The sequence below is a fragment of the Pan paniscus genome, chromosome X (genome assembly GCF_029289425.2).
Source record: "Pan paniscus chromosome X, NHGRI_mPanPan1-v2.0_pri, whole genome shotgun sequence".
Classification (NCBI taxonomy): Eukaryota; Metazoa; Chordata; class Mammalia; order Primates; family Hominidae; genus Pan; species Pan paniscus.
In genome coordinates, this window is record NC_073272.2 from 79976909 (window position 1) to 80048997 (window position 72089).

The following is a 72089-nucleotide window of genomic DNA, read 5'->3' on the forward strand; positions in this document are numbered from 1 at the left end:
TTAAGTCATCTCTCTTTGCTGATGACACGATTTTATATTTAGAAAACCCCATCATCTTTGCCCCAAAATTTCTTGAACTTATAAGCAACTTGAACAAAGTCTCAGGATGCAAAATCAATGTGCAAAAGTCACAAGCATTCCTTTACACCAACAAGAGGCAGACAGCCAAATCATGAATGAACTCCCATTCACAATTGCTACAAAGAGAATAAAATACCTAGGAATACAGCTAACAAGGGATGTGAAGGACTTCTTCTGGGAGAACTGCAAACCACTGCTCAAGGAAATAAGAGAGAAAACAAACAAATGGAAAAACATTCCATGCTCATGGATAGGAAGAATCAATATCATGAAAATGGCCATACTGACCAAAGTAATTTATAGATTCAGTGCTATTCCCATCAAACTACCATTGACATTCTTCACCGAATTAGAACTATTTTAAATTTCATATGGAATCAAAGAATACCTCTTATAGCCAAGACAATCCTAAGCAAAAAGAACAAAGCTGGAGGCATCAGGCTACCTGACTTCAAACTATACTACAGGGCTACAGTAACCAAAACAGCAAGGTACTTTTATCAAACCAGACATATAGACTAATGGAGCAGAGCAGAGACCTCAGGAACAACACCACACATCTACAACCATCTGATCTTTGACAAACCTGACAAAAACAAGCAGTGGGGAAAGATCTCCTATGCAGTAAATGGTGCTGGGAAAACTGGCTAGCAATATGCAGAAAACAGAAACTGGACCCCTTCCTTACACCTTATACAAAAATTAACTCAAGACGGTCTAAAGACTTAAATGTAAAACCCAAAACCCTAAAAACCATAGAAGAAATTTTCTATTTATTTTATTAGGAACATGTTTGTGCATGTATACAGTTATACTAGAATATATCTTCATTTCACTTTCTTTTTTCTTTGTGTGACAAAAGATTTATTCACTTCATATCATCATTTAAATGTAGTTAACTTTATGTAGTAGCATTTGGGTTGGAGATTGGTGCGTTTCCAGTTTTACGAAGGATGGTTGTATTATGTTAGGTGTAATTATGACCTTATTATTGTCTTCATTTGAGGATTATGTGTGTTCTGAGGAGATGTGTATGGGTTCAAGTTGACAAGGGGTGGACTTATGATGGTTAATATTGAGTGTCAACTTGATTAGATTGAAGAATGCAAAGTATTGTTCCTGGGTGTGTCTGTAAGGGTGTTGCCAAAGGAGGTTAACATTTGAGTCAGTGGTGTGGGAAAGGCAGACCCACACTCAATCTGGATGGACACGACCGAATCAGCTGTTAGCACAACCAGAATAAAAGCAGGCAGAAGAACATGAAAAGACTAGACTGGCTTAGTCTCCCAGGCTACATCTTTCTCCCATGCTGAATGCTTCCCATCCTCAAACATCAGAGTCCAGCTTTTTCAGCCTTGGGTCTCGAACTAGCTTCCTTGGTTCTCAACTTGTAGATGGCCTCTTGTGGAACCTCACCTTATGATCGTGTGAGTCCATACTCCTTAATAAACTCCCCCTTACATATATCTCTCTATCCTATTAGTTCTGTCCTTCTAGAGAACTGTGACTAATACGAGGAATACAAAGAGGATCAGCGAGTTTGAGAATAGTAAGCAAAAGGTAGAATAGTGCAATATCAGACTGGAGAGTCAGGCCCAAAGCAACTCACTCTATAATCACACTGATATGATCCTCCTCAAAAGTAACTACCATTAGGACTTATTTCACTATAAGTTAAGTTTATCTGTTTCTGAACTTCATAATGATAGAATTATATAATTTGAGCACTTTTGTATCTGGACATTTTTGTGAGATTTTTCACCTACAGCACTAATTTATTTGCTTTATATGAAGATTCTGTAATATATTTATCAATTCTACTGTTTTGGCAATTTGAATTGATTTTAGTTGTGGGCTATTAAAAATAGTGCTCCTACGAATATTCCTGCACATGCTTTTTGGTGCACATATGCATACATTTTTGTTGGTATGTGGCTAGGACTGGAATTGCTAGAAAAGAGAGTTCGCTTATGTCCAGCTTTAGTATTTCCATTCAAATATTTTTTTAAGTCGTTTTACCAATTATATTTCCAGAAGGAGTGTTTGAGATTCCAGGAATTCCACATCCTTGCCAATATTTAGCATCATTTGTCTTTTTTATGTTTTTATTTTAGCCATTCTAGTGGATATGTGGTTTCATTATTTTAATTTACATTTCCCTAACAAGTAATGAAGTGGAGCACTCCATCACATTTGGATACCCTCTTTTGTGCAAAGTCCTTTTTCATGCAAGTCTTTTGCCTATTTGTCTTTAACAGTGACTGGGACCATATGATAGATCAACAGGAGACAGGAGGGTTATTATAGAGTTGGATGTGAAAGTATGTATAACAGAATGTGATGAGGAGGTAATGGATATGATGATGTTTATGAAGGTTTTCATAACTATGATGGCTACAATAATTATTGCTATGGAAATAATGGCTTCGATGACAGAATGATAGAAGAGGTATGAGAGGACATGGCTGTGGCAGAGCTAATGATGCAAGTTCAGGTTTTCATGGTGGTCATTTCTTTTGTATATTAGAGGTTGCCTTTTTATGCAACTGAAAATAACATTGCTAATTTCTTCTCACCACTAAATCCAATATGAATTCATATTGATATTGAAGCTAATGGCAGAGCAACAGAAGTAGATATAGAGTTTACGACATATAAAGATGCAGTAACATCATGCTAATTGAAATAAGCCAATCACAGAAGGACAAATACTGCTTGATTCCACTTACACAAGGTATCTCACCTAGTCAAACATAGAAACACAAAGTAGAATGGTGCTTTCCAGGAGCTAGTGAGAGGGGAAAATGGTGACTTGATGTTCAATAGACATAGAGTTCCAGTTATGAAAGATGAAAAAGTTCTAGAGACAACCTTGTGCTTATAGATAACAACTCTGTACTGTACACTTAAAAATTTGCGAAGAGAGTTGATCTCATAGTGTTTTTTCAATACAATAAAAAGTTAAATTGCCACTGGAAATATTTTTCTATATCAGTGCTCTTTCAACTGTGATCCACAAATTGTGCTAACAATAAACTCTTTGTTATGGAAAAAAAAGGAAAAAAAAAGATGCAGTAGTTGCCGTGTCTAAACATGAAAAAAAAATGCAGCATTGATAAATTAAACTATTTTGAATTCTGCTCTGGAATGAGAGGTTCTGGAATGGGAGGCCACAGCAGAGATGGAATGAATAATCAAAGAGGTTATGGCTCTGTTGTAAAAATGAAAATGGGGAACAGTTACATGGAAAATATGGTGCTGCTGATGGCTTGGGTGTTTATGGCCGTGGTGGTGGAGGCAGTGGAGGTTACTATAGGCAAGGCAGCATGAATGGAGGTAAATGGTGTGGAATGTACTGAAAGCATAACAACCAACATACAAGTCTTGACAACAGCATCTAATCTACTAGACTTTCTTACAGATTTAATTTCTTTTGTATTTTAAGAACTTTATAATGAGCTTGGCGTAGTGGTTCACACCTGTAATCCTAGCTCTTTGGGAGGCTGAGGCCAGTAGATCACTTGAGTTTAAGAGTTTAAAACTGGCCTGGACAACATGGTAAAACCCTGTCTCTACCAAAAATAGGAAAATTAGCCTGGTGTGGTGGCACATGCCTGTACTTCCAGCTCCTCGGGGGGCTGAAGCAGAAGGATAGCTTGAACCCATGAGGCCGAGGTGGCAGTGAGCCAAGATGGCTCCACTGCATTCCAGCCTGGGTGACAAAGTGATACTCTGTCTCAGAAAAAAAAAAAAAAGGACTTTATAATGGCTTAATGACTGAAGGAATGTGCTTTCAAAATATTATTTGGTAAAGCAACGGATTGCAATGGGAAAATCTGTTTTCTGTAGGTTTTATTTGTTGCATACTTTGAATTAAAAATAATTTTCATATTTAAACCACCAATGTTGAAATTTTTATATACTAGTTACTTCTAAAAATGTCTTGCTTTCATAAGATTTGGATTGATGTATTTTACTATTAGTTCTACAAGAAGTAATGTGCTATAATTTCAGAGGATAATGATTCACCTCTGCATAAACTGAAAGTCTTAAGCAGACATCTGGAACTGAGCTTGACAAATTACTAGTGTAACCTTTTTATTTAATTTCTCCTGGAAAACACAGTAAGTATAAAGCTTAAAGATGAAGAGGCTTCAGGAGTATAAATTCAGCTAATTATTTCTATATTAGTTATTCTTTTTCAAAGGTCATTTATCAAGCACAGCTCTGAAATGTTGATAATCTAAGAGGTAACTTAGATACTGAATATTCATAATTGTGTTTACTAGGGATGGGAGTGCTGGAAGTTTGAATTCGAGCCCTATATTTTGGAGTAAAATCCCTTCAGCTGTTGGCCAAAATATGAAAAAATATTTCCAAAAAAGTGATAGTTGTGAGTTATTTCAAGAAGTCTTAGAATAAGGTTAAGATTCTTAGTGACACAAGAATTCAGTATAAGTTCATGGGTATTGACTATGGAGTATAATTCTTACAGATGTCTTTGCAGTTTTCTGCTCAAAAGAACATACAGTTATTAAATAATTAAATAAATAAATGACTTTTTAAAAATGTAAACAAGAAGTTTATGTTATGGTCAATTAAAACAAACCTGCAGGTGGATTTTGCACCTGTTATCTGCTTAGAGTTTTAGTTAAAAATATTATAAGTAGCAAGAAAAATGTGCTTTTTAATTTTAATAACTTTGATCAATATTGATTTTTTCCAAATTGGCTAATGAATCAAAATGAAACTTGTCAATATAAATTCAGTGATTAATCTTCTTACTTGCTTCTGCCAGAAATGTTAATGTGATAAATGTCAATGTGGGAGATAATATAAATCAATCAGTCAATAAATAGATTAATGGGAGGTCTTTATCCTCTGGATACATGTCCTCTGTCCTATATATGTGTGTGTGTGTGTTTATATAAATATATATGGTATATGTATATATGTGTTATATATATAAATATTATACCTTTCACATATGGTATTACTTTTTGTGTCCAGTATGAATTAGGAATTTATCTACATTGTTTTATTATAACTACTCAATAGATCAAACATTACTTATTGAAAAGACCATTATTTCCTCACTATACTTCAGTGTTACTTTTGTCATGAGACAGATAAATATATTTGTGGGTCCATTTCTTAACTTTCTATTTAATTCCATTGATCTATTTGTCTATTAATACACCAATGTCATACCGCTTTAACTATTATGGTGTTAAAACAGATTTTAATATCAGTTAATATAAGCTTTCCAGCATTGTTATTCATCTTCAAGAACACTTTGGCTACTTTCAGACACTGGTATCTCAATACAAATTTAGGAATTTGCTTATCAATTCCCACAAAACACCTACCGAGGTTTTTACAGAAATTTTATTGAATCTCTAAAATAATTTAGTGGTAAAGGATACCTTTCAATATTGAGTCTTCTAATCTATGAGCATGATCTATTCAGTTATTTATTAAGGTCATATTTATTTTTTCTCAATAATACCTGATTGTTTTCACTGTAGAGATCTTACATATTTTTGTTACATTTATTTCTAATTATTTGAAGTTATTAAAGCTATTATAAAATACATATTTTTAAGTTGATTTTTTGTTGGATATGGAAATGCATTGATATTTAATACTGATCTTTTATCAAGAGACATTTCTAAATTTATTTACTAAATCTAATATTATTGTTTGTTTGTAAATACTTTGCATTTTCTACACAACAAGTCAGGCTGTCTACTAATAACAAAAGTTCTATTTCTTTTTTTGTTATCCTTATGCTATAAATTTATATTTCTTGCTTTATTGCACTGACTAAAACTACAAATAAAAAGCTGACTAGAAGTGGTGGTAGCAGACATTCTGTTTCATTCCCAATCACACAAGGGACGCTTTCAATAATTTTCCATTGAGGAAGATGTTTTCCATAGATTTTCTAGATACATACTTTCAATCAGATTAAGAAAGTTCCCTTGTATTTCTAATTTGCTAAGAGTTTAAACCAATTGCTCTTTTCTGCATCTATCAAAATTGCCATATGTGATTTCTCACTTTCTCCTTATTAGCGAAGTGGATTACACTGATTAATTTTAAAATGTTAAACTAGCTTTTCATTTCTATATTAAATCATAATTTATTATACTTTATTATTCTTTTTGTATATCATCAGTGTTAATTTGTTAATGCTCTTTTCAAGATATCTGCATCTATGCTTGGGAAAAATATTGATCTGTAATTTTCCTTTCTGGTGATGTCCCTATACAATTTTAATATTAAACTTCTGCTAGCCTCAAAAAAAGTTGCAATGTGGGTCTTTCTTTTCTATTCCTTGGATGAGTAGGTGGAATATTGAAGTTATTTCTTCCACATATTTGCAAGTGTTCATCAACAAAGCCATATGCCTCAGATTTCCTTTGGGGACATCTTTATAATGGAATAAACTTATTTAACAAAGACAAGCAGCTATTGCTTTGCATAATTCTTATAAGAATGAAATTCATTTTCCACAATTTACTTAAATAGCACACGTCTCCTAAAAACATGGTTTAGATTTCACTTACCATAGAGTATTAACTGAGTAACTGCATAAAGTCCAAATTTTACTGCTATTTTTTCCATCTACAAATAACTACACAAATGGCATGCACAGCATAATAGGTGACCAACCTCATCAATTATTTCAAAGTCCATTGTAGATTGGTCAGAGCAGATGTAATTTGGTTCACACAGAAAAGGCAAAGCAAGTAGCTCTGTTGCTTCCTTATCTGACATGGGTAAATTCATGAGGCATTTTATGAAAACGGATCATTGAAATAGGGAACTGACCAACATAGATGGAAGTTTATTAAATAAATGAAAAGTGATAAAGAATGCTGCAAGTGAAATTGGATGTGATTAAAATATTTGAAAATAGTAACAGTAAAGGAGATGAGGCCTAGGCCTGCATGAAGCCATAGTATGAACCATATCGAAAAAGTTTGATGAAAAAGAAACAGGAGTAATAAGAAGAGAGAAGATTCAAATAAACAAAATAAAAAATAACAAAGGGAATATTACCACTGACCCCACAGAAATACAACCATCAGAGAATATTATAAACACTTCTATGCACATAAACTAGAAAATCTAAAAGAAATTTGATAAATTCCTGGATACACACACCCTCCCAAAATTGATCCAGTAAGAAATTGAATCTCTCAACAGACCAATAATGAGTCTGAAATTGAGGCAGTAATACATAACCTAACAAGCAAAAGATTCCTGGATCAGATGGATTCACAGCTGAATTCTGTCAGAGGTACAAAGAGCTGGTACCACTTCTACTGAAACTTCCAAAAAATTGAAAAACTGGGACACCTTCCTAACTTATTATATGAGGCCAGCATTATCCTCATGCCAAAACCTGCCAGTGATTCAACACAAAAATAAAACTTCAGGTCAATCTCTTTGAAGAATATCGATGAAAAAATTCTCAACAAAATACAGGCAATCCGTATCCAGCATTACATCAAAAAGCTTATCCACCAAGATCAAGTAGGCTTTATCCCTGGGATGTAAAGTGGGTTCAACATATGCAAATCAACAAATGTAATTTATAACATAAACAGAACTAAAAACAAAAACTACATGACTATCTCAATAAGGGCAGCAAAGGCATTCAATAAAATTCAACATCCATTCATGTTAAAAACTCTCAATAAACTACGTACTGAAGGACAATACCTCAAAATAATAAGAGCTATATATGATAAACCCACAGCTAACATCATACTAAATTGGCAAAAGCTGAAATCATTCCCCTAGAAAACTGTCACCAGACAAGTATGCCCTCTCTCGCCACTCCTATTAGTCATAGTATTGGAAGTCCTGGCCAGGGCAATCAGGCAAGAGAAAGAAAAAAGTGCTTTCAAATAGGAAGAGAGGAAGTCAAACTATCCCTGTTTGCAGACAACATGATCCTATATCTATAAAATCCCGTTGTTTTAGCCCAAAATCTTCTTAAGCTGATAAAGAACTTCAGCAATGTTTCAGGATAAAAAATCAATGTGCAAAAATCACGAGCATACCTATACACCAACAACAGTAAAGCAAAGAGCCAAATCACGAACAAACTCTCATTTACAATTGCCACAAAAAGAATAAAATACATAGGAATACAGCTAACTAGGGAGGTGAAAGATCTCTACAAGGAGTACTACAAACCAATGTTCAAAGAAATCCGAGATGACACAAACAAATAAAAAAAATTCCATGCTCATGGATAGAAAGAATAAATATAGTTAAAATGGCCATACTCCTCAAAGCAATTTATAGATTCAATGCTGTTCCTATTAAACAATCATTAAGATTCTTCACAGAACTAGAAAAAAAATTTTAATTTATATGAAACCGGAAAAGAGCCTGAATAGCCAAGAAAATCCTGAGCAAAATGAACAAAGTTGCAGGCATCACATTACCAGACTTCAAATTATACTACAAGGCTACAGTAACCAAAACAGCATGGTACTGGTACAAACACAGGCACCTCAAACAGTGGAACAAAATAGAGAGCCCAGAAATAAGGCCATACATCTATGATCGTCTGATCTTCAACATAGCTGACAAAAACAAGCAATGAGGAAAGGATTCCTTATTTAATAGATGGTCATAGGATAACTGGCTAGTCATATGCAGAAGATTGAGGCTGGACCCCTTCCTTACAACACATAGAAAAATCAACAATTCGAGATGGATTAAAGACTTAAATATAAAACCAAAAACTACAAAATAAAACCCTGGAAAACAACCTAAACAATACCATTCAGGACATAGCACAGGCAAAAGATTTCATAACAAAGATGCCAAAGGCAATTGCATCTAAAGCAAAATTTGACAAATGGGATGTAATTAAAGAGTTACTGCACAGAAAAAAAACTATCAACAGAGTAAACAAGCAACCTACAGAATTGTGAGAAAGTTTTGAAAACTGCACCTCCAACAAAGGTCTAATAACCAACGTCTACAAGGAACTTAAACAAATTTACAAGAAACAAAACAACAACCCCATTAAAAAGTGGACAAAAGACATTAATAGGCACTTTTCAAAATAAGATATACATGTGGCCAACAATCATATGAAGAAAGCTCAACATCACTGACCATTAGAGAAATGCAAATCAAAACCACAATGAGACACCATCTTACACGAGTCAGAATCACTATTATTAAACGTTCAAAAAATAACAGATGATGGCGAGGTTACAAAGAAAAAGGAATGCTGTTGGGGGAAATGCAAATTAATTCAAACATTGTGGAAGACAGTGTAGTGATTCCTCAAAGACCTAAAGACAGAAATACAACTTGACTCAACAATCCCATTGCTGGGTATATACCCAAAGAAATATCTATTATATTTCACTATAAAAATCACTCTATTACAAAGACACATACACATGTATAATTGCAGCACTATTCACAATAATAAAGACATGGAATCGACCTAAATGTCCATCAATTATAGACTGGATAAGGAAAATGTGATGTATATACATCATGGAATACTAGGCAGCTATAAAAAAGAACAACGTCATATCCCTTGTAGGGACATGGATGCAGCTGGAGGCCATTATTCTTAGCTAACTAACTCAGGAACAGAAAACTATATATCAGATGTTCTCACTTATAAGTTGGAGCTAAATGATGAGAATACATGTACACAGAGAGGGGTAAAACAAACAATGGGGCCTATCAGAATGTGGAGGGTGGCAGGAGAGAGAGAATCAGGAGAAATAACTAATGGTACTGGGCTTAATACCTAGGTGATGAAATAATCTGTACAACAAACTCACATGACACAAGTTTACCTATGTAACAAACCTGCGCCGATACTGCTGAACTTAAAAGTTTTTTAAAAAGGACAAAGTTGCATCAACCTTTTTTAGTTTAAATTGAACTAGGAACAGACACCACTTATTGCTAAAATGGAACATTTACTTCCACTTTGGATTAAAAATTATAATAGTAAACAAATCCCAATCAGTTTGTTTACTGTTCAGGCCAAAGCATTGAAGTTGGTTGCCACATTGAAAAAAATGGCATCTACAAGGAGAATGAAGAAACGTTTACTGCCAGTGAAGGCCGATTTCAGCATTTCAGAATTCATCATGAATTGATTAATATTTAACTATCTGGTGAAGCTGCTAGAGCAGATAAGGATGCTGCTGTAAAACCTACACCCAGATTCAGGGATTACTTAATGCAAGTGGCTATGACAAAAATTATGAAGATATTCCAGAGGAAAGATGCCAGAAAAACTTCATATTAACTAAACTTTTGGAGATATTTTATGACACTGAAAGTACAAAATATAAATTGTTGGAAGTTGAGCTCAACTTAGAAAGCAGAATGACAATAAGTAGAGGCGTGGAAAACATATTTACTCTGTATCATGTTACACTGTGAGAAGAAGATAAACACTGTTAAAAACATATTTTTTTAAAAAATAGCAAATAAAAATTTATGTATTTATGATGTGAAAATGATATACATATATTTTGTGAAGTGGCTGACTCAAGCTAATAACGTTTGCAGTACCTCAAAAAATTATCGTGTTTGGGGAGTAAGATAATTTAAAATCTACTGTCTTGGTTGGGTGCAGTGGCTCACACCTGTAATCCCAGCACTTTGGGAGGCCAAGGCGGGCTGATAACCAGAGGTCAGGAGTTCGAGACCAGCCTGACAAACATGGCGAAACTCTGTCTCTACTAAAACTACAAAAATTATCCAGGCGTAGTGGCACATACCTGTAATTGCAGCTACTCGAGAAGCTGAGGTGGGAGAATCTCTTGAAACTGGGAGGCGGAGGTTACAGTGAACCGAGATCTTATCTCTGTTCTCAAAGATAAGTGCAGGAACCACCGCACCCCATCCTGGTTGACAGAGCAAAACCCTGTCTCAAAGAAAATCACAAAAAAACTGTCTTGACAATTTGCAAATATACAATGTGTTGTTACTAACTGTAGTCACAGTGATATACAATAGTTATCTTCAAGGTATTCCTCCTACTCAATTGAAACTTTGTATCCTTTGATCAAATCTCCCCAATCCCCTACCCACTAATCCCTGGTAGCCACCATCCTAATCTCTGTATCTATGAGTTTGACATTTTTAGATTCCAAATATATGTGAGGTCATACAGTTTATGTCTTTCTATAGCTGGCTTATTTCACTTAGCATAATATCTTCAAAGTTCATCTGTGTTGTTCCAAATGACAAGATTTTCTTCTTTTTGAAGGTTAAATAGAATACCATTGAATATATATACAACTTCTTGATCCATTCATCTATTAATGAACACTTAGGTTCATACCATATCATGACTATTTTGAATAATGCTGCAATAAACATGAGAGAGTAGATATATTTTCATCCTTCTAATGTCATTTTCTTTGGACCCAGTGGTGATATTACTGGATAATATAGTAGTTATATTTTTAATTTATTGAGGAACCTCTATACTTTTTTTCTGTATGGCTGTGCTAATTTACACTCCCACAAAGAGTTGAGGTTTTTCTTTTTTCCATGTCCTCTCCAATACTTATTCTTCATACTAGTCACAGCCATCCTAACTGACATGAGGTGATATTTCATTGTGGTTTTAATTTGCATTTCCCCGACAATTAGAGATGGTAAGCATTTTTTCCTACACACTGTTGGCCATTTGTATATCTTATTTTGAGATATGTCTATTCAGGTCCTTTGCTCACTTTTAATCAGGTTGTTTTGTTGCTACTGAGTTGTTTGAGTTCCTTATATATTTTTAAAATTAGCCCATTATCAGATGTATAGTTTCTAAATATGTTCTTTCATTCCATAGGTTATCTTTTCACTCTGTTGACTTTTTTTTTTTGGCTTTATGGAAGATTTTTAGTTTAACACAATCTCATTTGTCAATTTATGCTTTTGTTCCCTGTGCTTTTGGGCTATATTTTAAAAATCTTAAAAATCATTTCCCAGACCAACGTCATGGGATTTGCCTTTATGTTTAGTTTTACAGTTTCAGATCTTACATTTAAGTCTTTATTCCATTTGAAGTTGAATTTTGTATTTGGTGTGAGAGGAGACTCTAATTTTATTCCTCTACATGTAGTTATCCAGCTTTCCAAGCACCATTTTTCAAGAGACTCCCTTTTCCCTACCTGTGTGTTCTTGGCATCTTTTCCAAGAATCAATTGACCTTAAGTATGTGAATTTGTTTCTGGGCCTTGTATTCCATCTACTCTATTGGTGTGTGTGTGTCTGTCTGTCTGTCTGTCTGTCTGTTTTTTGCCAGTTTCATGCTGTTTTGACTACTATAGCTTTGTAGTATATTTTGAAGTCATGTAGTGTGACATCTCTAACTTTACACTTTTTGGTTAATATTGCTTTGGGTATTCACTGTCTTTTGCAGTTCTACATGAATTTTTGGATAGTTTGTTCCATTTCTTTGAAAATTTCCATTGGAATTCTGACAGGAATTGCATTTAATCTTTAAATTTTTGGGGGGTAATATGGACATTTTAACCATATTAATTGTTCTAATTAATGAGCCTAGAATATCTTTTCATTGGCTTGTGTCTTCTTCAACATCTTTCACCAATGTTTTAAAGATTTTCTTAAGGAAATATTTTATTTCTTTGGTTAAAGTTATTCCTGTGCACTTTTTTTGTAGATATTAGAAATGTGATTGTTGCCTAAGGTTCCAGAGATTACCGCAACTCCAGGTTTGAGAGGATACATGAAGACTTTCCTTCTGTGGCCATTCACAAGGACAACCTCACAAGGATACAGCCTGTCTGCCAAACATGGACCTGTCTGAGTCAGTTCTTGTGCACCAGATCCAACAAAAGAAATTCAAGCATGAAGCCAGTGATTGAAGGAAGCTACCCCAAGGCCCAAGAATGAAATAGGTGAGGAGAATATTTCTCTATCTTCCACCAAAGAACACTACTGCCAACTGTACCAAAACACAAAAGAGCCTTATAGCAGAGTAAGAGTCTGTCTGCTGTCTTAAAACTCTTAGATACCAACTACTGGATCACAGCCCAAAATACAACACCAAAATATTTTGCCAGTATACAGGGCCTGTGAAAATTAAGGCAAAAATTCCCTCCAGTATCCCACACCAGCTGACACACATGCACCCAACCACATCACCATGGCTGCTGGTACACATGAGCAAGCACAGATAATGCAACCACCGCCCTAAAGAAGCACTTTGGCTGGTGGTCCCCATTGGAGTTTTGTGGGCAGCTGAATGGACACACCTTGGCCTCTTCTCTGCAGCAGTTTCCTGAAATTGAGGGGCCAGAGAACAAATCCAGGAGCCTGGTATCAGCCCCCCAGAATTAGAGCACACAGCCCAGGACTGACTGAGCTGAACCTTGCTCTCCTGAAATCTTCAAGAATAAAGGCTACTTGACTAAACCCACCATATACCAAAATCAAACCCCCAAGAGCATCAAGGAAGATAAGAGCAAAAAACCACATCCAAAGGACAGCAGCTTCAATGATTAAAGGAACAACAGCCCACACAGATGAGAAAGAACCAGCACAAGAACACATGCAATTCAAAAAGCCACAGTATCTTCTTACATCCAAATGACCACACCTGTTCCTCAACAATAGTTCTTAGCCAGGCTGAAATGAATGAAATAAAAGACATAGAATTCAAAATATGGATAGAAATTAAGATCATCAAGATACAGGAGACAGTCAAAATCCAATCCGAAATAGTTAAGAAATACAATAAAATAATACAAGAGCTAAAATAGAAACTGGCCATTTTAAGAAAGCACCAAACTATCTGATAGAGCTGGAAAATACACTATAAGTATTTGATAACACAATCACAATATTAACAGCAGAACAGACAAAACTGAGGAAAGAATCTGAGAGTAGCTTGAAGACTAGTTTTTTAAATTAACTCAGTAAGATGAGAATAAAGAAACAAGAATGAAAGGAATGAACAAAATATCCATGAAAGATGAGATTATATAAAGAGACCAAATATACAACTCATTGGCAACCCTGAAAGAGAGGGAGAGAAAACAAGCAACTTGGAAAACATATTTTAGGATATTGTCCATGAAAATTTTTCCAAACTCACTAGAGAGGCCGACATTCAAATAACGGAAATGAAGAGAACCCCTGCATAATAGACAAGATGACAATCTCCAAGACACTTAGTCACAAGATTCTTCAAGGATGACATGAAAGTAAAAATATTAAAGGCAGCTAGAGAGAAGAGACAGGTCATCAACAACCGAAACCCCATCAGACTAACAGCAGAACTTTCAGCAGAAACCCTAAGCCAGAAGAGATTGAGGGCCATATTCAGCATTCCTTAAGAAAAGAAACACCAACCAAGAATTTCATATCCAGCCAAATTTAGCATCATAAGTGAAGGAGAAATAAGATTCTTTTTCAGACAAAGAAAAGCTAAGTGAATTTGTTACCACTAGAACTGCCTTACAAGAAGTCTTTAAGGGAGTGCTAAATGTGGAAACGAAAGCCTGTTACCAGCAATCACAACAACACACTTAAGTACATAGCCCACTGATATTATAAAGCAGCTACACAATCAAGTCTGCATAATCACCAGCTAACAACCTGCTTACATGATTAAATCTGACATATATCAATATTAACCTTGAATGTAAATGGGCTAATAGCCCCAATTAAAGGGCACATAGTGGTAAGTTAGATAAAGAAGCAAAACTCAACTGTATGCTGTCTTCAAGTGACCCATCTCACATGTAATGATACCCATAGGCTGAAGGCAAAGGGATCTAGAAAAATCTACCAAGTAAATAGAAAACAAAAACAAACAGGCATTGCTATTCTAATTTCACACACGAAAAAAGGACATTTAAACAACAATTATTTTAAAAAAGGCAAAAAGAAGCATTTCCAAGTGATAAAGGGTTCAATTCATAAAGAAGACCTAACTATCCTGAATATGTATGACCCCAACACAGGAGCAAACAAATTCATAAAGCAAGTTTAATTAGAGACCAATGAAGAGACTTAGATTCCAACAAAATAATAGTGGGATACTTCAACACCTCACAGACACTATGAGACAGATTATAGAGGCAGAAAACTAAAAAAAGATATTGAGGAACTCAACTTGACACTTGACCACATGGACCTTACAAACATCTACGAAACATTCCACCTAAATACAACAACATATACATTCTTGTCATCTGCACATGGCACAAACTCTAAAATTGACTACAGAATTGGCCATAAAGTATTTCTCAGCAAATTAAAAAAAAAAATCTTACCCACCACACTCTTGGAACACAGCAGAATAATATTAAAAGCCAATATTAAGAATATTTCTCAGAACCATACAATTACATGGAAATTAAACAACCTGCCACTGAATGACTTCCGGGAAAACAATAAAATTAAGGCAGAAATTAAGAAATTTTTTGAAACTAATGAGAACAAAGATAAAACATACCAGAATCTCCTGCACACAGCTAAAGCAGTTTAAGTGGAATGTTTATAGTGCTAAACGTTCACATAAAGAAATTAGAAGATTTCAAATTAACAACCTAACATCGCACTTGGAGGAATGAGAAAAACAAGAGCAAACCAACCTGAAACATAGCAGAAGACAAGAAATAATCAAAATCAGAGTTTAACTGAATGAAACTGATACACGAAAAAACATACAAAAGATCAATGAATCTAGGAGTGGTTCTTTGAAAGGACAAATAAGATTAATAGACATCTAGTTAGATTAATAAAGAAAATAAAAGAAAAGAACCAAACAAATGATCAGAAATAACAAAGAAGATATTGCCATTATCCTCACAGAAGTAGAAAAAAACCCTTAGAAACTATTACAATCATCTTTATGTACACAATCTAGAAAACCTAGAAGAAATGGATAAATACCTGAAAACAATTTCCCACGATTGACCCAAAAAGAAATTAAATACCTGAACAGACCAACAAAGAGTCATAAAATTGAATCCATAATAAGAGGCCTACAAAACAGAAAAATCCCTAGACCAGACGGAGTCAGCGAAAAATACTACCAGTCATATAAAGAATAGCTGGTACCATTACTATGGAAACCATTCCAAAAAAAAAAAATTGAGGAAGATGGACTCCTCCCTAACTCATTCTGTGAGGCAAGCATCATTCTGATACTAACCCTGGCAGACATAGAGCAAACAAGAAAATTTCAGGTCAATATCTTTGAAGAAAATAGATGCCAAAATCCTTAACAAAATACTATCAGGCCAAATTCAGCAGCACATCCAAAAGCTAATCCACCATGATCAAGTAGGCCTTATCTCTGTGATGCAAGGTTGGTTGAACATACACATATCAATAAATGTGATTCATTCCATAAACAGAATTAAAATCAAAAGATCACATGATTATCTGAATAGATGCAGGAAAAAAATTTTAATAAAATTCAACATCACTTCATGTTAAAAACCCTCAACAAATGAGGCATTGAAGGAACATTCATCAAAATAATAAGAGCCATTTATGACAAACACATAGCCAGTATTATACAGAAAGGGCCAAAGCTGGAAGCATTCCCCTTCAGAATCAGAACATGACAGAGATGACTACTTTCACCACTCCTAGTCAACAAAATAATGGAAGTTCTAACCAGAGTAATCAGGCAAGAGAAAGAAATAAAAGGCATCCAAATAGTAAAAGAGGAAGTCAAATTATTTCTGTTTGCAGACAATGTGATTTTATGCCAAGCAAATCCCATAGGCTCTGCCCAAAAACGCCTAGATCTGACAAACAACTTCAGCAAATTTCAGGTACAAAATCAATGTACAAAAATCAGTAGCATTTCTATACATCAAAAACATTCAAGCTGAGTGCAAAATCAATAATAAAATTTCATTCACAATAGCCATACAGAAATAAAATACCTAGGAGTACAACTAATGAGGGAGGTGAAAGATCTCTACAATGAAAATTATAAAACACTGATGAAACCAATCAAATATGACACGAACAAATGGGAAAACATTTCATGCTCAAGGATAGAAAGAATCAATGTTCTTACAATGACCATACTGCCCAAAACAATTCACAGATTCAACGCTATTCTCACCAAACTAAAAATGACATTCTTGACAGAATTGAAAAAAAATTAAAAATTCATATGGAACAAAAAAAGAGCCAGAATAGCTAAAGAAATCCTGAGCAAGAAAAACAAAGCTGAAGGCACTGCATTACCTGACTTCAAACTATACCAAAAGGTTATAGCAACCTAAACAACATGACACTTGTACAAAAACAGATATATAGACAAATGAAACATAATAGAAAGCCCAGAAATAAAGCCACACAGCTACAACCATCTGATCTTCAATAAAATCAACAAAAACAATCAATGGGAAAAGGTCGCTCTATTCTATAAATTGTACCAGTATAACTGGCTAGCCATATGCAGAAGATGGTAATTTCAGCCCTTTCTTACATCATCTACAAAAGGTAACTCAAAATTAATTAAATACTTAAATGTAAAACCTAAAACTATAAACACTCCTTCAGAAATTTTAGAAAATACCATTCTGAATGTAGGCTCTGGCAATAATTTCATGATGAAGATGCCAAAAGCAATTGCAACAAAAACAAAACTAAATTAGTGGAACCTAATTAAACTAAAGATCTTCTACCCAGCAAAAGAAACTATCCAAACAGTAAACAGAAAACTCACAAAATGGAAGAAAATATTTGCAAACTATGTATCCAACAAAGGTCTAATATCCAGAATCTATAAGGAACTTAAATTAACAAGCAGAAAACAACTCCATTAAACAGTAGGCAAAAGACACAAACAGTCACTTCTCAAAAGAAGACACACATGTGACAAAGAAGAAACATATGAAAAAAAAATACTCAGCAGTACTAATTGTTAGAGAAATGCACATCAAAACCACAATGAGATACCATCTCACACTAGTAAGAATGGCTATTACTAAAAAGTCAAAGAATCACATGCTGGTAAAGTTGCAGAGAAAAGATAATGCTTATAAACTGCTGTTGGTAATGTAAATTAATTCAGCCACTGTAAAAAGCAGTTTGGCATTTCCTCAAAGAACTTAAAATAGAACTGCCATTCAACCTGTCAATCCCATTATTGGGTACATATCCAAAGGAGTATAAATTGTTCTACCATGAAGACACATGCTTGGGTATGTTGATTGTATCAGTATTCACAATAACAAAGACATAGAATCCACCTAGATGTCCATCAACAGTAGGCTGAATAACAAAAATGTACATGTACACCATGAAATAGTAAGAAGACATTTAAAAAATGAGACCATGTCATGTGGCAATAAGAATTGAGCTGCAGTCCATTACCCTAATTAACAGAAAACCAAGTACTGCACGTCCTCACTTACAACAGGGAGCTAAACATTGAGTGCACATGGACACAAAGAAAACAATAGACACCAAGGCATAATTCAACGTGCAAGGTGGGTGGAGGGTGAGGATCAAAAAACAACCTATTGGGTACTGTGCTTATTACCTATGTGATGAAATAACCTGTACACCTGTACACATGTGTAACCTGTACACATGATTTTCCTATATAATAAGCCTGCACATGTACCCTTGAAACTAATATAAAAGTTTTTTAAAAAGTAATGTTATTTTCTAAATTTCTTTTTTGGATAGTTCATTGCTAGTATATGAAAACACTACTGATTTTTGTATATTGCTTTTTATCCTGCAACATTACTGAATTCATTTATTATTTCTAACCATTTTTTGTGGAATTTGTAGGGTATTTTTAATACATAAAGATCATGTTATCTGCAAACAGAGATGATTTTACGTCTTCCTTATTTAGGTGCAGTTTATGTTTTTTCTTTTATCTCAATGATCTGAATAGAAATCTTAGTACTATGTCAAATAGAAGTGGATACGGTAGGCCTTTATTCTTGCTGGTGATCATAGAGGAAAAGCTTCTAACTTTTAGCAGTTAGTACGATTTTTTGTAGGCTCATGATATATAATCTTTATTGTGTTAAGGTTGGTTCCCTTTATACCTAATTTACTGACTTTTATCAGAAGGACATTGAATTTTGTTACTTTTTTTGCATCTATTGAAATGGTCATATTGTTTTGTCTTTCATTCTTTTAATGTGGTGTATTGCATTTATAGATGTGTGCGAATGTGTGCGTGTGTGTGTGTGTGCGTGTGTGTGTGTGTGTGTGTGTGTGTGTGTGTCTGTTGAACCGTCCTTGCATCCATGGGATAAATCCCATTTGATCATGGTAAATGATCTCTTTCTTTTTTTTTTTTCTTTTTCTTTTTTATTTATTTATTTATTTTTTTTGTGTGACGGAGTCTTGCTCTGTCGCCCAGGCTGGAGTGCAATGGCGCAGTCTCAGCTCACTGCAACCTCTGCCTCCCGGGTTCAAGCGATTCTCCGTCCTCAGCCTCTGGAGTAGCTGGGATTACAGGTGCCCGCCACCATGCCTGGCTAATTTTTGTATTTTTAGCAGAGATGGAGTTCCACCATGTTGGCCAGGCTGGTCTTGAACTGCTGACCTCGTGATCCGCCCGCCTCAGCCTCCCAAAGCGCTGGGCTTACAGGCATGAACCACTGCATTTGGCCAGTAAATGATCTCTTAGAAGTGCTGTTGAATTTGATTTCCTAGCATTTTGTGAAGATTTTGGCATCTATGTTTATAAAAAACATTGGCCTGAAAATTTCTTTTCTTGTAGTCTTCTTGTTCAGATTTGATATCAGAGTAATGCTGGTCTCCTAAAATGAACTTGGAAGTATCTTCTATTTAATTTTTTGAAAGAGTTTGAGAAAAATTGGTATCATTTGGTTTTTAAATGTTTGGCAAAATTCAATAGTAGAGCTATCAAGACCTGAAATACTTGTTATTACCTATTCAATCTTCTTACTCATTATTAGTCTGCTCAGACTTTCTTTTTCTTCATGATTCATTCTTGATAGGTTGTATATGCTTAGGAATTTATCCATTTCTTCTAGGCTACCTAATTTTTTTCATATAATTGTTCATAATCTTCTTTTATGATCCTTTGTATATGTGGTATCAGTTGTAATGATTCCTCTTTCTGTTTTTATTTGACACTTGTTTTTCTTAGACTAGCTACGATTATCTTAATTATATTTTGAAAAAAAACCTCAGTTTTGTTTATTTTTTCTAATGTATTTTAGGGTCTATTTCATTTATTTCTGCTCTGATATTTATTATCTTTTTTCCTTCTACCAACTTTGGGTTTAGTTTGGTCTTCTTTTCCTGGTTTTTTGAAGTATAAAGTTAGGTTGTTTGAGATCTTTCTGCCTTTTTGATGTGGGCGTTTATTGCTGCTTAGAGCTGCTTTTGCTGTATCCCCTAAGATTTTGTATCCTTTGCTTCCATTTTCCTTAGTTAAAAATTTTTTTTGATTTTCCCTTTTAGTTTCTCCTGTTACCGATTAGTTGATCAGGAGTGTGTTATTTAATCTGCATATGTCTGTGAATTTTCCAGTTTGACTTCTGTTATTGACTTATAGTTTCATACCATTGTAGTGGAAAATATATTTGATATAATTCAATCTTATTGAATTTGCTGACTTTTTTTGTGGTCACTCCAGCAGCGACCTGGGTCTTAAGATACTTCTGCTGGTTTTCAGTGGGTCTATATTAATACTGCTTGAGAGTGATAAAAATGCATACTTGAAATTACCTAAATTGTGTAACAAAGCCAAGAAAGAATTATAAAGTGAAAAAGAAATGTCAATTATTTTCTTTAAACTGCAATTTCTACACATTAACAGAATACAGGGAGAAAACAGAAAGATTCCTAAGTTCATGAGATGCAACAGTAAGTCAAAAAATAAAGACTGTACAGGAAAGTATAGTAGCAAAGCACTGTCTCGCTGACTTTAAGCAGTTCCTGAAGAAAACTGTGGCCATTAAAAGATCTTTTTGGAGAACTAGATAATCATTAATAGAAAAGAAAGCATACTCTTTCCTGTGTAATTCCCCAAAGAAAAGTGTGATAGGCTTCACGGCAGGTAAATTTTATTTTAAATACCCTTAAAACTGCAAATTCTACATCTATTTAAAATACATATATATATATATAAAAATTTGGGGGCACTTATTGGAAATGACGTATTTCTTCTGCCTTTGAGCCTCCACTACATTGTGGCTAGGCCCGTGAGGACACACACACAAACCCCTAATTCACAAAATAAAATTTACATGCTTTCTCATGTGGTTCAGAGATGGTTCTGATAGGATAACAGAAGATTTAAAAGTATATTAAAACCAACTGCTTTTGAAACTAAAAATGTTTCCTTGTCCCCTCTGCAGGGTGTGCAATGGGGGTGTGATGCGCTTCTTCAGTGCCCCTGTGCTCAAACCTCTAGAGGGAGCTCGCAGATGGCTAAGTTGTGGAGCTCCGACCACAAGGCAGTGTCTAGGAGTGAATGTGTTACAGTATGCCCTTTCAGTTTAGCCTTCCATAGGTGGCCATTGTGTTAGTCAGCTCAAGTAGACCAACTGCCTTATCGCAAGGACAGACGGCTTTCTGTATCCTGCGGTTTCTTGCCTTGGTGTACTGGAAGAATTGGATCACACGTGGGCTTGGAGAATGAGTGCAAAGTTTTATTGAGAGGAAGTAGCTCTTCAGCAGATCGGGGAGCCAGAAGGGAGATGGAGTGGGAAGGTGGTTTTCCCCTGGAGTTGGGCCACTCAGCGGCTGGGGCTCTCCTCCAACTGTCCTGGCCAAACTCCACACTGTTCCACCTGTTGATGGCCTGCTGGTATGCCGATATCTGTTGGTGAGCTCTTATGCCAGTGCGTTCCTCTCTGCTTGCGTGCCTGCCTGCTAAAGTATTGAGGTTTTTTTAGGCACATGATGGAGGAATGGTGGATCAGGATGGTCTTGGAAAATGCAATATTTGGGCAGGAAAACAGAAATGCCTGTCTTCACCTATGTTCTTGGGCACAAGCATGGGGTTGGAGCCCTAGCCAGGAACCACACCCTTCCCTTCCCTGTATTTCCCTGCCTCACTTCAATATTACTTGCAAAAAAACATTATTAAAAATATGAACCTCAAACTTCCTGAGTAAATTGGGCTTAAAAAGTTATTGAAAGACTAAAACATAAGTGAAAAACTTTCATTTTTGTTGTTTTGCCTTGGTCTTAGATCATCAGCTCATACTCTATATTTTGGGGAAGAGCTTCCTAATGACTTTACAGGGGCTCACTGGTGTGTTAGGAACGAGTTAGAAGAATGCCAGTGTATTATTCTCCTCAATGTTTGAGAAAGCCAAGTGGGGCCTAGGGCTCAACATTGGCCAGCCCTGAGCTTCTGTCTCTGTATAGACAGAGACAGAATAGAGGAGTATTCCAGTACTCCTCTATTGAGGAGTAGGCAAGGAGATCAATTAGATTGCAGTATTGTCCAGTAAGTTATACAAATATTTTCAGTTTTGATGGGTGTCATGTGTGAAAAATATTAGAAAGCACTTTTTAAGAAATGCCTTGTAAAGTGTTTATCAAAATGTACTCTATAGAGTCCCATGACTTGCTCTTTGAGGATGGAGTTCTGTGGCCAAATAATTTTGGACATGATCACCTTTTCTTCCTGTTGAAAATTAATAATGAAAATTAGCATAGTAAAAGTTAAGAAGTCTTACAGTAAGAGAACATGTTTAATTTTACTTAACCCAGTGTTTTCCAAATGCATTGGACCATGGGAAATTTTATTTCTTTCTTTCTCATTTTGTAGTGAAACTAATGTTTTGTAAAGAGATAATAATATTAATACCTACCTCATAGTGTTATTTTAAGAATTAAAATTATGCACAGAGAGATCTTAGCATAGTCTCACATATAGTAAATACACAATATATGTTATCCATTATCCAAATACACAATATATGTTATCCATAGTTGTTATTGTAATCAGCCAAGAGTTACAGCAATCAGTTTCAGTGACTATTGAACAAGACAAATTTGAAATTAAGAGACGTTAACAAAGACATTAAGAGTGGTAATAAAGAGAAGAGATCTAGAAATATTGAGACCAGTGAATCATTGGGATTTGGTAGCAAATTGGTTGTAGAATGTGCAGTGGAAATAATAGATAAGAGTAATCTCAGTTTTTTTTGCTTGAGTGATTAAGCAAATGATGGTGTAATTCCTATGAGAAAAGTAACATGATGTGTCAATTCAGATCCCAAGAAATAAGATTTAGAGAAGGAGTATGAATTATAAGATTTATTTGAGAAAATTCCTGTGAAGGATAGAAGAAAAAGATATGAGGAGTAGGCAAGAAGATCAATTAGATTGCAGTATAGCCTGACACTAATGAAAACAGAAAAAAAGAAGAATTTGATTAAATTTCATCAGACTGCAGTGCATCTTTGAAGAAAGCTTCATCTAAAATAATAAAAAGGGCCAAAATAAACATTGCCTATTAAAAGTGTCCCACTTTAGGCAGAAATTACCCAGATTTAGTATTTCTCCTATGTCCAATCATTGGCCCAGAACAGCCCAGGGAGAGCATGACCTCATTGTAAGTACTGAGATGGAACTAAAAGATGTAGTACTTGAAAACTGCAGGATTTTTTCTTGAAGAAAAATTATGGCTACCACACATAGGGTAGTAGAGAAAATTTGAAGGCAAAGGTGAGAAGTGATATGATGCATTCAGTTTTCACACATCAAAATTAAAGTGTGAGCTGCCTTACAGACAGTAGAATATGCAGGTCTGGCACTGAGGACAAAAATCAAGCCTAGAGATGCAGATTTGAGACTCTTCAGGGAAAAGATGACAGAAAAAGCAATAGGATGGTTAAGATTTCATGAAACAAAAGTGTAGATTTATATGAGATAATGTACTAGCTTTAAAAGTATGTTCAATAATTACTTAATACTAATCCATTTAAGAAGGGAAGGCTAATTTCTGTCCCCTTGAGTGTAGGTAAGACTTAATGAGGTTCTTACTTACTAAGTACTTACTTAAGACTTAATGACTTAATTTTTTATTACTATCAGTATTGAAATAGAATTCACATACCATATAATTTATATTTTTACTGTGTACAATTTAGTGATTTTTGGTATATTCATAAGGCTGTGCAACCATCACCACTATATAATTGAAAATATTTTCATCACCCCAAAAAGGAACACATTCCTTACTAATTATTCCACAAACTTCTTTTGCTCAGCCCCTGATAACTACTAATTTACTGTGTCTCTCCATATTAGGCTACAGTAGACATTTCATTAAATGGCATTATACAATACGTGTGTTTTTGTGTTTGTCTTCTTTCACTTAGCATGTTTCCAAGTTTTGTCCGTGTTGGAGCATGTATTAATACTTTATTCCTTTTTATGGCTGAAAAATATCCCATTGTATGAGTATACACATTTTCTATAGCCAATCATCAGTTAATAAACTTTTAGGATTTTCCCACTGTTTTAATATTATAAATGACATCATTACAAATATTTTTGTGTATAGACATATACTTTTAATTATTTTTCACATATACCTAAGAATTTGATTGATTTGTCATAGGGTAATTTTATGTGTAATTTTTTGAGAAACTTTCAAACTGACTTTCAAAGGAGCTACACAACTTAATTCTGGTAAATGTGTAACAAAAGCTCAGTATAACTCAGCAAACACAGTACAAAGCTGCACAACTCAGAAGTCAAACTGGCCAGCCAGCAATGGTACATTGTTGACTAGCATGCTGAGAGAGCATGCTAGTCAACAAACAGTAGCTCAAAGACTATTGTCAACAACAAGTAGCAGAGACAGTTCATAAACCAAAGGAAGAGGGGTATGATTCTGGTGGACATGACCAGTGCCTGTACATCCTGCTGATAGCAGTAATTTGTTATGGACATATTACAGAAACAGAAGACTACAGTCCCCCACCAAAAATTGATCTTAGCTGTTAATATTGATGATGCCACAAACATACTAATCAGCTAAGAAAAGGCTTACAACACACATATTGAGTTTCTTGGATAGCAGTGCAAACTTTTTAAGTGTGTCCAAAGTCACTTGAGAGAAGACAGAAAGGAAAGTTGTTTGAGAGTTTTTATGGTATTAGAAAGTGAAACTGTGGTGAAGGTTCTCATGTGTGGATAAAGTTTGCATGCTTTCAACTTTATGCCAACACCAAAAAGGGAACAACTAGGCATTCTTATTAGCTTTCCCAGATACAGGGTAGAAAAAGTAGACATGAGGCTGAAAAGCTGTCAGAAGCCAAACATCAAAGTATGATGAGTTTATTACACTCAAATGTGTGTATGGATTGGTTGTGTGGAATTTTAGGATTTTCTATATACAATATAACGTCAAGTGATGTCAGCAAGATGGCAGAACAGGAGGTCTCAGCCCTCATCTACCCACAGAAACAATAATAAAACAAAAATACTTGGGCCAAATTACCTTTCTAAGGCCTCCAGAATCCAAGTAAGAAGTTGCAACACCTCAGATAAGCACAAAATAAAGAAAAACAACTTGGAAACAGGTAATAAGAGCTGTTTACCTTTAACCATGTGAACCTCTCCCAGAAGCTAGCACAGCTCAGTGCCAAGAAACATCCACTAGGCCCATGATTTCTCCCTCAGGGGAAAGACTGACTGAAGCATGCATCTGACATCCTCAGCCATAAAGAGCAATGCTTGAGAGATCTATGTCTGTTGCATCTTCCTCAGAATGCTGAGGCAACCAGCTTAGTTAAAATGCCTGGGAACAGATAAGAACAAAAAAAAAAAGATGGCGGCTCTCAGCAGCCTAAAAAGCTCCGAAGGATTGAAAGTAGGTGCACAATTTTCAAGACTTCACTTTTAGGAGGGTGGGAGAAAAGTGGAGGTTGCTCTCAGTCTCCCAGAGTTGTAGTGCACCACACTAGGAAAAAGAAGCAAGCACCTCTCAGAAGTCTGCAAGGTTCTGTGGGATTGAGAAATAATACACAATCCTAACACTTCTCCTCAGAAAAAAGGGAGAAAAGTAGAACTTGCACCCGGCTTCTGGCATTCCAATGGACTCCTGTAGGGAAAAGTGGTTGGTGGCTATGAGCAACAGGCACTACTCTGCAGGATTAACAGAAGATGCATAATTCTGAGAAACTTCATATCCACAAGGGAGGGAAAGAAATGGATCTTGATCTCAATCTCCCAATACTTCAATGCAATTCCCTAGAGAAAAGGAGTGGGACGCTATCAGGAGCCAGCATGACTCTACAGGATAGAGAGAAGGTGCACAATCCCGAGACCCCACTTAAGGATGAAGGAAGAGATGTATATCTTGCATCCCCCCATGGCATTATAGTGTACTGCCCTGGGGAAAATGAGTGGGTGTGTCTCATCACCTGGCATATCTCAGCAAGATAGAAAGAAGTGAGATAGGAGATAGAAAGAAATTATTTAGGTAGATAGTTAAGTTAAAAGAGTCCCTGGCGGAATTTTTCTTTTAACAAGAAGCAGCTCAGAAATTACTTCCTTTCTAACCACACACTGTTTCAAGAAATCACTTCTCTTCTAACAAAGAGCAGCCTAGAAGATTGGGCTGTGAAATATAGATAAGCAACTCCAGCACAGAGAGTTTCCTGGGTAATCACCAAACTTCATATACATATGATGGGTCCCAGTAAAACCAGTGAGCCTTAATGTGCACATTCCTTTCCCATTTTTTGGGCACACTAAGACAGGAAAGCTGGAAGCTTGCATGGGGGTCAGGGAAGTGCCTGCAGCTGCAAGGAGATACCTGGGACAAGAAACAGAAACTCCCCCTACCCTTTTTTAGCACATGCACAGTGGAAGGCGATAAGCAGCATGGAGTACCCCAAGCTGAGAGCTCACCTGCATGATAAGAGTGGGATTGGGGCTGCCAGAGACTCTGCTCTCTGTATATGGCATGCCTGGTCCTAACCAGTTGTTTACACCCTATGTAGATAAGATATCCCCTCCCCACTAGCTCATGTATAAAAACCCTTACTTTTTACTCCAGCACGGCAACCGGTTCAGGACCCCTCTCTATGACAGAGAGCTGGTTTTTTTTTTTCATTTCACCTATTAAACTTCTGCTCTAACCTCGCCTTTTGTGTGTCCACATCCTTGATTTCCATGGCCAGGAGACAAAGGGCCTCAGGTGATATCCCAGACAATGCAGCTGCTTTAGAAGGCACACAGCACAGAATGCTCTTCTTCAGAAAGAAGAGAGAACTTGAGTTTGCACTTAATTTCACAGCATTTTACTGCACTGTTCTAAATAAATAGGAGCAGAAGATAAATGTCAGCTGACATCGCTCCATAATATTGAGAGAAGGTGCAAAACCCTGAAAGTGTCTGGATGGAGGGAGAGAAGTGGAGTGTGCATCAAATGTCCAAGCCCATAAATGCACCATTCTAGGTAAAAGAGGAAGACAGCTTATCATGGCCAGCACAGCTGTGTGTAATTAGAAGAAGGTTTACAACACTGAAACTTCTCCCCAAGGAGGGAGGGAGAAGAGTAAAAGATACACACACACACACACACACACACACACACACGTTTGAGAGGCTTCCTCAAATGTTTGGACACCAATGTAAAGCTACAGGGAACACAAAGAATTGAGAAAATAAAGCTCAGTGAGCTATAAGAGGGCACAGAAAGACAAATAAAATGAGGGAAATGATACTTGAACAATGAGAATATCAAGAAAAAGACAAACCATACCAAAGAACCAAGCTGAAATTCTAGAGCTCAACAATATAATAACAAAATTTAAACATTAAATAGAAAGCTTCAACAATAGACTTAATCATAAAGAAGAAAGGCTCAGCAAACTCAGACAACTCATTTGAAATTATCCAGTCAGAAAAGCCAAAATAAAAGAGGATGAAAAATAATGAAGAAAACCTATGCAATATGTTGGATACAATCAAGAAAACCATTGTATCCGTAATGGGATTGTCAGAAGAAGAAGATAAAAAGAGACAGAAAGCTTATTTAAAAAAATAATGGTCAAAAATTCCAAAATCTAAAGAAGGAAATTATTCTTTAGATTCATGAGGCCTAAAGACCTCAAATAGAAAGAAGCAAAATAATTCTATAACAAGGCACATTATAATCAAATTGTTGTCAAAAGTCAAAGATAAAAGATTTGGAAGCAGCAAAAAAAAAATGACTGAAGAACAAAGGGCCTCCCCAAAGACTATCAACAGATTTCTCAGCAAAAACCTCACTACCTATAAGGAAGTAGGATGATACATGCCAAAACTTGAAAGAAAAACTTGGCACCTCGAAATACTGTATCTGGCAAAATTGTCCTTTAAAAATGAAGGAAAGATAAAACCTGACACCTAAAAATACCATATCTGGGAAAATTGTGTTTTAAAAATGAAGGAAAGATAAAGACTTTCCCAGACAACAAAAACCTGAGAAAGTTCATAACCATTTCTTAGACCTGCTTTCTAAGAAATGTTAAAGGGAAGTCTTTCAGTTGAAAGAAAAGAAATGCTAAATAACAACATGAAAGCCTGTAAAAGTATAGATCTCCCTGGTAGAGGTAAATTTATAAACATAAGAGAATATTCTAATACTGTAATGATGATGCACAAATCACTTTTAAGTTTAGTATAAAGTTAAAATTCAAAAATATTAGGAATAATTATAACTACAAGAATTGTTGACATATTCACAAAAAAAAGATGCAAATTGTGACAAAAATAACATAAAGTATGGGGAGGAAAAGAAGTAAAAGTGTAAAATTTGTGTAGGAGAGTAAAGTTAATTTGTTAGCAGCTTGAAATACACTATTATAACTATAAGCTGTTTTAAGTAATTCTCATGGTAATTAGAAGAAAATAAGCTACTCAATAGAAAAGAAAATAATCAAAGAGCATCACTACAAAAAAATTAATGACACAAAAAAGACATCAAGAAAAGAAAAAAGAAACAAAAGAACTATAAAACAGGCAAAAAGTAATGAACACAATGGAAATAGGAAGTTTTTCCTATTAGTAATTACTTTAAACATAAATGGATTAAACTTTCTAACCCAAATACATAGAATAGCTAAATGGAAAAATAAAATAAAACCTAATTATATTCTGTCTACAAGAGACTCACTTCACCTTTAAGGACACACATAGATTGAAAATGAAGGTATAGAAAAGACATTCCATATATATGGCAAGCAAAAGAAAGCATATGTGCCTATACTTACATTAGACAAAAATAGACTTTATGTAAAAAACTGTCACAAGAAAAAAACAAGGGCATTATAAAATGATAAAAATATGAATTAGGAAGGCATAAATATATAAGGCACTCAATATCAAAGTACAAAAATACATAAAGCAAATAACAGAAATTAAGGACAAAATAGAGAGCCGTACAATAACAGCAAAATACTTCAATATCCTGCTTTTAATAATGGGTAAATCATCCTGACAGAAAATCAATAAGAAAAGAGTGGACTTGAAAAGCACTGTAGATCCAATGGGCCTATGTATCTACATATAGACAATTCCACCCAAGGGCAACAAAATTCACATTGATCTCAAATACATAGAACATGTTTCCAGGACAGACCACATCTTAGGCCACAAAACAAGTATTTGCGAATTTAAGAATATTTAAATAATACCGAGGTCCTTTCCAAACACAGTGGAAGGAGACCAGAAATCAATAACAGAAGGATAATTGGAAAATGTACAAATATGTAGAAATTAAGCAGCACACATCTAAAAAACACATAGGTCAAAGGAGAAATAAAAATGGAAATCATTAAATATTTTGAGAGGAATAAAAATTAAAACACAAAATGCCAAAAGTTATTAAATGTAGCTAAAACACTACTGAGGGAAGTTTATAGCAATAAAAATCAACATTTTAAAAGAAAAAACATCTCAAGTAAACAACCCGATATTACATATCAATGAACAAAAGGAAGAAAAAACTAAGTCCAAAGTGAGAAGGAATTAATAGTGATTACAGCAGAAATAATATAAAAAGAGAATAGAAATAAGTATAGAATATAGTATTTCAGAGTTAAATAATAAATCTGGTGACCTAACAATAAAAAAAGAAAAAATCAACGAAACCAATAATTATTTTTCCAAAAAAGTAAGCAAAACAGAAAAAGCTTTAGTGACACTGAAAAAAAGAGAAAACCCAAATAAAATCGTAAAGAGCAAACATTACAACCCATATCACAGAAATACAAAAGATTATAAAAGACCACTGTGAATAATTATACATCAACAAATTAGATAACTTAGGAAAAATGGATAAATTTTCAGAAACATATAACTTACTGGATCATGAAGATATTGAAAATCTGAATGGACCAATAATGAGTAAACAGATTGAAACGGTAATCAAAAACCTCACAGTAAAGGAAAGCCCAGGATGAATTGTCTTCACTGTCTTCACTGTTGAATTCTACCAAATATTTCAAGAAATAGCGTCACTAGGAGGCACGCGAGGTTTCAAGATGGTGGTGGCTGAGGGGTTGACCGAGAGGCCGAGTTGAAGGCTCTTAAGAAGTTAAGAGGCCAGAAATCCCACCCTCCCTGCTTCTCGCAGTCCTGGGAGCACAGCAGAAGGGTTTTTCTTAATATTTTTTTAAATGAACCAGTAAAACATACAAATTGTGACCATGAAATGGAGATCTACATCATCCACCAAGAGTGGAAACTTTATGAAACCCATAGACCAAGCCCAAAAGGAAGCCCGGAAGAGAGAATTGAAGAAGAGCAAAAAACAGCACATGATGGTTCCAGCTCCAGTTTTAAGGATGAAGGATCCCAAACAGATTATCTGAGACATGGAGAAATTGGATGAAATGGAGTTTAACCCAGTATAACAGCCACAACTAAATGAGAAAGTATTAAAAGACAAGCATAAAAAGCTGCGTGAAACCTTTGGTATTCTACGACTCTATGAAAAAGAGAATCCAGATATTTACAAAGAACTGAGAAAGCTAGAAGTAGAGTATAAACAGAAGAGGGCTCAACTTAGTCAATATTTTGATGCCGTCAAGAATGCTCTGCATGTGGAAATGGAGAGTATTCCTTTGTGAGATATGCCACATATTCCTTCCAACATTTTGATCCAAGACATTCCACTTCCTGGTGCCCAGCCACCCTCCATCCTTAAGAAAACCTCAGCCTATGGACGTCCAACTCGGGCAGTTTCTATCCTGGCTCTTCTTGGACATGGTGTTCCACGTTCGCCCCATGGCAGAAAACCTCTTTGCCCTCTCTCTGGCCCACCTCCTCCTCAAGTCGTGCAGATGTACGGCCGTAAAGTGTGTTTCGCCCTAGATCTTCCCCCACGTAGGCGAGATGAAGACATATTTTATAGTCCTGCACTTGCCCAGAGAGGTCATGATGATGATGTTTCTAGCACCAGTGAAGATGATGGCTATCCTGAGGACATGGATCAAGATAAGCATGATGAAAGTACTGATGACAGTGACACCAACGGATCAGATGGAGAAAGTGAGGAGGATGAATTTGTGCACCATGATGATGGTGAGAGAGACAACAATGAAGAAAAGAAGTCAGGTCCTAGTGTACAGTTTGCAAATATGCCTGGAAAATCAAGGAAAAAAAGAAGAACATGAAGGAACTAACTCCTCTTCAAGCTATGATGCTTCGTATGGCAGGTCAAGAAATCCCTGAGGAGTGATGGGCAGTAGAAGAATTTTCAGCGGACGGTGATGAAGATGATTCTGATGACTCTGAAGCAGAAAAGCAATCATAAAAACAGAATAAAGAAGAATCTCATGCTGATGGCACATCCACTGCTTCTTCATAGCAGCAGGCTCCCCCGCGGTCTGCTCCTCCTTCTCAGATACAAGCACCTCCCATGCCAGGACCACCACCTCTTGGACCACCACCTGCTCTACCATTATGGCCTCCTGGGCCACCTACGGGCCTTCCTCCTGGTCCACCTCCAGGAGCTCCTCCATTACTGAGACCATCTGAAATGCCAGGACTCCAAGGGCCTTTACCCCAACTTTTACCCCCAGGACCACCATGAGGCTTGACCTCCTGTCCCTTTCCCAGGTCCAACTGCAGGTATGCCTCCTGGTCCCCCTCCTTGGGGACCCCCACCAAGAGTACCTCCAGGTATTCCCTCACCTTGTCCCGGCATGATGCGCCCACCTTTGGTGCCTCCCCTTGGACCTGCCCCCCTGGGTTTTTCCCACCACCTCCTAGCCGAACCCTGGGGTTTTTTAAGTGCCCCACCCAACTTGATTCAGCAACCCAAAGCGGATGATATGAGTGCAGCCACGATTGAGAAGAAAGCCACAGCAACCATCAGTGCCAAGTCACAGATCAATAACACCAAGGCAGAGATTACTCTACTTCTGCCCACTGCACTGAGAGTTCGTTGGGAGAATAAAGGGGCTACTGCTGCTCCCCAAAGAAAGAGGATGATTCTGCTGTGCCTCTTGCCAAAGCAGCACCCAAATCTGGTTCTTCTGTTCCTGTCTCAGTACAAACTAAGGATGATGTCTATGAGGTTTTCATGAAAGAGATGGAAGGGCTACTCTGACAGCTTTTGATGCCATAACAGGCTTCTGTTCACAACAGTGGCCAATGGAGAAAGAAAGAGGCTCTTATTAAACTGAGATGAGAGAGCTGCTTCCATTGTCAGGGTATTTTCTAATTTCAGTTCAAGAAGTATCCTAAAATTTAGCCTTGTTCAGAATTTACTACACATAAAAGAGGGTATTTCATTCAGAATATATCAGTTATTGAAGCAGTGCTGCTAACATCCATTCCGTTTCACACCACCATTCTCATCCTATTTCTTGCCCTACTCTAATTATTTGGAAATTTGTGATCAGGGGGATCTCAATTGCTTATTTGTTTTGGCTCTCTTCTTGTGTGCTGTGGACACTAGAGTAGAGATTTCTGAAAAACCAGTTTATTTCATCTTGCCTTTTGTTTTTGAATTATTTTTGTTATTTTTAATTTTGTTTTTGAGTTATTTTAATTTTCCTATAAATATTTTGTAATATTTTACTTGTAATGAAATGGATCACAATGTCATTTCCTAATACAACGCAGGATATGTGGGAAGAAAATGTACAATTCTTTGATTAAAATTATTCCCCATTGACCTAAACTTTGAGTGATTCATGGGAAAAATAAATAAATGTTCTACACCAAGATAAAAAAAAGAAAGAAATTGTGTCACTACTTCTCAAACTGTTTCAAACATTCAAAGAAGAGAAAGCATCTCAAAACTGATTTTAGGAGGAGAACATTACCCTAACATCAAAGCCAGACAAAGACACTACAAGAAAAGAAAATTACAGATCAATATATGTAGAAAGATGAAACTGGATCCCCTCCTTACACCTTATACAAAAATTAATTCAAGATGGATTAAAGACTTACATGTTAGACCTAAAAACATAAAAACCCTAGAAGAAAACCTAGGCAATGCCATTCAGGACATAGGCATGGGCAAGGATTTCATGTCTAAAACATCAAAAGCAATGGCAACAAAAGCCAAAATTGGCAAATGGGATCTAATTCAACGAAAGAGCTTCTGCACAGCAAAAGAAACTACCATCAGAGTGAACAGACAGCCTACAGAATGGGAGAAAATTTTTGCAACCTACTCATCTGACAAAGGGCTAATATCCAGAATCTACAATGAACGCAAACAAATTTACAAGAAAAAAAAACAAAAAACCCCATCAACAAGTGGGTGAAGAATATGAACAGGCATTTCTCAAAAGAAGACATTTATGCAGCCAAAAAACACATGAAAAAATGCTCATCATCACTGGCCATCAGATAAATGCAAATCAAAACCACAATGAGATACCATCTCAGACCAGTTAGAATGGCAATCATTAAAAAGTCAGGAAACAACAGGTGCTGGAGAGGATGTGGAGAAATAGGAACACTTTTCCACTGTTGGTGGGACTGTAAACTAGTTCAACCATTGTGGAAGTCAGTGTGGAGATTCCTCAGGGATCTAGAACTAGAAATACCATTTGACCCAACCATCCCATTACTGGGTATATACCCAAAGGATTATAAATCATGCTGCTCTAAAGACACATGCACACGTATGTTTATTGCGGCACTATTCACAATAGCAAAGACTGGGAACCAACCCAAATGTCCAACAATGATAGACTGGGTTAAGAAAATGTGGCACATATACACCATGGAATATTATGCAGCCATAAAAAAGGATGAGTTCATGTCCTTTGCAGGGACATGGATGAAGCTGGAAACCATCATTCTCAGCAAACTATTGCAAGGGCAAAAAACCAAACACCGCGTGTTCTCACTCATAGGTGGGAATTGAGCAATAAGAACACATGGATACAGGAAGGGGAACATCGCACACTGGGGCCTGTTGTGGGGTGGGGTAACGGGGGAGGGATAGCATTTGGAGATATACCTATTGTTAAATGAAGAGTTAATGGGTGCAGCACACCAACATGGCACATGTATACATATGTAACAAACCTGCACGTTGTGCACATGTACCCTAAAACTTAAAGTATAATAAAAAATTTTTTAAAAAAGAAAAAATATTCCTTATAAATATAGATGCAAAAATTCTCAACAAAATACTGGAAAACTAAATTCTACAGGACATTAAAAAGATCATACACCATGATCAAAGGGACTTATCCCTGAGATGCAAGGATGATTCAACATATGTAAATCAATTGATGTGATATATCACATTAACATAATGAAGAACAAAAATCATATGATCACCTCAATAGATATGAAAAAAGCATTTAACAAAGTTGAATGTTATTTCATAATAAAAATACCCAACAAAACAGGTGTACAAGGAATGTACCTCAATATAATAAAAGGTGTATATGAAAAGGTAACTGTTAACATCACATCACATTTGACCTCTGTTATTGAAAATCGAATGAGGATGCTCACTCTCACTACTTCCCTCCAACATAGCACTGAAAGCACTAGCCAGAGTAATTAGATAAGAAAAAATAAATAAAAGAAATGCAAATAACAAAGGAAGAAGTAAAATTATGTCTGTTTGTAGATGACATGATCCTAATTTGTACAAACTCCAAAAGTATTATTAGAACTAATAAAAGAATTCAATAAAATTGCAGGATACAAAGTCAATATAAAATAAGCTACATTTATATACACTAACAATGAACCATCCTAAAAGAAAATTAAGAAAACAATTCCATTTACAATAGTATAAAAATGTAAAAATAATACTTATGAGTAAAGTCAACCAAGTTGCTAAAAGACTTATACACTGAAAACTACCGAACTTCGATGAAAGGAATTAAGGGGCACAAATAAATAGAAGGACATTTAATGTTAATGAATTAGAAGAATTAATATTGCTAAACTGCACATACTACCAAAAGTGATGTACAGATTCAATGCTATCCCTATCAAAATTCCAGTGGCAGTTTTATACATCCTAGAAACACCTTAAAATTCATGTGAAACCACAGAAGATTCAGAATATACAAAGTGATATTTAAAAAAAAATAAAGATGGAAGCATCAGACTTTCTGATTTTAAAATATATTATAAAGTTATAATAATTAAAATAGTATGTTATTAACATAAAGACCAACATAGCTACCAGTGGAAAAGGATAGAGAGCACAGAAATATATACCCAAAGATGCAGTCAGCTGATCTGCAACAAGAGTGCCAAAAACATACAATGGGGAATGATGGTTTCCTTAAAAAACGGTACAGGGATAACTGGATATCCACATGCAGAAGAGTGAAATTAGATTTTTTTCTTTTATAACTTTTATTTTAGGATCAGAGATCCATGTGCAGGTTTGCTTTATAAGTAAACTGCACGTCATGGTGATTTTCTGTACAGGTTATGTTGCCACCCAGGTAATAGGCATACTGAACGACAGGTACTATGTTGATCCTCTCCCTCCTCCCAACCTTCACCCTCAAGTAGGCCCCAGTGTCTGTTGTTCCCCTCTTTGTGTCCACATGTTCTTATTGTTTAGCATTCACTTATAAGTGAGAACATGCATTATTTGGTTTTCTGTTCCTGTGTTACTTTGCATAGGATAATCACCTCCAACATCATCTATGTTACTGAAAAAAAAACCACAGACACACATGATTTTGGTTTTTTATATGGATGTGTAATATTCCAAGGTATATATGTACCACATTTTCTTTATCCTGTCTACCATTGCTGGGCATTTAGGTGGATTCTATGTCTTTGCTATTGTGAATAGTGCTGCAATGAAAATACACATGCATGTGTCTTTATGATACAATGATTTATATTATTTTGATATATACACAATAATTAGATTGCTGAGTAGAATGGTCATTCTATTTCAAATTCTTTGAGAAAGCACCACACTGCTTTTAAAAATGTCTGAGCTAATTTATATTCCTGCCAACAGTGTATAAGCATACCCTTTTCTCCATAACCTCTCCAGCATCTGTTATTCTTTGACATTTTAATAATAAGCATTCTGACTGGTGTGAGCTGGAACCTCATTGTAGTTTTAATTTGCATTTCTCTAATGATTAGCGATGTTAAGCTTTGTTTCATATGCTTCTTGGTTGTGTGTATGTCTTTTGAGAAGTGTCTGTGGATGTACTTTGCCCGTTTTTTAATGAGGTTGTTTTTTACTTGTAAATTTGTTTAAGTTTGTTATAGATGCTAGATATTAGACCTTCGTCAGATGTATAGTTTGCAAAGATTTTCTCCCATCATTTCAGTTGTTTGTTTATTCTGTTAATACTTTCTTTTGCTGTGCAGAAACTCTTTAGTTTAATTAGATCCCATTTGTCTAGTTTTTGTTTCTTTTGCAATTGCTTTTGGTGTCTTCGTAATGAAATCTTTGTCAGGTCCTATGTCCAGAATGGTATTGCACAAGTTGTCTTCTAGGTTGTTCATAGTTTTAGGTTTTAAATTTAAGTATTTGATCCATTTCGAGTTTACAGTTTTATTTGATGTAAGAAAGGGTCCAGTTTCAATCTTCTGCATGTGGCTAGCCAGTTATCCCAGCATCATTTATTGAATAGGGAGTCTTTTCACCCATTGCTTGTTTTTTGGCAGCTTTGTAGAAGATCACATAGTTGTAGGCATGTAACCTTGTTTCCAGGATCTCTATTCTGTTCCATTGTTCTGTGTGTCTGTTTTTGTACCAGTACCATTCTGGAGGATTTTTTTGTTATTGTTGTCGGTTTGGTTGTTTTTTTTTCTTTGTTTGTTTTTACTATAGCCTTGTAATATGATTAAAATTCAGGTAACGTGAGGCGTTCGGCTTTGTTCTTTTTGCTTAGAATTGCCTTGGCTATTCAAGATCTTTTTTTGCTTGTTTCGTATGAATTTTAAAACAGTTTTTTTTTAATTCTGTGTCATTCGTAGTTTGATAGGAATAGCACTGAATCTGTAAATTGCTTTGGGCACTATGGCCATTTTAATGACATTGATTCTTCCTATCAATGAGCATGGAATGTTTTTCTTTTTGTTTGTTTCATCTCTGGTTTCCATGAGCAGTGTTTTGCAATTCTCGTTGTACAGATCTTTCACCTCCCTGGTTAGCTGTATTTGTAGGTATTTTACTCCTTTTGTGGCAATTGTAAATGGGAGTTTGTTTCTGAGTTGGCTCTTGGCTTGACTGTTGTTTTTGTACTGGAATGCTACTAATTTTTGTACATTGATTTCTATATTCTGAAACTTTGCTGACATTGGTTACTATATCGGGGAGCTTGAGGGCTGAGACTTCAAGGTTTTCTAGATATAGAATCACGACTTCTACAAACAGGGTAGTTTGACTTCCTCTTTTCATATTGGGATGCCTTTTATTTCTTTGTCATACCTGATTTTCTTGGTCAGGAATTTCAGTACTATATTAATTAGGAATCGTTATAGAGGGCATCTTTATAATGATCCAGCATTCAAAAGGAATGATTCCAGGTTTTGCCCATTCAGTATGATATTGGCTGTGGGTTTGTCATAGATGGCTCTTATTATTTTAAGGAATGTGCCTTCAATGCCTAGTTTGTTGAGAGTTTATAACATAAAGCGATGTTGAATTTTGTCAAAAGACTTATCTGAATCTATTGAGATAATAATATAATTTTCATTTTTAAGTCTGTTTATGTGATAAATCACATTTCTTGATTTGCATATGTTGAACCAAACTTGCATATGTTCAACCAAACTTGCAGCCCAAGGATAAAACCTACTTGATCATGGTGAGTTTCCTTTTCGATGTGCTGATGTGTACAGTTTGTTAGTATTTTGTTGAGGATTTTTGCATCTACGTACTTTAAGGATATTGGCCTGAGTTTTGTTGTTGTTGTGTCTCTGCCAGGTTCTGGTATCAGGATGATGCTGGTCTCATAGAGTGTTTTGGGTAGGAGATCCTCCTCCTCAATTTTTTGGAATAGTTTCAATGGGAGTGGTATCAACTCTTTTTTATATATCTGGTAAAATTAGGCTGTGAATTCATCTGGTCCTGGGCTTTTTTTTTTTTGATTGGTGGATATTTCATTACTGATTTAATTTTGGAATTCATGATTGATCTGTTCAGTGATTCAATTTCTTTCTTGCTCAGTCTTAGGAGGATGTATGTGTCCAGGAATTTATACATTTCTTCTAGATTTTCCAGCTTTTGTGCATAAAGGTGTTTCTAGTAGTCTCTGAGTAGTTTTTTTTTTTTTTATGTGGGGTAGGTGGTAATGTCCCCTTTGTCATTTCTAATTGGGTTTATTTGGATTTTCTCTCTTTTTTTCTTTATTAGTCTAGCTAGTGATCTATGTATCTTATTAATTTTTTAAAAGACCATCTCCTGGATTTGTTGATTTTATGAGTGGCTTTTCATGTCTCAATTTCCTTCAGCTCAGGTCTGATTTTGGTTATTTCTTTATTTCTTCTTGCTTTGAAGTTGGTTTGCTCTTGCTTCTCTAGTTCCTGTAGTTGTGATGTTATGTTGATAATTTGAAATGTTTCTAACTTTCTGGTGTGGGAATTTGGTGCTATAAACTTCCCTCTTTATGTGGCCTTTGCTATGTCCCAGAGATTCTGATATGTTGTATATTTGATCTCACTAGTTTCAAAGAACTTCTTGATTTCTGCCTTAATTTCATTACTTACCCAAAAGTCCTTCAGGAGCAGGTTGTTTAATTTCCATGTAAATACATGGTTTTCAGCAATTTTCTTACTGTTGATTTCTATTTTTGTTGCACTATGGACTGAGAGTGTGGTTATTATGATGTAAGCTTTTTTTTCTTAATTTTCTGAGTGTTGTTTGAGATCACATTGAGTGGTTGATTTTAGAGTATGTACCATGTGGTGATGACAAAAAATGTATTTTCTGTTGTTTGGGGGTGGAGTGTTCTGTAAATGTCTATTAATTTCATTTGGTCAAGTGTTGAGTATAGGCCCTGAATATTTTTGTTAATTTTTTGCCTCCATGATCTTTCTCATACTGTCAGTGGGGGTGTTGAGGTCTCTCACTATTATTGTGTGGGAATCTAAGTCTCTTTACAGGTCTCCAAGAACTTGCCTTATGAAGCTCGTTGCTCCTGTGTTGGGTGCTTACATATTTAGAACAGTTAGGTCTTCTTGGTGAATTGAACCCTTTACCATTATGTAATGCTCTTCTTTGTCTTGTTTGGTCTTTGTTGGTTTAAAGTCTGTTTTGTCTGAAATTAAGAAAGCAACGTCTGCTTCCTTCTGTTTTCCATTTGCATGGTAGATTATTCTCCTTTTTTAAATTTGAGCCTATGTGTGTCATTGCATGTGAGATGGTTCTCTTTAAGACAGAATACATTTGGGTCTAACTTCTTTAGCTTGACGTTATGTGCCTTTTAACTGGGGTACTTAATCTGTTTACATTCAAGGTTAGTATTGACATGTGTGGATTTTATCATGACATCATGTTTTTTTTATTTATTTTGGAAAATGTTAAAATTTATTAATAATAGTTAACATCGCATAGTTAATTAAACTAGTTATGTATTGTACATAATGACAACATCTTCACTAGACTGAGTGCTCAAGGATTTGAGATGATTTGCTATTCATCACACCCCGAAGATTGAGATCCACTGTATTTACACAAGCAAAGCCATGTCAGCAAGGGACTGTCAACCTGATTCTGAGAACACAAACATTCAAAATTTATTTCCAGTGTTCCTTTTTGGAAACCAACAACACATCTTTAATACCTACACAAACACACACACACATCTCTACCTTTAAAAAAAAAAGTGTAACTTCATAGATAGCACCTAATCTTCAAGCTTAAAATTTAAGTTAAAATTAATCTCTATTTTGTGGACACCCTTTAGTGAACTAAAATCTATGTGAAAGCTTTTGGCTTTTGTGTAGCAGGAGACACCCACATTATGGGTCAATTAGTGCAGATGGGAGCAGCAGAAGAGCTACACCAGACAGCAAAGCAAGACTAGAATAAACGAGAAGGACCAGCCCCTCTCCCCTCTGTGCTCCCAGAAGGAGCTGGGCCGTTGTCACCTAATTACACACAACTTTGCTTAAAAGTTGTATAATCAGACACTATTCCCAGCACAAGTTTGATAAATATACAAAAACTGGGTGCAATTTCATCGTGAGTTTCTTTCCATTCTGATCCTTGTATCCAATTCAATAGTTACATCCCTCTATTATATAGTATCCAGGTTTAATGTCTGTGCTTGTGTGTATTTTAGGGCAGAGGCAGGCTTTCAGATTCGGAATCAACTGCACTCTTGAAAAGTAGGGATGGAAGTTTTTAAGCCACTCTCATCCCTCCCAATAAATTGAAATAAATTAATTTTTTCCCAATAGTTTGAAATAAATATTGTGTATAAAAAAAAACACAAAAACAGGTTAGCAGACCAATGCCAGCTCAGCCTAGGGAAGCACATGGACAACCATTCTTGTAAAACATTTAAAATACAAACCCAAGGTGAAACTTGCTGGGAGGGCACAAATACACCAAAAATGTTGTCCCTGAGGTTTTATTTGGTTGTTTAATTTTTCTGTTTTGGTTTGTTGTTGAGGATTAGATACAACTTAAAAAAAGAAATTTTGGCGACTTCCTTTATCTTGTCAGAAAGCTTTAAAATACTACTGACTGCCCTAAGAATAAAGATTTCTAAGCCATGAGTCCATTTGAAACGATTCCTTTGGTTTCCTTTGCTTAACATCCCATGGAATGTTGCCCCAAGAAAATCTCTAGATGGAGGAGCCAATTGCTGTGGTCTCTTCAGTCTATTGGCTCGGCCTCCATCTCTGTCCCTGCCTTCCACACACTTCCAAGACCACAGGGGAAGGAGGAGCCAGAAGCAACCACTTTGCCATTCACTCACCCTGAAGAGGCTTCTCTTCTCTTCCCACAGGCGAATGAGGTATTTCTATGACTAGTCAGTATCTTCCTCTTCCGCCCTTTAACTACACTGAGGCCAATTCTGACAAGACTTGCATATCTGTATACATAACAAATTAACATATAAATACATTACGTACAACTGACCATTACATGTCAAGATGAAGAAGCAGATCTACTTCAAGAACTAAATAAAATTTCAAATATAAATTAAAATGAAAATACAGTGTTTCCACTTTTGCAGGAAAAATTTGTAAAACAAACTAAAAACTCCCCCTTCCCCAAAGGTCCATTGCTCGTGCATAACGTGTGCACCCCGCTGAGGTGCGACAGCTGGCCTGACTGCAGAATGCATCAACTCCTGGCTTTGGTTTCATTGCCCAGACTTGGGATTCCTTGATTCCAGGAATAGCAAATGCTGGAATCCACAGGGCAAATGCTTGTAGATGAGGTTAAAGAGGGGCTGCTGCGTGGATATCCATGGATTTCCCTCCATTGTCGCCCCTCCACCTTCCCCACGTCTGCCTGTAGGACAATCAGGCTCACGTCCTCAGTGGAGACCTCGCATATCTCTGACAGGAGAATCAGTAACAACGTCAGTGCTGGGGGATGCACCCCACCTAGAAATGTCATATTCAGGCTCCAAGGTGAAGCAACCACATCTTCATTAGTGTCCCCATCCTGTAGAATTATACAGGGACGTGGAATTTGGCAAGGGGGATTACTAAGGGTGACAATTTCCATGTTTTAAGAGAACCAATGGGAATGGTTGTGATGCATGTGAACAAATCCTTATTTGGAACTGTATTTATCTTAATAGGGCCAAGCTCGGCCACCAAGCTCTACGATGAGATGCAGAGACAAAACCCAGTCCAGTGGGGTCCTCTCTGCCAAGGAAAAGCCAAGGGGTCTGTCTCTGACACAAAGGGATGACACCTTGTAATTTAAAACAGGGAAGAGGGAGAGAAAGAGGAAGTCTCTTCCAATTTCAGGGGTTCTATCGCTGTCCAGCCTCACGGATGCGGCAGAACGCAGCAGTAATGAGCGCCGCCCCCTTCCCGCTGCCATCCTCTGACTGCAGGAAAGACACATCACATTTCGGAGCCAGGTCCTTCACTGTCTCATGCATGACTTTGGCAAAGTGAGGATGTAGCTTGCAGAGGGTCCCATCCACACCCACTGTCACTTTGACAGTGTCCAGCCCACGGTTTTCTCGTATCTTGTCCACCACAGCAGCCATGCCTGCACCACAGAGCTGGGCTGCCCGCCGGGCCACCACGGTGCACACCTCCTTAACAATGATGCTGTCGTCACAGGTGCTCTCAAGCCCTAAGTGTTGCAGAATGGCTCGGACTTGCAGCAGGGCCAGGCAGTCACTCTCAATCTGAGACAAGAACTTGGTTTCAAAGATGCCCCTTTTCTTGAGTAGCTCTGAGATGTGGCCTCAGAAGAGCAGCCCACGCTTGGTGAAATCGATGAGAATGTTACCGACAATCTCACCCAGGTACATTCCATTGATCATTTTCTCGAACCTCTGCTTGCCGGGGTTGAGTGAAAGCTCATCCACAGCCACATCAAATTCTGTGTGGAAGTCATCTAGGCATCCATTGTCCCCAAAGGCCCCCCATTCCATGTTCACACACATCCGCCCCTCTTCTCCTTCCACCAGTTCCACATTGCTCATCTCTTCCATGTAGCAGACATTGCTGCCCGTGCCAACCGATGAGGCCAACTTCACAGTGAGGGTCTTCAAAGCCACAGGTCATCATAGTTCTGACTGTGTCGTTCACCACAGCAATCACATCCAGGTCAAACTCCTCTCGCCGGTGGATCGCTTCCTTCAGCAGGGTCACCACGTCCTCGCCCTCGCAGCCAGATTCCTTGAAGCCTTTTGTCCACTAGAGGAGGATGCTCTCGTCCAGGCTGTTCTGCTGGCAGGGGAAGGAGAAGGTAAAACCCAGAGGCAGGCACACGCCCTTCATGCCCATGTACTCCAGGAAGTCCGCGATGCACTGGACAATGTGGTCAAAGAGCTCGTCCCCGGTGCCATGCATGACCTCCTGCGGGATGGCATAGATCTTGTTGTGCATCTCCACTCCACTCCACTTCCCATTCCGAACACAGACCAGCAGGACCCAGAAATTTGTTCCTCCAAGGTCCAAGGCCAAGAAGTCCCCTTTCTCTGTGCCGTCAGGGGTGGCACACACGTAGGTGGGAAGCATCTTGACGGGGGCACTGGCGTGAGTCTCCTTGCTCAGACCTCGCTCCATTTCTACCTTCATCCTCCTCTTGACCTCCAACAGCTGGTCATGGCTCAGCTGCAGAGGCTCTAGTGTCTTCTGGCGGGCACGGTGTTGATCGGCCAGCCGGTAAGCCACTGCTGTCACCATGGCTGCACCTTTGCCACTGCCATCCTCGGAGCGGAGGAAGCAGACATAGCAGTCAGGCAACAGCCGCCACACGGTCTTATGTAGACGCTTGGCAAAATGGGGGTGTTTCTTGTAGACGGAACCGTCGACCCCAATAGTAGAGCGAAGCTGCTCCTCGCCTTTGTTCTCCTTGATGCGCTGCAGCACGGGGGCCAGGGTGGCTGTGCACAGGCTGGCGGAGTGTGTGGACACGATCTGACAGATCCGGTGAGTGGCCACGCAGTCCTCCTGAGTCGGGTCCATGCCCAACCGCATCAGGACCTCACGGGCCTTCCGGATGCCATCCTTCTCCCCTTCAGTGTCTGAGATGTCTTTGGTCTCAAAGTGACCGGTATTGAGAAGCTCTGGGCTGAGCTTCCCCCTAAAGAGCAGCTCCTCCTTGGCCATCTTCACCAGGATAAACCTCATCAGCTCCCCCATGTACATCGCACTGATCACCTTCTCAAACAGTTGCTTCCCCAGGTTCAGTGAGCCCATGTCAATCTCCTGGTCAAACTCAGTGCGAATGTCATTGAGCAAGCCATCGTCCCCGAAGGCCCCCCACTCGATATTGATACACATCTGCCCCTCGTCGCCTTCTACCATCTCGATGTGGCGCATCTCTTCCATGTGGCAGGCGTTGCTGCCAGTGCCCACAATGAGACCAATCTCACAGTTGTGGTCGTCATGACCACAGGTCATCATGGTCCCAACTGTGTCATTCACCACAGCCACAATGTCGATATCAAAGTCCCCTCTCCTCTGGATGGCCTTCCGGATCAGAGCCACAACGTCTCTGCCTTCCACTCCACTGGACTTGAATCCCTTGGTCCATGAGACCAGGAAACTCTCGTCTAGTTTAGTCTGGCGGCAGGGGAACGAGAAGGTAAAACCCAATGGGAGCTTCTTGTCTTTGATTTGTAGCTTATCCATGAAGTTAGCCAGCCATTCGGCAATGTGGTCAAACAGCTCGGTGTCACTGCCTCGCATGATGTCCTCGGGGATGGCATAGATCTGGTTCTCCATCTCCACCTTCCGGAGCCCATTGTCCGTTACTTTCACCTAAAGCATACGGAAGTTGGTCCCTCCAAGGTCCAGAGCCAGGAACTCTCCGTGTTCTGTCCCATCTGAAGTGGACCTCACAAAGGTGGGCAGCATCTTCACTGCTGCAGTGGGGTGAGTGGTGGATCCAAGCCCTTTCTCTATCTCCTTGCGGAACCGCTTAGAGATCTCCAAGAGGGCCTCATCAGAGAGGTGCATGTGGTAGAGATACTGGTCAACCTTCTGCACTTGGTCATGGTTGAGCTCCTTGAAGAAGTAGGCAAGCAAATGCGAGGCAACCATCCTGCCGCGACCCGACGGCGCAGAGTTGGAAAACCGAGGCGGGGGCACGAGCCGGGAGGCGGGCAGCGCGGTCCGACTGCTTTGTGCTGGGGCTCGGCTGCCTGGCCGGGAGCTGGGAGTCCGGACGGCGCACAAAGAAGGCTAACGGCGAGGGTGCGCCCGGCTGGCAGAGGGCGCGGGTCTCCAGAGACGTGATTTTGGCGTCACAACTGCCAGAAGGCGCCTCAGTTCTCTCCCGGCGACGTGTCCGATTGTCCCACGTCAAGGCGCTAACTTCGGCCACAGGATCACTGAGGCTCAACTTGAGAAGAATCTCAGCCCGGCTCCACTCGGGCAGTGGGACCTCTCCGGTTCACAGGAGCGTGGCTCCGGCCCGCGGATTTTCTTAGCTGGGTGACACGATGTTGCCAGCGGCAGCCCGGGACTCCTGCCGATATCATATCTTTAGCTGGTTATTATGCAAACTTGTTTGTGTGGTTGCTTTATACTGTCACTGGCCTGTATACTTGTGTGTTTTTGTGGTCCTGGTAACATTCTTTTCTTTCCATATTTAGCACTGCCTTCAGGACCTCTTGTAAGGCAGGTCTGGTGTTAACTTATTCCCTCAGCACTTGTTTATCTGAAAAAGATCTTATTTGTTCTTTACATATGAAGGTTAGTTTGGCCGGATATGAAATTCTTGATTGGAAATTCTTTTCCTTAAGAATGCTGATTATTGGCCCTCAATTTCTTCTGGCTTATAGAGTTTCTGCTGAAAGTTCTGCTGTTAGCCTGATGGGGTTCCCTTTGTAGGTGACCTGCCCCTTTTCTCTGTCTGCCTTTAACATTTTTTTCTTTCATTTTGACCCTTGAGAATCTAATAATTTTGTGTCTTTGAGATGGTCTTCTTATGTAGTATCTTGCAAGGGTTTTCTGCCTTTCCTTAATTTGAATGTTAACCCTTTAGTGAGGTTGGAAAAGTTTTCTTGGACAATATTCTGAGATATGTTTTCCAAGATGCTTACTTTCTCCGCATCTCTTCCAGGGACACAAGTGGGTTATAGATTTGATTTCTTTACATAATCTCATATTTCTCAGAGGTTTTGTTCATATTTTTTATTCTTTTGTTTTTAGTCTTACTGAATTATTTTAGATAGCTAGTTTTGAGCCCTGATATTCTTTCCTTAGCTTGGTCTATCCTACTGTAAATATTTGTGATTACATTATGAAATTCTTATAGTGTGTTTTTCAATTCTATCAGATTTATTTAGTTCTTTTTTATAATGGTCTCTTTGTCTACCAGCTTATGTTTTATTTTATTGTAATTCTTAGATTCCTTGGATTGGGTGTTCACTCCTGAGTTTTGATGATCTTCATTTACTATCTATATTCTGAATTCTAGTTCTGTCATTTTAGCCATTTCAGCCAGGTAAGAAGTCTTTCTTGGGAAATGGTGCAGTCATTTGGAGGAAAGAAGTCACTCTGACTTTTTTAATTGTCAGAGTTATTGTGCTGGTTCTTTCTCATCTGTGTGGGCTGTTGTTCTTTTAACTGTGGTGTAATTTGAGTACAGGCAGTAGACTTCTTTTTAGGATGTATTCAGAGAGCTGAAGCTTTGTGCAGGGTGGTTATTTGTAGGTGAATTCTTGTCCTTGGTTTCATCGAGTATATTAGCAAAGTATTTTAGTGTAGAAGTTTTGGTCTTCAATCTAGTAGACTGTGCTTAAGTAAAATGGCCAGTATGCAGCCTCTTGCTCAATCACATGGCTTATCTGTGTTTTTTCACAATTGCAATCATGGTCCTTCTTAGTGCTCTGAAAGTTTTATTCCTTTCCCTCTTGAGTACTGGCTGCAGATCTTGGCTTGGCACTCCCAGGCCGCACACTGCAGCTCTGGGGTGAGCTCAGGCTTTATGTTCCCTCCCCACCTTGGAGGCAGCAAGGGAAGGGACCATAGCAGTGGGTGTTACAGAGGTTCACTTGTCTCATGGAGCTTTACCCCGCAGAGATGCGGAGCTGCTATCAATTAATGTGATTGGAGTGGCTGCACTGTGGGCTCAAGCCAGGGGGAGGGGGTGCTGCTTGGTAACAACTGGGGGTGAGTGGATCACAAGGGAAGCAGATTGGCTTCTTCTCCCTCTGCAGCTTTCTGGAGGTGTGGTTAAAGCCCTCAGAGTATTTTCTCCTTTCCCAATCCAAGGGGAGCAAGGGCAGTATCATTGCAATGGCAGTGGGAGAGGAGCTTTCAGATGGCTCTGGGAGTTTCACCTAAGAGAAATGTGGAGATGCTGTTACTGGGTATGTTCATCCAGGGGACAGGGTGACTGCACTGCTGTGCTGAGCTTGGAGCTCTGCTTTTTCAGGAGCAGAGTCAATAACTCACAGGCAGAAGAGACTGAGCTCCTCCCTCTATGTGATTGTGGCATGCTGGGAGCATGTGTGAAGTCCTTAGGCTCTTTGTTTCTTTCCTTACACTGAGGACAGCAGGGACAGAACCACTGCTGTGACAGTGGCAGAGGGGCTGTTGGTTGCCTCTGGAAGATCTTCCCTAGGGAAACTCAGTGCCACTACCTGTAGGTGTGCTCAGCTCTGGGTGGGGCAGCTAAATTGAGGTCCTGAGCTAGGGCCCTGCCTGGTGAAAAGTGAAGTTGGGGGCGCACAAGGGAAAGGGACTGGATACCTCTCCATATCATGACTTCAGTGTGCTGGACATGTGAACACAGTGACCAGACCCTTTGTTCCTTTCCCTGCCTGAGGGCAGTTAGGGCAGTATCACTGCAGCTGCAATGGCAGAGGGATTGTGAGTTGTCTCTTAGATTTCCTCCTGAGAGAAATGCAGAGCTGCCTCCAACTGCAGTGTTCATGTGGGGGCAGGGTAGTTGTGCTGAAGTCTCAGGTCAGGAAACCATGCCAGTACAGAGAAGTGAAATCAGGGACCCTGGAAAACAGCCTGGTCACTTTTTCCATGGAGCAGCTGTGTTGTGCTGTGGATTCACAACAGTTCCTAGTCAACATCATTAGTCATTATGTAAATACAAATTATAACCACAATAAAATAGCACTTTACACCCACTAAGATATTTATAATCCAAAAGAAAGATGATAAAATGGGTTGATAAAAATGTGGAAAAAAATAGAACCTTCATATTCTGCTGTTGAGAGTGTATAATGATGCATCCACATTGGAATACAGTCTGGCAGTTCTTCAAAAGGTTAAACTTAGAGCTACCATATGTCCAGGGTATTCCACTTCTAGAAGGAATGAAGACATATGTCCACATAAAACCTTGTACACAAATGTTTATAACAGAGTCATTCATAATAGCCAAAAAATAGAAATAACCCAAATGCCCATCAATTGGCAAATGGATAAACAAATGAACTGCAGACATATAAGGCAGTATTATCCATTAATGCAAAGGAGTAAAGTATTAATACATGCTACAACACATATGAACCTTAGAAACATGCAAAATGAAAGAAACAAATTACAAAACACTACATATTGTATAATTTCACTTATGTGAAATTTCAAAGAGATATATCTAGATATAGAAAGTAAACTGGTCATTGCCTAGGGGTAGAGAGTTTGAGGGGAAATAGAGACTAAAGTCTAATGGGTACAAAGTTTCTTTTTAGGTGATAAAGTAGTTATAATATTAAATTGTGGTAATGTTTACACAACTCTGTGGATGTATTCTTTTTTCTTTCTTTCTTTCTTTTTTTTTTAAACAGGTCTACCCTCAGAAATGAATTCCAAGTTATCTGGCTTAAGCAAGGGGCAGGGAAGGAGGGTCAGTATTCGTCTGCCCATTATACCTCTAGTAAAGAAATCAGAGTCCTATTCACAAATACATGTTAGAGAATTAATGAGATGTAGGAGGGCCAAGTTTAATGTAACAAGGAAGGAAAAAATCTTCCCCTTCCGTCTCTGCAACTAGAGAAGCTACTGACAAATGACTGACATGATGATGTAGGCCTTAATGTTTTTCTTCACATCACAAAACTTCCGACTTCCTAAATTTTTGTGACATAGTGTGCTCAGGATATCATATGTCCTGATGTGAAGCAGAGAATTCATGAAGACAGTACTGGAGCAATCGACCTGCCTGGTTCCTGTACTGACACCTTGTGGTAAAAATCATAATAACAGTGAAAACAAACAGGACAACAGGCTTTCTAATTTTCTCTTTATGAGGCAATAATAATCAGGACTAACCTCTTAGCTTTTACTAATTAAGCCTTTCTGGTGATCTCATTGCTCTCATAGAAGGGAATAAAACATTTTTCTATAGTCATGATGAGGGCTCAGGGTATTTTATTATTTCAAATATTAAACGAATGTGACCTCCTTTTGTAGCCCTAGCTGATGAAACAATGTGTGAGAAATACATACTCATTTTTAAATAGCCTGTAAAGCTTGTCAAAATGGATCTCTGTTGGCAGAGAAACAAGGTATCAATTTTCATCATATGGCAAAAAAATTTTATGTCAGATTTCTTTCTTCTGTTTTTCAATTATGGTATTTATATGAGCAACTACATGTAGTATGATCAAGGAAAGATGTAGTGTGATAGGATGAGGAATAATGCTGAATGTCAGAGACTTGGCTTTGAGTAACTGCCCTGAGTTGTACATTATGTGCATGCATGTCATAGAAAATATTTGGCTCTAGAAACATAAAAATGATTCCCTTTGGAGCAAATCCTTGCTATCATTAAATAAAGCACAACTTATTTTTCATTTTTTAATTTTTATGGGAACATATTAGGTACACATATATATATTTATGAAGTATATGGAATATTTTGATACAGACACACAATGTGTAACAATTACGTTAGGGTAAATGAGGTATCCATCACCTCAAGCATTTATTCTTTTTGTCACAAATAATCCAATTATACTCTTTTAGTTATTTTTAAATGCACAATTAAATGATTATTGACTATGGTCACTCTGTTGTGCTATAAAATACTGGATTTTATTCATTCTTTTAAACTGTATCTATGTACCCATTAACCATGCCTACCTTATCCATTCTTCTTGGTTTTCCAATTTAATGGCATATAGTTGCTCATAGTAGTCTCGAATGAGTTTATTAATTTCTGTGGTATTGGTTGAAATGTCTCCTTTTTCTTCTCTGATATTATTTACCTGAATATTATCTTTTTTTTATTTAGCCATACTAAAGGATTGTCGGTTTTATCTTTTCTAAAAACTTTTTGTTTCATTGATTTTTGTATTGTTTTCTCTGTTTCAATTTTATTTATTTCTGCTCTTATTTATTTCTTTATTATTTATAATTTTTTTCTTCTACTAATTTTGCGTTTGGTTTGCTCTTGCTTTTCTAGTTCTTTAAGATGCATCATTAGTTTGTTTATTTGAAGTTTTTATTCTTTTTTAATGTAGGCACTTATAGCTATAAAATTCCCTCTAAGTATTGCTTTTGCTGTATCCCATAGGTTCTGGTATGCTGTGTTCCATTATCATTTGTTTCAAGAAATTTTTCAATTTCCTTCTCAATCTCTTCATTGAACCACTGGTCATTCAGGACCATATTGTTTAATTTTCATATGTTCATATAGATTTCAAAATTAATCTTGTTATTGATTTCTAGCTTAATTCTATTTTGGTCAGAGAAGATACTTGATATTATTTCAATTTTTTGAATGTTTTTATAAATGTTTTGTGGCCTAATGTATAGTCTACCCTTGAGGATGATCCATGTGCTAGGGAGAAGAATGTGTATTCTCCTGCCATTACATGAAATGTTCTGTAAACGTCTATTAGGCCCAGTTGGTGTGTAGTGCTGATTAGCTCCAATATTTCTTCGTTGATTTTCTTCCTGGGTATTCTGTCCAGTGCTTAATGTCAGTGTTGATGTCTCCAGTTATTATTGTATTGCAGTCTATCCCTTTCTGTAGCTCTAATAACACTTGCTTTATATGTCTGGATGTTCCAGTGTTGGGTGCATATATATTTACAATTGTTATATCCTCTTGCTGAATTGACCCATTTATCATTACAAAATGACTTTCTTTGTCTCTTTTTAGAGATTTAGTCTTGAAGTCTATTTTGTCTGATATAAGCATAGCTACACCTGCTGTTTTTTTATTTCCATTTGCATGGCATACACTTTTCCATCTCTTGTTTTCAGCATATGTGTGTCTTTATAGGTATGTGTTTCTGGTAGAAAACAGACAATTTGGACTTGTTTTTTATCCATTCATCCATGCTAAGTCTTATGATTGGAAAGTTTTGTCTATTTACATTCAAGATTACTTTTAAGTAATGACTTTTTCACAACATTTTGTTATTTGTTTTCTAATGCCATGGTGCTTTGCTACACCTATTAACGCATCATCTAGGTTTCAAGCCCCACATGCATTAGGCATCTGTCCTAATGCTCTCCCTCCCCTTTCCTTCCACATGCTGACAGGCCCCAGTGTCTGATGTTTCCCTCCCTGTGTCCATGTGTTCTCATTGTTCAACTCCCACTTACGAGTGAGAACATGCGATGTTTGATTTTCTGTTCCTGTGTTAACTTGCTGAGGATGATGGTTTCCAGGTTCATACATGTTCCTGCAAAGGACATGAAATTCTTTTTTATGGCTTCATAGTATTACATGGTGTATATGTGCCACATTTTCTTCATCCAGTCTATCATTGGTGGGCATTTGGGTTGGTTCCAAGTCTTTGCTGTTGTAAATATCACTGCAATAAACATACACATGCATGTGTCTTTATAGTAGGGGATATGATTGTATCCCCTACTATATAATACTTTCGATATATGCCCAGTAATGGGATTGCTGGGTCAAATGATATTTTTGGTTCTAGATCCTTGAGGAATCACCACACTGTCTTCTACAATGCTTGAACTAATTTACACTCCACCAACAGTGAAAAGCATTCCTATTTCTCCATATCCTCTCCAGCCTCTGTTGTTTCCTGACTTTTTAATGATTGCCACTCTAACTGGCATGAGATGGCATCTCATTGTGGTTTTGATTTGCATTTGTCTAATGACCAGTGATGATGAGCTTTTTTTCATGTTTGTTGGCTGCATATATGTATTCTTTTGAGAAGTGTCTGTTCATATCCTTCACCCACTTTTTGATGGGGTTGTTTGTTTTTTCTTGTACATTTGTTAAAGTTCCTTGTAGATTCTAGATGTTAGAATTTTGTCAGATGGATAGATTGCAAAAATTTTCTCCCATTCTCTAGGTTACCTATTCACTCTGATGATAATTTCTTTTGCTGAGCAGAAGCTCTTTAGTTTAATTAGATCCCATTTGTCAGTTTAGGCCTTTGTTGCAGTTGCTTTTTGGTGTCTTAGTCATGAAGTTTCTGCCCATACGTATGTCCTGAATGGTATTGCCTAGGTTTTCTTCTAGGGTTTTTATGGTTTTAGGTTTTACATTTATGTCTTTAATCCATCTTGAGTTAATTTTTGTATAAGGTGTAAAGATAAGGAAGGGGTCCAGTTTCTGTTTTCTACATATGGCTAGCCAGTTTTCCCAGCACCGTTTATTAAATAGGGAATCCTTTTCTCATTGCTTGTTTTTGTCATGTTTTTTGAAGATCAGATTGTTGTAGATGTGAGGTGTTATTTCTGAGGCCTCTGTTCTGTTCCACTGTTCTATATACCCGTTTTGGTACCAGTACCATGCTGTTTTGATTACTGTAGCCATGTAGTATACCTTGAAGTTGGGTAGTGTGATGCCTCCAGCTTTTTCCTTTTTGCTTAGGATTGTCTTGGCTACACGGGCTATTTTTTGGTTCCATATGAAACTTAAAGTAGTGTTTTCTAGTTTTGTGAAGAAAGTCAATGGTAGCTTTATGGGAATAGCATTGAATCTATACATTGCTTTCATCAGTATGGCCATTTTCACGATATTGATTCTTCCTATCCATGAGCATGGAATGTTTTTCTATTTGTTTGTGTCCTCTCTGATTTCCTTGAGCAGTGGTTTGTAGTTCTTCTTGAAGAGATCCTTCAAGTCTCTTCTAAGTTGTATTCCTGGGTATTTTATTTTCTTTGTAGCAATTGTGAATGGGAGCTGACTCATGATTTGGCTCTCTGTCTGTCTATTATTGGTGTATAGGAATGCTTGTGATTTTTGCACATTGATTTTGTATCCTGAGACTATGCTGAAGTTGCTTATCAGCTTAAGGAGTTTTTGGGCTGACATGATGGGGTTTTCTAAATATACAATCGTGTCATCTGAAAACAGAGACAATTTGACTTTCTCTCTTTCTATTTGAATACCCTTTATTTCTTGCTCTTGCTTGATTGCTCTAGCCAGAACTTCCAATGCTACGTCGAATAGGAGTGGAGAGAGAGAGCATCCTTGTCTTGTGCCAGTTTTCAAAGGGAATGTTTCTAGCTTTTGCCCATTCAGTATGATTTTGGCTATGGGTTTGTCATAAATAACTCTTATTATTTTGAAATCCGCTCCATCAATACCTAGTTTATTGAGAGTTTTTAGCATGAAGGGGTATTGAATTTTATTGAAGGCCTTTTCGGCATCTATTAAGATAATCATGTGTTTTTTGTCATTGGTTCTGTTCATGTGATGGATTACATTTATTGATTTGTGTATGTTGAACCAGCCTTGCATCCAAGGAATGAAGCCAACTTGATTGTGGTGGATAAGCTTTTTGATGTGCTGCTGGATTCAGTTTGCCAGTATTTTATTGAGAATTGTTGAACTGATGTTCATCAGGGATATTGCCTTGAAATTTTCTTTTTTTGTTCTTTCTCTGCCAAATTTTGGTATCTGGATGATGCTGGCCTCATAAAATGAGCTGCAGAGGAGTCCCACTTTTTTGTTTGGAATAGTTTCAGAAGGAATGGTGCCAGCTCCTCTTTGTACCACTGGTGGAATTCAGCTGTGAATCCGTCTGGTCCTGGGCTTTTTTTTTTTTTTTTTTTTGGTTGGTAGCCTATTAATTACTGCCTAAATTACAGAACTTGTTATTGATCTATTCAGGGATTTGACTTCCTCCTGGTTTAGTCTTGGGAGGGTGTGTGTGTGTCCAGGAATTTATCCATTTCTTTTTGATTTTCTAGTTTATTTGCATAGAGGTGTCAACAGTACTCTCCGATGGTAGTTTGTCTTTCTGTGTGATCAGTGGTGATATCCCCTTTATCATTTTTTATTGTGTCTATTTGATTCTTCTCCCTTTTCTTCATTATTAGTCTGGCTAGCAGTCTATCTATTTTGTTAATCTTTTTTGAAAAAACAGCTCCTGGATTCATTGATTTTTTGATGGGTTTTTCAGGTCTATCTCCATCAGTTCTGCTCTGATTTTAGTTATTTCTTCTCTTCTGCTACCTTTTGAATTTGTTTGCTCTTTCTTCTCTAGTTCTTTTAATTGTGATGTTAGAGTGTTGATTTTAGATCTTTCTTGCTTTCTGATGTGGGCATTTAGTGCTATAAATTTCCCTCTAAACACTGCTTTAGCTGTGTCCCAGAGATTCTGGTACGTTGCCTCTTTGTTCTCATTGGTTTCAAAGAACTTATTTATTTCTGCCTTTATTTCGTTATTTACCCAGTAGTCGTTCAGGAGCAGGTTGTTCAGTTTCCATGTAGTTTTGTGATTTTAAGTGAGTTTGTTAATCCTGAGTTCTAATTTGATTGCACTGCAGTCTGAGAGACTGTTTGTTAGGATTTCCGTTTTTTGAATTTCCTGAGGAGTGTTTCACTTCCAATTATGTGGTCTATTTTAGAGTAAGTGATATATGGTGCTGAGAAGAATGTATATTCTGTTGATTTGGGGTGGAGAGCTCTGTAGATGTCCATTAGGTCCTCTTGGTCCAGAGCTGAGTTCAAGTCCTCAATATCCTGCTTAATTTTCTGTCTCGTTGATCGGTCTAATATTGACAGTGGGGTGTTAAAGTCTCCCATTATTATTGTGTGGGTGTTTAAGTCCCTTTGTAGGCCTCTACAAACTTGTTTTATGAATCTGGGTGCTCCTGTATTAGGTGCATATATATTTAGGATAGTTAGCTCTTCTAGTTGCATTGATCCCTTTACTGCTATGTAATGTTATTCTTTGTCTTTTTTGATCTTTGTTGGCTTAAAGTCTGTGTTATCAGAGACTAGGATTGGAACCCCTGCTTTATCTTGCTTTCTATTTGCTTGGTAAATATTCCTTCATCCTTTTAATTTGAGCCTATATGTGTCTTTGCACCTGAGATGGGTCTCCTGAATACAGCACATCAAGGGTCTCTTTATCCAATTTTCCAGTCTATGTCTTTTAATTGGGGCATTTAGCCCATTTACATTCAAGGTTAATATTGTTATGTGTCAATTTGATCCTGTCCTCATGATGCTAGCTAGTTATTTTGCACATTAGTTGATGCAGTTTCTTCATAGTGTCATTGGTCTTTATATTTTGGTGTGTTTTTCCAGTGGCTGGTACCGGTTTTTCCTTTTCATATTTAGTGCTTTCTGCAGGAACTCTCGTAAGGCAGGCCTGGGGGTGATACGATCCCTCAACATTTGTTTGTTTGGAAAACATTTTATTTCTCCTTCACTTATGAAGCTTAGTTTGGCTGGATATGGAATTCTGGGTTAAACGTTCTTTATGAATGTTGAATATTGGCCCCTACTCTCTTCTGACTTATAGGGTTTCTGCAGAGAGATCTGCTGTTAGTCTGATGGGCTTCCCTTTGTAGGTAACCTGACTTTTATCTCTGGCTGACCTTAACATTTTCTTCTTCATTTCAACTTTGGAGAATCTGACAACTATGTGTCTTCGTGTTGCTCTTCTCGAGGAGTATCTTAGTGGTGTTCTCTTTATTTCCTGAATTTGAATGTAGGCCATATTGCTAGTTTGGGGAAGTTTTCCTGGATAATATCCTGAAGTGTGTTTTCCAACTTGGTTCCATTCTCCTCATCACTTTCAGGCACACCAATGAAACGTAAGTTTGGTCTTTTCACATAGTCCCATATTTCCTGGAGGCTTTGTTTGCTCCTTTTCATTCTTTTTTCTCTAATACTCTCTTCATGATTTTTTTTCATTAAGTTGATTTTCAATTTCTAATATTCTTTCTTCTGCTTGATTGATTCAGCTATTGATACTTGAGTATGCTTCAAAGTTCTCATGCTGTGTTTCTCAGCTCCATCAGTTCATTTATGTTCTTTTCTAAACTGGTTATTGTAGTTAGCAGTTCCTGTAACCTTTTGTCAAGGTTCTTAGCTTCCTTGCATTGGGTTAGAACATGCTCCTTTAGCTCAGAGGAGTTTGTTATTGCCCAATTTCTGAAGCCTATTTCTGTCAATTCATCAAACTCATTCTCCGTTCAGTCTTGTGCCCTTGCTGGAGAAGAGATGTGATCATTTAGAGGAGAAGAGGCATTCTGGTTTTTGGAATTTTCAGCCATTTTGTGCTGGTTTTTCCTCATCTTCATGGATTTATCTACCTTTGATCTTGATGTTGATTACTTTTGGATGTGTTTTTTGTGTGGGCATCCTTTTTGTTGATGTTAATGTTATTGCTTTCTGTTTGTTGGTTTTCCTTCTAACAGTCAGGCTGTCTTCTGCAAGTCTGCTGGAGTTTGCTGGAGGTCCACTCCAGGTCATATTTGCCTGGGTATCACCAGTGGAGGCTGCAGAACAGCAAAGATTGCTGCTTGCATCTTCCTCTGGAAGCTTCATCCCAGAGGGGCACCTGCATGATGCCAGCCAGAGTTCTCCTGTATTAAGTGTCTGTCGACCTTTGCTGGGACGTGTTTCCCAGTCAGGAGGCATGGGGGTCAGGGACCCACTTGAGGAGGAAGTCTGTCCCTTAGCAGAGCTTGAGTGCTGTGCTGGGAGATCTGCTGCCCTCTTCAGAGCTGGCAGGCAGGAATGTTTAAGTGTGCTGAAGCTGTGCCCACAGCCGCCCCTTCCCCCAAGTGCTCTGTCCCAGGGAGATGGGAGTTTTATATATAAGCCCCTGACTGGGGCTGCTGCCTTTCTTTCAGAGATGCCCTGACCATTGAGGAGGGATCTAGAGAGGCAGTCTGGCCACAGCTGACTGGCTGTGCTGCAGTGAATTCCACACAGTGTGAACTTTCCAGCAGCTCCCTTAATTCTGTGACAGGAAAACCACTTTCTCAAGCCTAAATAATGGTGAACGCCCCTCCCCCCACCAAACTCGATTGTCCTAAGTTGACTTCAGACCGCTGTGCTGGCAGCAATAATTTCAATCCAGTGGTTCTTAGCTTGCTGTGCTCTATGGGAATGGGACCCACTGAACGAGACCATTTGGCTCCCTGATTTCAGCCCCCTTTCCAGGGGAGTGAAAGGTTCTGTCTCGCTGGGTTTCCAGGCCCAACTGAGGTGTGACAAAAAAAAAAAAAACTCCTGCAGCTAGCTCAGTGTCTCTCCAAACAGCCATCCAGTTTTGTGCTTGAAACCCAGGGCCTTGGTGGTCTAGACACAGGAGAGAATCTCCTGGTCTGCGGGTTGCAAAAACCATGAGAAAAGCGTAGTATCTGAGTTGGATAGCACTGTCCCTCATGGCACAGTCTCTCACTACTTCCCTTGGTTAAGGGAGGGAGTTCCCCAGCCCCTTGCACTTATTGGATGAGGCGACACCCCACCCTGCTTCTGCTTGCCCTTCATGGGCTGCACCCACTGTCTAACCAGTCCCAATGAGATGAATGGTGTACCTCAGTTTGAAATGCAGAAATCACCCACCTTCTGTATTGATCTTACTGGGAGCTGCAGACCAGAGCATTTCCTATTTGGCCATCTTGCCCAGGAATCCATCAAAGCCAATTCAAAAGCCTATGTAAAAAATATTCTTGCTGCACTGTATACAAATATTTAGGCTAAGTATAATAAGCAAACCAGTCCTACCATTATTTGTCTTTAGTAAAATGGGAAACTGGAGAGAGAATAAATTATGTTTAAAAACAATTGTACACCTGTTGTTAGATTCTAGTCTTGCCTAATAGGGTTTTTTTTCATTTTTTTTTATTATTTTCTACAGTTTGGACCAAATTCTGATTTTTCTTGGCTACAACTGTTCAAAATACTGTTTCCATTTTTTCTTATCTTTTTCATTTTTCATAATTTGGGGTCACTGAAAACTAAGCCATGGTTTTTTTAAAACCCTGTGAACCGAAGCCAGGCAACTTAAACTTCAGAAGAAAATAACAATAATCTATTTATATACATAAGCCACTTTTATACCTGCTTACTAATGTATGGCTTTCAGAGTAATGTGGCCTATATTGATTTGTCCAAGACTGTTCTTTTCTTGTTGTTTTATCTCTTTTTCTTCCTTCTATTTTCTCTTCATAGGACATGAGACTTCACCACCTGCTAAAAATGAGCTTTCTGGACCTATTCATCTAAAAATAAACCATCTTATGCATGACAGATCAGATGAAATCTGAGACAGAGACTCATTTTCTTGTAAAATGCTTTCTCCAAACAATTGTTAAAAAGAAAAAGGGGGAATTGTGAAAGAAAAATATCTTGGGCCCTTCAAGCTGGGAACCACTCAGGGCAAGTCTGCCTCCTATTCAACCTAACCCTTTGCTCACAGAGATAGATGCGGATTCTGATTGCCTCCTTTGGAAAGACTTATCATAAACTCAAAGAATGCAGCCATCTGTCTTTCACCTACATATGACCAGGAGACACCCAATTGGTGGGAGGCTTGTTTCTAGATGAAACTAATGTGTTTCTTACATATTGATGGATGTCTCATGTCTCCCTAAAATGTATAAAACCAATCTGTGCCCTGACCACCTTGGGCACATGTCATCAGGACTTCCTGAAGCTGTGTTATGGGCACATTCTCAACCTTTGCAAAATAAACTTTCTAAATTATTTGAGACCTGTCTCAAAGTTTGGAGGTTCACAAATTCAACAAAGCAAACAAAAACAAAAAGTGGGGAAAGGATATCCTCTTAAACAAATGCTGCTTAGATAGTTGGCAAGCCACATGTAAAAAAATAAAACTGAATCCTCACCCTCACCTTGTATAAAAATCAACTCAAGATGATCCAAAGACTTACATCTAAGACCTGAAACTATAAAAATTTTAGAAGATAGCATTGGAAAAACTCTTCTAGACATTGGCTTAGGCCAAGAGTTTATGACCAGGAACCCAAGAGCAAATGCAATAGGAACAAATATAAATAGATGGAACCTAATTAAACTAAAGAGCTTCTGTACACCAAAAGAAATAATCAGCAGAGTAAACAGACAAACCATAAAATGGGAGAAAATATTTACAAACTATGCATTTGACAAAAGACTAATAGCCAGAATCTACAAGGAATGCAAGCAAACCAGCAAGAAAATAACAACTCTATCAAAAAGTGGGCAAAGGACATGAATAGACAATTCTCAAAAAATATATACAAATGATTAACGTCACTAATTGTCAGGTAAATGCAAATTAAAACCACAATGAAATATCATCTTACTTCTCTAAGAATGTCCATAAATAAAAAAATAATAATAATACATATTGGTGTGAATGTGCTGAAAAGGGAACACCTGTACGCTGCTGGTGGGAATGTAAACTAGTACAATCACTATGAAAAAGAGTATGAAAATTCCTTAAAATACTAAAAGTAGAACTACCATTTGATCTAGCAATCCCACTTCTGGGTATCTACCCAGAGGAAAAGAAGTCATTATATGAAAAATACACTTGCACACACATTTATAGCAGCACAATTTGCAATTGTAAAAAATATAGAACCGTCTTAAATGTCAATCAACCAATGAGTGGATAAGGAAAATCTGGTATATATACACCATAGGATACTACCTAGCCATAAAAAGAAACAAAATAATGACGTTTATAGCAAGTTGGACAAAGTTGGAGACCATTATTCTAAGTGAAGTAACTCAGGAATGGAAAACTAAATATTGTGTGTTCTCACAAATAAGTAGCAGCTAAGCTATGAGGATGTAAAGGCATAAAAATGATATAATGGACTTTCAGTACTTGGGGAAAAAAATGAAAAGGAGGTGAGGATAAAAGATTATACACTGGGTACAGGGTACACTGCTTGGGTGATGGGTGCACCAAAATCTCAGAAATTGCCACTAAAGAACTTATCCATGTAACCAAAAATGACCTGTTCCCCAAAAACTGTTGAAATTAAAATAAAATAAAATAAATGATGCCCACTTTAAAAAATTAAGGAAAGTTCTCAAATCTGTGTAATTGTATGGAAATTAAACAACATACTCCTGAATGATCTTTGGGTAAATAATGAAATTAAGGCATAAATTAAGACGTTCTTTGAAACTAATAAGAACAAAGATACAACATCCCAGAATCTTTAGGACACAGCTAAGGGAGTGTTAAAAGAAAACTTCATAGCACTAAATACCCACATGAAAAAGTTAGAAAGATCTCAAATTAACTACCTAATGTCACAACTGAAAGAATTAGAGAAGCAAGAAGAAATCAACCCCAAAGATAGCAGAAGACAAGAAATAACCTAATTCAGAGCTGAACTAAAGAAAATCAAGACATGAAAAAACATTCAAAAATCGCACAAATTCAGGAGGTGTTTTTTTTGGGGGGGAGGAAGACAAATAGGCCACTAGCTAGGCTAATAAAGAATAAAAGAGAGAAGATCCAAATAAACACAATTAGAAATGACAAAGGGAGTATTGCCACTGACACCACAGAAACAAAAATAACCATCAGAAACTACTATGAAACCCCTATGCACAAAAACTAGAAACCCTAGAAGAGAAGGATAAATTCCTGGAAGCATACACTTTGTCAAGACTGAACCAGGAATAAATTAATTCCATGAACAGACCAATAACAAACTCCAATATTGAATCAGTAATAAATAACCTACCAGCCAAAAAAAAAAAAAAAAAAGCCCAGGAACCAATAGATTCAGGACGAATTCTACCAGATGTACAAAGAGCTAATACCATTCTTACTGAAACTATTCCAAAAGAATTGAAGAGATGGGACTCCTCCCCAACTCATTTTATGAGGCCAGTATCATCCTGATACTAAAACCTAGCAGAGACATAAGAAAATAAAACTTCAGGCCAATATTCTTGATTAACACAGATGAAAAATCTTCAACAAAATACTTGCAAATCAAATACAGCAACACAGCAAAACGCTAATCCATCACAAGCAGGCTTCATCTCTGGGATGCAATGTTGGTTCAACAGACACAAACCAACAAATGTGATTCATGACATAAACACAACTAAACAAAAAAACCACATGATTATCTCAATAGAGGCAGAATAGGCTTTCAATAAAATTCAACACCTCTTCATGTTAAAAACTCTCAATAAACTAAGTATTGAAGAAACATACCTCAATATAATGAGCCATGGCAAACCCACAGTCAATTATTTCAAACCCACAGTAAACATAATACTGAGTGGCCAAAAGCTGAAAGCATTCCCCTTGAAATCCAGCACAAGACAATGATGCTTTCTCTAACCTCTCCTATTTCACATAGTAGTGGAAGTCCTAGCCAGAGCAATCAGGCAAGAGAAAGAAATAAATGGCATCCAAATAGAAAGAGGCAAAGTCAAACTATTTCAATTTGTAGATGATATGATTCTATATCATTAAAAATAAAGTTTTGACCCAGAAGGTTCTTCAGCTCATAAACAACTTCAGCAAAGTTTCAGGATACAAAATCAATGTATGAAAATCACTAGTAATTTTGTACATCAACAACAACCAAGATGAGAACCAAATCAGAAAGGTAATCCTAGGAACACCTAGGAATAAAATACCTAGGATACAGCTAACCAGGGTGACAAAAGATCTCTACAATGAGAATTACAAAAAGCTGCTCAAAAAAATCAGAAAAGACAAAAAGCACAGGGAAAAACATCCCATGAACATGGAAAGGAAGAATCAATATTATTAAAATGGCTATACTGCCCAACGCAATTTACAGATTTAATGCTATTCCTATCAAACTGCCAATGAAATTCTTCACAGAACTAGAAAAAAAACCTATTTTAAAATTCAGATGAAGGCAAGAAATAACTAAGATCAGACCAGAACTGAAGGAGATAGAGACACAAAAAACCTTTCAAAAAACCAATGAATCCAGTAGCTGGTTTTTTGAAAAGATCAACAAAATTGATAGACCGCTAGCAAGACTAATAAAGAAGAAAAGAGAGAAGAATCAAATAGATGCAATAAAAACTGACAAAGGGGATATCACCACCCATCCCACAGAAATACAAACTACCATCAGAGAATACTACAAACACCTCTATGCAAATAAACTAGAAAATCTAGAGGAAATGGATAAATTCCTCGACACATACAGCATCCCAAGACTAAACCAGGAAGAATTTGAATCTCTGAATAGACCAATAACAGGATCTGAAATTGAGGCAATAATTAATAGCTTACTAACCAAAAAAAGTCCAGGACCAGATGGATTCACAGTCGAATTCTACCAGAGGTACAAGGAGGAGCTGGTACCATTCTTTCCAAAACTATTCCAATCAATAGAAAAAGAGGGAATCCTCCCTAACTCATTTTAGGAGGCCAGCATCATCCTGATCCCAAAGCCTGGCAGAGACACAACAAAAAAAGAGAATTTCAGACCAATATCCTTGATGAACATTGATGCAAAAATCCACAATAAAATACTGGTAAACCGAAACCAGCAACACATCAAAAAGCTTATCCACCATGACCAAGTGGGGTTCATCCCAGGGATGCAAGGCTGATTCAACATACGAAAATCAAGAAACATAATCCAGCATATAAACAGAACCAAAGACAAAAACCACATGATTATCTCAATAGATGCAGAAAAGGCCTTTGACAAAATTCAACAACCTTTCATGGAAAAACTCTCAATAAATTAGGTATTGATGGGACGTATGTCAAAATAATAAGAGCTATCTATGACAAACCCACAGCCAATATCATACTGAATGGGCAAAAACTGGAAGCATTCCCTTTGAAAACTGGCACAAGACAGGGATGCTCTCTCTCACTACTCCTATTCAACATAGTGTTGGAAGTTCTGGCCAGGGCAATCAGGCAGGAGAAGGAAATAAAGGGCATTCAATTAGGAAAAGAGGAAGTCAAATTATCCCTGTTTGCAGATGACCTGATTGTATATCTAGAAAACCCCATTATCTCAGCACAAAATCTCTTTAAGCTGATAAGCAACTTCAGCAAAGTCTCAGGATACAAAATCAATGTGCAAAAATCACAAGCATTCTTATACAACAATAACAGACAAACAGCCAAATCATGAGTGAACTCCCATTCACAATTGCTTCAAAGAGCATAAAATACCTAGGAATCCAACATACAAGGGATATAAAGGACCTCTTCAAGGAGAACTACAAACCACTGCTCAATGAAATAAATTAGGATACAAAAAAACGGAAGAACATTCCATGCTCATGGGTAGGAAGAATCAATATTGTGAAAATGGTCATACTGCCCAAGGTAATTTATAGATTCAATGCCATCCCCATCAAGCTACCAATGACTTTCTTCACAGAATTGGAAAAAATCACTTTAAAGTTCATATGGAACAAAAAAAGAGCCTGCATTGCCAAGTCAATCCTAAGCCAAAAGAAAAAAGCTGGAGGCATTATGCTACCTGACTTCAAATTATACTACAAGGCTACAGTAACCAAAACAGCATGGTACTGGTACCAAAACAGAGAAATAGACCAATGGAACAGAACAGAGCCCTCAGAAATAATGCTGCATATCTACAACTATCTGATCTTTGATAAACCTGACAAAAACAAGCAATGGGGAAAGGATTCCCTATTTAATAAATGGTGCTGGGAAAACTGGCTAGCCATATGTAGAAAGCTGAAACTGGATCCCTTCCTTATACCTTATACAAAAATTAATTCAAGATGGATTAAAGACTTAAATGTTTGACCTAAAACCATAAAAAACATAGAAGAAAACCTAGGCAACACCATTCAGGACATAGGTATGGGCAAGCACTTCATATCTAAAACACCAAAAGCAATGGCAACGAAAGCCAAAATTGACAAATGGGATCTAATTAAACTAAAGAGCTTCTGCACAGCAAAAGAAACTACCATCAGAGCGAACAGGCAACCTACAGAATGGGAGAAAATTTTTGCAACCTACTCTTCTGACAAAGGGCTAATATCCAGAATCTACAATGAATGCAAACAAATTTACAAGAAAAAAACAACCCCATCAACAGTGGGCGAAGGTTATGAAGAGACACTTCTCAAAAGAAGACATTTATGCAGCGAAAAACACATGAAAAATTGCTCATCATCACTGGCCATCAGAGAAATGCAAATCAAAACCACAATGAGATACCATCTCATACCAGTTAGAATGGCGATCATTAAAAAGTCAGGAAACAACAGGTGCTGGAGAGGATGTGGAGAAATAGGAACACTTTTACACTGTTGGTGGGACGTAAACTAGTTCAACCATTGTGGAAGTCGGTGTGGTGATTCATCAGGGATCTAGAACTAGAAATACCATTGGACCCAGTCATCTTATTACTGGGTATATACCCAAAGGATGATAAATCATGCTGCTATAAAGGCACATGCACACATATGTTTATTGCAGCACTATTCACAATAGCAAAGACTTGGAACCAACCCAAATGTCAAACAATGATAGACTGGAATAAGAAAATGTGGCACATATACACCATGGAATACTATGCAGCTATAAAAAATAGTGAGTTCATGTCATTTGTAGGGACGTGGATGAAGCTGGAAACCATCATTCTCAGCAAACTATCACAAGGACAAAAAAACAAACAACGCATGTTCTCACTCATGGGTGGGAATTGAACAATGAGAACACATGGACACAGGAAGGGGAACATTACACACTGGGGACGGTTGTGGGGTGGGGGGAGTGGGGAGGGATAGCATTAGGAGATATACCTAAAGCTAAATGACGAGTTGATGGGTGCAGCACACCAACATGGCATGTGTATACATATGTAGCAAACCTGCACGTTGTGCACATGAACCCTAAAACTTAAAGTATAATAATAATAAAATAAAATTTTTTAAAAAAGAACTAGTTTACAGTCCCACCAACAGTGTAAAAGTGTTCCTGTTTCTCCACATCCTCTCCAGCACCTGTTGTTTCCTGACTTTTTAATGATCGCCTTTCTAACTGGTGTGAGATGGTATCTCATTGTGGTTTTGATTTGCATTTCTCTGATGGCCAGTGATGATGAGCGTTTTTTCATGTGTCTTTTGGCTGCATAAATGTCTTCTTTTGAGAAGTGTCTGTCCATATCCTTCACCCACTTGTTGATGGGGTTGTTTGCTTTTTTCTTGTAAATTTGTTTGAGTTCTTTGTAGATTCTGGAAATTAGCTCTTTGTCAGATAAGTAGATTGCAAAAATTTTCTCCCATTCTGTAGGTTGCCTGATCACTCTGATAGTAGTTTCTTTTGCTGTGCAGAAACTCTTTAGTTTAATTAGAGCCCATTTGTCAATTTTGGCTTTTGTTGCCATTGCTTTTGGTGTTTTAGACATGAAGTCCTTGCCCATGCCTATGTCCTGAATGGTATTGCCTAGGTTTTCTTCTATGGTTTTTATGGTTTTAGATCTAACATGTAAGTCTTTAATCCATCTTGAATTAATTTTTGCATAAGGTGTAAGGAAGGGATCCAGTTTCAGCTTTCTACATATGGCTAGCCAGTTTTCCCGGCACCATTTAATTTAAATATTAAATAAGGAATCCATTTCCCATTTCTTGTTTTTGTCAGGTTTGTCAAAGATCAGATATTTGTAGATATCTGGCATTATTTCTGAGGGCTCTGTTCTGTTCCATTGGTCTGTATCTCTGTTTTGGTACCAGTACCATGCTATTTTCCTTACTGTAGGTTTGTAGTATAGTTTGAAGTCAGGTAGCGTGATGCCTCCAGCTTTGTTCTCTTGGCTTAGGATTGACTTGGCATTGCGGGCTCTTTTTTGGTTCCATATGAACTTTAAAGTAGTTTTTTCCAATTTTGTGAAGAAAGTCATTGGTAGCTTGATGGGGATGGCATTGAATCTATAAATTACCTTGGGCAGTATGACCATTTTCATGATATTGATTCTTCCTACCCATGAGCATGGAATGTTCTTCCATTTGTTTGTATCCTAATTTATTTCATTGAGCAGTGGTTTGTAGTTCTCCTTGAAGAGGACTTTCACATCCCTTGTAAGATGGATTCCTAGGTATTTTATTCTCTTTGAAGCAACTGTGAATGGGAGTTCACTCATGATTTGACTTTCTGTTTGTCTGTTACTGGTGTATAAGAATGCTTGTGATTTTTGCACATTGATTTTGTATCCTGAGACTTTGCTGAAGTTGTTTATCAGCTTAAGGAGATTTTCGGCTGAGACGATGGGGTTTTCTAGATATACAATCATGTCATCTGCAAACAGGGACAATTTGACTCCCTCTTTTCCTAATTGCATACCCTGTATTTCTTTCTCCTGCTTCGTTGCCCTGGCCAGAACTTCCAACACTATGTTGAATAGGAGTAGTGAGAGAGGGCATGCCTGTCTTGTGCCAGTTTTCAAAGGGAATGCTTCCAGTTTTTGCCCACTCAGTATGATATTGGCTGTCGGTCTGTCATAAATAGCTCTTCTTATTTTGAGATATGTCCCATCAATACCTAATTTATTCAGAGTTTTTAGCATGAAGGGCTGTTGAATTTTGTCAAAGGCCTTTTCTGCATCTATTGAGATAATCATGTGGTTTTTGTCTTTGGTTCTGTTTATATGCTGGATTACATTTATTGATTTGCATATGTTGAACCAGCCTTGCATCCCAGGGATGAAGCCCACTTGATCTTGGTGGATAAGCTTTTTGATGTGCTGCTGGATTCGGTTTGCCAGTATTTTATTGAGGATTTTTGCACCGATGTTCATCAGGGATATTGGTCTAAAATTCTCTTTTCTTTGTTGTGTCTCTGCCAGGCTTTGGGATCAGGATGATGCTGGCCTCCTAAAATGAGTTAGGGAGGATTCCATCTTTTTCTATTGATTGGAATAGTTTCAGAAGGAATGGTACCAGCTCCTCCTTGTACCTCTGGTAGAATTCGACTGTGAATCCATCTGGTCCTCGACTTTTTTTGGTTGGTAAGCTATTAATTATTGCCTCAATTTCAGATCCTGTTATTGGTCTATTCAGAGATTCAACTTCTTCCTGGTTTAGTCTTGGGAGGCTGTATGTGTCGAGGAATTTATCCATTTCTTCTAGATTTTCTAGTTTATTTGCATGGAGGTGTTTATAGTATTCTCAGATGGTAGTTTGTATTTCTGTGGGATCAGTGGTGATATCATTTTTTATTGTGTCTATTTGATTCCTCTCCTTTTCTTCTTTATTAGTCTTGCTGGAGGTCTGTCAATTTTGTTGATCTTTTCAAAAAACCAGCTACTGGATTCATTGATTTTTTTGAAGGGTTTTTTGTGTCTCTATCTCCTTCAGTTCTGCTCTGATCTTAGTTATTTCTTGCCTTCTGCTAGCTTTTGTATGTGTTTGCTCTTGCTTCTCTAGTTCCTTTAATTGTGATGTTAGGGTGTCAATTTTAGATCTTTCCTGCTTTCTCTTGTGGGCATTTAGTGCTAGAAATTTCCCTCTACACACTGCTTTAAATGTGTCCCAGAGATTCTGGCATGTTGTGTCTGTTCTCATTGGTTTCAATGAACATCTTTATTTCTGCCTTCATTTTGTTATGTACCCAGTAGTCATTCAGGAGCAGGTTGTTCAGATTCCATGTAGTTGAGCAGTTTTGAGTGAGTTTCTTAATCCTGAGTTGTAGTTTGATTGCAGTGTGTTCTGACGGACAGTTTGTTATAATTTCTGTTCTTTTACATTTGCTGAGGAGAGCTTTACTTCCAAGTATGTGGTCAATTTTGAAATCGGTGTGGTGTGGTGCTGAAAAGAATGTATATTCTGTTGATTTGGGCTGGAGAGTTCTGTAGATGTCTATTAGGTCTGCTTGGTGCAGAGCTGAGTTCAATTCCTGGATATCCTTGCTAACTTTCTGTCTCGTTGATCTGTCTAATGTGGACAGTGGGGTGTTAAAGTCTCCCATTATTATTGTGTGGGAGTCTAAGTCTGTTTCTAGGTCTGTAAGGACTTGCTTTATGAATCTGGGTTCTCCTGTATTGGGTGCATATATATTTTGGATAGTTAGCTCTTCTTGTTGAATTGATCCCTTTACCATTATGTAATGGCCTTCTTTGTCTCTTTTTATCTTTGTTGGTTTATAGTCTGTTTTATCAGAGACTAGGATTGCAACCCCTGCCTTTTTTTGTTTTCCATTTGCTTGTTAGTTTCTTCCTCCATCTCTTTATTTTGAGCCTATACGTGTCTCTGCATGTGAGATGGATTTCCTGAACACAACACACTGATGAGTCTTGATTCTTTATCCAATTTGCCATTTTGTGTCTTTTAATTGGAGCATTTAGCCCATTTATATTTAAGGTTAATATTGTTATCATGTGAATTTGATCCTGTCATTATGATGTTAGCTGGTTATTTTGCTCATTAGTTGATGCAGTTTCTTCCTAGCCTCGAAGGTCTTCACAATTTCGCATGTTTTTGCAGTGGCTGGTACGGGTTTTACCTTTCCATGTTTAGTGCTTCCTTCAGGAGCTCTTGTAGGGCAGGACTGGTGGTGACAAAATCTCTCAGCATTTGCTTGTCTGTAAAGGATTTTATTTCTCCTTCACTTATGAAGCTTAGTTTGGCTGGATATGAAATTCTGGGTTGAAAATTCTTTTCTTTAAGAATGTTGAATATTGGTCCCCACTCTCTTCTGGCTTGTAGAGTTTCTGCCGAGACATCAGCTGTTCGTCTGACGGGCCTCCCCCAACCTTTCTCTCTGGCTGCCCTTAACATTTTTTCCTTCATTTCAACTTTGGTGAATCTGACAATTATGTGTCTTGGAGTTGCTCTTCTCGAGGAATATCTTTGTGGTGTTCTCTGTATTTTCTGAATTTGAATGTTGGCCTGCCTTGCTAGATTGGGGAAGTTCTCCTGGATGATATCCTGCAGAGTGCTTTCCAAGTTGGTTCCATTCTCTCCGTCACTTTCAGGTACACCAATCAGACGTAGATTTGGTCTTTTCACATAGTCCCATATTTCTTGGAGGCTTTGTTCATTTCTTTTTATTCTTTTTTCTCTAAACTTCTCTTCTCGCTTCATTTCAATCATTTGATCTTCCATCACTGATACCCTTTCTTCCAGTTCATCAAATCGGCTACTGAGGCTTGTGCATTCATCATGTAGTTCTTGTGCCATGGTTTTCAGCTCCAACAGGTCCTTTAAGGACTTCTCTGCATTGGTTATTCTAGTTAGCCATTCGTCTAATCTTTTTTGAAGGTTTTTAACTTCTTTGCGAAGGGTTCGAAATTCCTCCTTTAGCTCAGAGTAGTTTGATCATCCTTCTTCTCTCAACCCATCAAAGTCATTCTCCATCCATCTTTGTTCCATTGCTGGTGAGGAGCTGCATTTGTTTGGAGGAGGAAAGGCGCTCTGATTTTTAGAATTTTCAGTTTTTCTGCTCTGTTTTTTCCCTATCTTTGTGGTTTTATCTACCTTTGGTCTTTGATGATGGTGACGAACAGATGGGGTTTTGGTGTGGATGTCCTTTCTGTTTGTTAGTTTTCCTTCTAACTGTCAGGACCCTCAGCTGCAGGTCTGTTGGAGTTTGCTGGAGGTCCACTCCAGACCCTGTTGGCCTGGATATCGGCAGCAGAGGCTGCAGAACAGCGAATATTGGTGAACAGCAAATGTAGCTGCCTGATCTTTCCTCTGGAAGTTTTGACTCAGAGGAGTACCTGGCCGTGTGAGGTGTCAGTCTGCCCCTACTGGGGGTGCCTCCCAGTTAGGCTTCTCAGAGGTCAAGGACCCACTTGAGGAGGCACTCTGTCCATTCTCAGATCTCAAGCTGTGTGCTGGGAGAACCACTACTCTCTTCAAAGCTGTCAGACAGGGACATTTAAGTCTTCAGAGGCTTCTGCTGCCTTTTGCTTGGCTATGCCCTGCCCCCAGAGGTGGAGTCTACAAGAGGCAGGCAGGCTTCCTTGAGCTGCAGTGGGCTCCACCCAGTTTGAGCTTCCCGGCTGCTTTGTTTACCTAATCAAGCCTCAGCAATGGTGGGCACCCCTCCCCCAGCCTCACTGCCACCTTGCAGTTTGATCTCAGGCTGCTGTGCTAGCAATGAGTGAGACACCATGGGCTTAGGACCCTCCGAGCCAGGTGTGGGATATAATCTCCCGGTGTGCCGTTTGCTAAGACCATCAGAAAAGCACAGTATTAGGGTGGGAGTGACCCAATTTTCCTGGTGCTGTCTGTCACCCCTTTCCTTGGCTATGAAAGGGAATTCCCTGACCCCTTGTTCTTCCCAGGTGAGGCGATGCCTCGCCCTGCTTCGGCTCACTCTTGGTGTGCTGCACCCACTGTCCAACAATCCCCAGTGAGATGAACCCAGTACCTCAGTTGGAAATGCAGAAATCATTTGTCTCTGTGTCACTCACACTGGGAGCTGTAGACTGGAGGTGTTCCTATTCGGCCCTCTTGGCTAGAGTACTCCCACCATTTTTTTTCAAGTCCCATCTCAAAGTAATATAAATTATTCTATCATAAAGACACATGCACATATATGTACATTGCAGCAGTATTCACAATTGTAAAGACATGGAATCAACCTAAATACCCATCAGTGGTAGACTGGATACATTAAATATGGTGTATATACACCATAGAATACTATAAAGCCACAGAAAGAATGATATCATGTCCTTTGCTGGAACATGGATGAAGCTGGAGGCCATTATTCTTAGCAAACTTATGCAGAAACAGTGAAACAAATACAGAATTTTCTCACTTGTAAGAGTGGAATCTAAATGAGAACACATGGATACATAGAGAGGAACAACACACACTTGGTCCTATCAGAGGGAGGAGTGTGGGAGGAAGGAGAGGATCAGGAAGAATAACTAATGGGTACCAGGATTAATACATGGGCCATGAAATAATCTGTACAATGAACTCCCATAGCACGAGTTTACCTATATAACCAACCTGTATATGTACATCTGAAATTAAAATATAAGTTTTAAAAGTTTTATAACATAGTTATATTTTAATTTGTTGCATATCAATAGCTATTATAAATAACAGACCTTCAAGCATATAAATATATTAAATTAGCCTAAAGTTATGTGGGGAAAATAGAACAAATATACAATTCAAAGAGAAAAATGAACAATAAAAACTTTCTGACTGTTAAGGAAGAGCTCATTTATTTATTTTCTAAGTTGATGATGGTGTGTATCAAATTACTATGGTAGTTAGATATCACTTGTTACATTTATGATGTAAAACTTTTATTAAAAATCTCAATATTTGTAATACACTAGAAATTGCATCCCCTACAACTATTTAAACTTATAATGAATGTTTGATATCAAACTAAAAATATGTAATGGAGAGAAAAGTTTATCAAAATTATCTTATAAGATTGTCAGAAAACCAAACACTGCATGTTCTCACTCATAAGAGGGAGTTAGACAATGAGAACACATGGACACAGGGAGGGCAACATGACACACTAGGATGTTTCAGGGGGTGTGAGGCAAGGGGAGGGAGAGCATTGGGACAAATACCTAATGCATACAGGGCTTAAAACCTAGATGACTTGTTGATAGGTGCAGCAAACCACCATGGCACATGTATACCTATGTAACAAACCTGCATGTTCTCCACATGTATCCCAGAACTTAAAGTAAAATAAAATAAAATAAAATAAAATAAAATAAAATAAAAAGATTGTCATGCAAAAATGCTTAAAAATGGCCATCCTAAGGCTTTGAATAATTTTATTGTTTTA

The 72089-nt window shown here is 37.6% G+C and overlaps 1 protein-coding gene and 1 pseudogene across 1 annotated transcript; one reads left to right on the top strand and one right to left on the bottom strand.

Moving 5' to 3' along the window:
- The first annotated feature begins 28511 nt into the window (after positions 1 to 28511).
- LOC100992811 (WW domain-binding protein 11-like) lies at positions 28512 to 36024 on the top strand (annotated as a pseudogene).
- Positions 36025 to 42480: 6456 nt separating this feature from the next.
- On the bottom strand, positions 42481 to 49437 carry LOC100993163 (hexokinase-2-like). The gene is given in 2 exon segments (XM_034950287.3): positions 42481 to 43205; positions 43207 to 49437. Coding segments are annotated over 2 exon segments (2754 nt in total). The 5' UTR covers positions 45238 to 49437; the 3' UTR covers positions 42481 to 42482.
- Between the last annotated feature and the right edge of the window lie 22652 nt (positions 49438 to 72089).